Source organism: Drosophila miranda (assembly GCF_003369915.1).
Source record: "Drosophila miranda strain MSH22 chromosome Y unlocalized genomic scaffold, D.miranda_PacBio2.1 Contig_Y11_pilon, whole genome shotgun sequence".
Lineage (NCBI taxonomy): Eukaryota > Metazoa > Arthropoda > Insecta > Diptera > Drosophilidae > Drosophila > Drosophila miranda.
This window is the reverse complement of record NW_022881594.1, coordinates 136236-208324: the sequence shown is the minus strand read 5'-3', so window position 1 is coordinate 208324 and position 72089 is coordinate 136236. Positions and strand designations below refer to the sequence as shown.

Genomic DNA, 72089 nt, shown 5'->3' with positions numbered 1-72089 from the left:
CGCATCCGCCTCAGCGCTATATGTGCACGTGTGTGTGATGCAGCAGATCACGCATCTGCGTCATCAGAATTGGCAGAGGCTGGATCCAGGAGTTGGCGTGAATGGTGATGGTGATGGTGTTTGGCGAGCGACTCTGGTCCGGCCGCCCACGTTGCTTCTACCTGGAGATCTGGGGATTGGCACTGGTCCGGCCAATCAGGGTGCGTTGACCAGTGGAAATGGCCGCAAATGAGTGCGGATTGGCTGCATCCGAGTGGCTGCTGGTCTGGTAGATGGAGATGGAGCGCTGGCCAGAGTCATCTGTATTGGCTGGCCTCGTCGTTGGATTGCTGCTGCTGTTTTGTGATGATGATGGCGTGACGTCACGGCCATCGGTTGACGGCAGCGTAATCGGAGGGGCGTCCAAATTGGGCCCAACCTGCAACACAATGTTGCGGTTGGTGGCGAGGCAGGTACTGGAGAGGCTGATCTGTGAGTGTATTGTCAGGTAAGTGTGATTAGTATGACTCCAATCGCATACATCGCCGATTACAAGGAGCTCATTGTCTTGTCGATCCTAACCTGCATGGAAGCCAGCTACGTGGTCCGTGTCCGTGGAGTTCTGCCTGCTGGTTGGCTCCCTGCCAGTACTCTCAATTTCGACGCACATGCTCATGCTGCGCGCCGTCTCCAGCAGCTTTATCAAGAGCTTTGCTCTCTACTCGATCTGTGTGCTTACGTTTAGTCTGTGCTTCTACATACTGTTTGGCAAGCCCCAGGTGGATTCCTCCTCTACGAAGGACAGCACGCCAGAGCCAGCAAAGGAGGGAGAAGATGATGGTCACTTAAACACATTCTCCGTGCCCATCGAGGCGCTCATCAAGACGATTGTGATGCTCACGGGAGAATTTGATGCCGGTGACATAAAGTTTGACAGCGTCTACACTTACCTGATCTTCCTGCTCTTTGTGTTCTTGATGACCATTGTGCTGTTCAATCTCCTGAATGGTCCGGCTGTCAGCGATACTCAGGTGGGTTTATATTTCCTTTTCTTCCTCGGCTTTATCCAACTGTTTTCTCTCCTCTCTTTTCCCACAGGCCATCAAGGCCCAGGCGGAACTGAACGGCGCCATTGTCCGCACCAATCTGCTGACCCGCTACGAGCAAGTTCTCACTGGCCGAGATGGACACGCTCAGACCTCATCGTCCCAGTTGAACAAAGGCAGTCGGTTCGCTCGAGGAAGACCATGAGCTAGTCACCGGTTCAATCGTAATTTTCTTCATGCTTTTCTTGAGTTTCACGCCCTTGTGGCTTTTCCCACACTTGGGACCCCACTAAGCAGAAAAGCGAAAGGAGAGAAAATCTTCACTGATGAATCGCCTGATCGGATCGGATGGGCTCTTATATACTCACAACACATACTCATTGGCCGCATTTGCGAATCGCTGGGCTGTGAACAAGCTTGAATTGAAAGAGTGTCGGCACTTCGGTGTGCCAAAGATACATATCTTTACCCCTTGAATCAGCTCGTGTTGATTTTTCTGCCGTGCATTGCACTTTTGAGCTCAGGTCCTAAACGAGAGTCACACACCACACACATGCACATTATTATCATTATCATCATCATTATGATAAAGACTGTGAGCGAACGAATGCTGATGAAGCCTCATTGTCAATGTCGAAAGTTATGGGATTGGTTAAGGAAACCCAAGGTGGGATATGAAAAGTATTGCGTTCTGCTCTGGCATAGGATCCCAGCTTTAATGTGTAACGTGTCACCTACGCACTTCTGTGTATATAAATCCTGCCAGGCTAGCTGTTATTCAGCGAAGGGAAGCACACGCTTTGGGTTTCCGGCCTCTGCTCGTCGGCTATTGGAGTGATGTTCTTGCCCCCCTTCCTGCTGGTGGCCTATACGCATTATACCGCGAATGAAGTAGCGTGTCACGACGAAAATGCTTAACCGGGAGACACTGTTTATCCCTGAATAGAATTGTGGATGTGTGCTGGAAAGGTATCTCAACTCCGCCTCTGGTGTTGTCGAGGTCGTGTCGCCCACCCTACCATGGCCATTCCAAACCGTTCGATTTAATGACGGAATGGCCCCTTTGTCCGTCCTACATGGGGAATTTGCCAGCGAAAGCAAAGCGCTAGATTAATACATTATAAAGTTTATTCACTTACTGGCTAAAACAATAACATTACCCGCAAATACCATAATATAATCACCCACATTAAAAGAATAGCTAAATGAAATATATGTATAAAATTCCTACAAATACTTGGCTATGTGTCATACAAACGATACACTAAACAAGTCCGAAATGGACAAACTAACTTGCTTGCTGACTCCGTAATGTTACGAAACCAATTCGAGTGGGCACTTCTCCCTCTCACTCACCGACCGGCCCTAGTTCCCTTGTTTCAAGTTGTAATTTATCAATAACAGAATTTAAGTCCACTCATACCTTTTCTCCAGTTTATGGCTCCATCGGCGAAAGCGCTTTCCTCGATGAATACCTAAAGCTGCTGTGGTGGAAGAACACTTAAATGGGCACAAGGTTGGGGGAAATCATATTTGCAGATCGGCGAGAGTCACGAGAAGCCACTACCGGAATCAAATCTAATTCTCTCCTAATTAACTCCGCACAGAAATCATAATTAATTACACATTTACAAACACGAATATAATTACTCCGTCAATCCGTTGCTTCCTCTTTTTTTTCTTTTCTCTTTCTCCCGACTGTTATCTATGTTTCCTTTCCACCTCCTGGGCGAAAGGGAACAGCACAAATTCTTTCCCCTGCTTCTGCAGGTGAAAGGTACGCGAAAGCAAAGAGAAGGCCAAACGGCCAATCTCCGACGGTGCTAGATTAACACTTTCTCTCCGCCGATCTGCTCGCGACCAAGGGACGGGCCCTCCTTATCTGCCGCGTCGCGCTCGACTACTAAACTGCCGACGCCAACGCCTCGGGAAGCTAGCCGCTTGGGGGGACCGAGCGTTCCTCAAATGTCTTCTCCCTCTGCTTCCACGCTCGCTTCTCCGATGGCTGAGCGCTTTCCAGACAGTCCCAAAGGTTTAAACGCCACTTTGTTAGGCTTGCGGCTGCTTGTGTTTGCTGGCTGGCTTCCTTGGACGATCGAATCCGCACTGATTAACTCGATATACTAAGCGCCAAGACTACAAATGGGACAACTCTTTATTCTCCTTTAGCCCTTCTCTTCCCGCAGCACTCACCCCAACCGGACTCAGCGCTATACGGCTTCTGACGACTGAATAGCCCACTCGCCTTCAACCAAGAATCTCGCAGTCGAATCTTGGATTTAGATATTTAGATTCCCTAGAGTTTTTCTCTTCACTAAATTCTTGGTTTTTCCTTTCCGTCGGACCGATACGCAACCGACTCAATTGACTTTCACGAGGGAATAGCCGATAGGGACGCCAACGTTCTGGCGGCAAATCCTCTAACAGGTCCCAGGATGCATTTTCAACAGAGATAGTCTGACGTTTTGACCTGTTACCGTCTTTTTGGTTTTCCCTTGACCTGTCGTTCGCCTGCCACTCTGAGCACTAGATGGCGCCACAAAAAAACTCAGCATTTCCTGCTACAAGCGCTACAAAAGCACCCCCGAAAGATCAGGCTTGGGGGTCACACTCCCAAGAATGATAACAGGACAGCTTGAATCAGTTGGTTTACTGACGAAGATCTTTCGCGTGAAACCGTCCTACGTAACGATCCTGCAAATCCTCTAACTCATAGTAGGCCTGCCCTATCTTCTTTTTGACCCTGGCCTTCAGAAAGGCCGGACCCAACTTCGCGCTGTACCCTGACTGAAAATTGCTCTGCCTGAAATTTCTTCGGAACACCTCCTGGCCGACATTGTAGGATATGTCTCTCGACCGTAAGTTATACTGCCGTTCATTCTTATCGTTCTGTTTTTTCATGACTTCTAGAGCCTTGCTTCGAACCAAGTCTAATGAATCCTCCCGCGAGAAAACTGCTGACCTGTCGTCCATCACCCGCAATGCTCTCAGAAGCTTGTATGTTGCCCCGGACGTGATGAAATGCTGTCCGAACACCATATAATAAGGAGTTGCATTCAGACTTGCATGCACCGCCGAACGCAATGCGCAGCAAATGCTGCTGAGGTGCTCGTCCCAGTCGGATTGTTGCAATCACCGAGCGATTTACACGTTCGGAAGCATTAGCTTGGGGTGCGTACAGGGCCGTGAGAATGTGCGAAACTTTATATTCCCGGAGTAGCTTTTGGAATGCCTCAGACTTAAATTGTGTGCCATTGTCGGATACTATTGTCTCCGGAACCCCGAAAGCATGAAAAAGATCTTGCTGCATGTATTTGACTACCACGTCCGCGGTCAACTTCTTCACTGCCTTAAGAAACACATATTTAGAATAGTGATCGAGGACGATAAAGATGCCTATATGTCCACTTCTTGAACGGGGATATGGCCCCAGGAAATCTACATATAATTTCTGGAAGAAACGTTGTGACTCGGGCGCAATTCCAATCTTCGGTCTCTGGATTGTATTGGAGCCTTGGTAGTCTTGCAGACATCACAAGCCTGGATATACTTCTTCACATCGGCAACCAAACCAGGCCAGTAATAATACCGCCGTATCCTTTCTAGGGTTTTGTGAATGCCTCCATGGGAAGCCAGTGGATTGTCGTGCGCGTTACGCAAAACGTCAACCACTAACTCTTGAGGAATCCAGAGTTTCCAAATCATGTAGCACCTCTCCTGTTGCGTGATCTGACCTACGATACAACAAGTTATCTACAATTTTGAGATCTGGCAACTTATCAATATTGCCCCTAACCCTTTCTCCGATCTCCACGTAATCTTCTGCCTTGAATTCTGGCGATTCCAAATCCACCAACAACCCATTGCTCGCGTCTAGAGTAGCCACTTCCTCCTCATTTACGCGAGAAAGAGCATCCGGAACCACATTAAGCCTGCCGCTACGATGCTCGATTTTAAACGAGAAACTCTGCAGCTTTAATGCCCATCGGGCTAGACGTGAGTGTAAGTCAGTTTGTGACATGAGCCACTTTAAAAAGGCGTGATCAGTGATTACAGTAAATTCATGCCCCTCGACGTAAGCTCTGAACCTATTTATGCAAACTATTGCGGCCAGACATTCTTGTTCGGTGACCGAATAATTCTTTTGGGCTTTGTTGAGTTTTTTCGATACAAACGCAATCGGATATTCGTCCCCCTCCGGCGTCTTCTGCACCAGCACTCCCCCAACGCCTGTCTTGCTAGCGTCACAGTGAACATAGAATGGTTTGCTAAAATCAGGACTACGCAAAACTGGTGCTGAGCAAAGCATCTCCTTCAACTTTTCAAAAGCCTCCTGACCCTCTGGAGTCATTGAAAATTTCTGTCTGGGTTTGAGCAAGTTCGTGAGAGGCGCGGCTACCGATGCGAAGTTGCTTATAAACTTCCTGTACCAGCCTACCATACCTAGGAAGCGACGCAGAGACTTTAGGGATTTTGGCAAAGGAAAATCGGACATAGCCGAAATCTTATCCGGATCTGTACGAATCACCCCTTCGCCTACTATATGCCCCAAATACCGCTCTGACTTCATGCAAAACTTGCTTTTCTCCACATTCAGCGTTAACCCTGCCGCTTTTATGTAACTTGCCACTTCACTCAACACCCTCCGATGTGACTCAAAACTGTCCGACACAATCAAAAGGTCGTCCAGGTACACAAAAACTTCATTTCTTAAACTGGCCGGAATTACCTTGTCCATCAGCCTTGTCATGGTCTGCGAAGCATTAGTGAGACCAAAAGGCATTACCTTATACTAGTAGAGAGGTTTCCCCGGAACCGTGAACGCTGTTTTATCGCGTGAGCTCGGCTCTAAGGGAACTTGCCAATAGGCATCCTTAAGATCCAGGCTCGAAATAAACAACGCCTTAGGAAGACGTCCTAGAATCCCATCAATTTGTGGTAACGGATACGCGTCTTTTTTGGTCACCGCGTTAACTTTCCTACTATCTAAACATAGCCTCACCTTTCCTGGCTTCTGCACCAATACTACTGGTGATGACCATGCACTATCGGATTCCTCTATCACCCCTAAGCTGAGCATCCGATCTATCTCCGCATATAACAATTTCTCTACCGCAGGAGATACAGGGAAGTGTCTCTGCTTCACGGCTTTTGCTTCACCTACATCAATTGAATGCGAAAGCAGAGCCGTCTTTCCTAGACCGGAAACGGAAAACGAAGGAAATAAATTGATGGTCGCTTGCAACTGGTCCATTTCCGCTCGGCTGAGGTTCTGCGGTTCATGAACTATCTCTGCCAGCGACATGCTGGGTGGTAATAAATCGAAACTTGACCAAAAATCGATCCCTAAATACAAGTCCTGGCTGAGCGTTGGAATAATGTGCAGCTCAAGGTCCTTCACTGCACCCTTATACTGCACCGGTGTCCGCAGTCGTCCCACTACCTCTTGCCTCCGTCCATCCGCAGTGGAAGCATTTACAACTCCTCTCTTAAAAGGAATTCGGCTTTGGATTACGCGTTCTGCTAACTTTCCGCCAATAACACTCATAGCTGCTCCGTTGTCCAATAGACCAAGGACCGTTTGATCCAACAGGCGAACTTCCGCATATGGACGCTTGTCCTTCTGCTTGTAACGAATGCAATTTATCGCTTTCGCCGCCCGCCGGAACGCTCTCATCCTTCTTGCACTCCTTGTGAGGGACTTATTACTGGGTTGGTCGTTGCTGAAAAGCGAATGGGATCTGGCATGGACTAGTTGTGGCCAGACTAAAGCTTGGTGTATGTCGGATTCTGATTTCTCAGACGGAAGCTGGGCGGTAGTTTTAAGTATCCCTACTGGGATTTCGCCTCTGCACTCGACTGCTTGCGCTGAACACTGACCGGCTGGCGAGGCTGGGTGTTCACTTTGCCGTTTTTTTGGCATTTGCTACACGACGGCTTATATTTATTAGGTGCTCCGCACCCAAAGCAAAAAATTTTCCTTTTGCTATCGCAATCGTGGTAGCGATGCCCCTCCTCTCGGCAGTTCCAGCAAATCAGTGCCATGGCTGCCACCTCGTCCTCTTCTTCTACATCCGAGAATTCGGAGGCCTCCTCTAATTGGGCTTCCTCTACCAATTCCGCAACCTGTTTCCGGAAAGGAATCAATTTCTGGTACCCATGACTCCGCCCAATGTCGTCGAGAAAACCCTCCCTTCTACGACAGACTTCTCTCAAACGTTCTACGAAGTCGATTTGGGCATTCAGGAGCTCATGTCTAATTTCAGGTCGCAAATTGCGCCGTAAAGTTTCCACAATCGCTTTCTCTGACATGGGAGTTTCAAATCATCAATCAGCTGTACCAGGGCGTCGTGGAAGGAATCGAAATTTTCTTTTTCTTTTTGCTTCCTGTCCCTTATCGCTTCTCTGATATCCACATCGGTTCGAGAATCCCTAAACTGCTTTGTTAGGGCTTGGCATAACCGGTCCCATCTCATCGATCCGGAAGTCTTGTGGTAACGCCAATAAAAATCTCTGGCCTTTCCGTCAAAAAGCAGACTGGCGTTACTGCACAGAACTGGAAAATTTCCCTCGAGAGTCTGATGCGTCAAAGCCTCTACCCTATAGAGAAAATTATCAATGCTCAATCCTTCTTGGGTCCCATTGAAACGTAATTTCCAACTATTGAGGATATGGGCGACTTTGTCCGGTCGCTGACTCAGATCTGAGACTGCACTGCTTGGACGGTCGTAGCTCGGAAACTGTGCTGAATACTGACTATTCAGTCCCTGTCGAAATGTTTCCTCCACTTCTCTGTCCCTATTTTGTTGGACGGGTTATCCGCTTCCCCACGTCTATTCCCTTGAGGAATGCTATTGCCAGTCTCTTGGAAATGTGCTGCTATGCTGGACTGAATGATTTGAGCCATTTTGTCCGTGAGCTGGGCTACCACCTCGTTTTGCATCGTGCTGATGGCCTGTGTAACCATGCTACTAACTCTTTCAGCGGTTATGGCTGCTCGTTTTGCTTGGCCTGGGACCTGGTATTATGAGGAGTACTTCTATCGACGCATAGCGTCTTGCATGTGGGACAGGTAGTATGGGTCTTGACATGTGACTCAATACAAGTTTTGTGAAACTCGTGGCTGCACTTTGTTTTCAATGTAGGAGCCGAAGCCAAAGTTTTCCCACACAACTGGCATTTTGGCGCCGGAGCCGGTTCAGGCTCGTTATCGGGGTTCTCCATTGTACAAAAAAATAAATCAAACTTAATTCCTAACTGTCCTGACAAAAATATATTCCACAAAAACTACACGACAAAACCTAAACACTTACTTATCAAACGCAGACAAAACCAAAGTTAAAAATGTATTAATAGTAAAACTAAATTAAGAATTCTAGTTAAAAGTCAGATAACTTATGCTAGCAAACCTAAGATGACATAAAAATTCAAAAATAATAAGTAATTGTACGTGAACTCAAATTGCAAAGAGAACTGATTCCTCGTGTTATAATTCATAGCTTCCTACGTTGCCAACTTAGGGTCAATGGCCCAGCAACCGCCACAGCTGTTCTCAAGTCTCGCTTCCCTTGTACAGCGAGAGAGCTAGCAAATCAACAGCCCTACCAAATAACACACATGGAATGTAAACCACAAGAATAGAACGCAAAGAATATGATACGATAAAATAAAGTCATAAAAATTTTTGCCTTACGCATAGCTAATCCCCATGCGAAACGGACCCTATGCTAATTGAGACCCCAATTCCTAAGCACAAAAGAAAATGAAAAGAATGTGTACGCGCGCAGACGCCTTGCACTTGTCGCTGTCTAATCAAAACCAACAACAACTGCATGCGCGAGCCGTGGCCAGCTGCTGCTTTGATTCGAGCCGCTGTCGTCCAAAAATCTCGGCTCGGCACTCTATACTTGAAATGAGCATGCTGCTCCACGTTGGGCGCCAATTTTTAGTTATAATACTATATCTATGATTCATTAATGTAACGTGTTACCTACGCACGTCTGTGTATATAAATCCTGCCAGGCTAGCTGTTATTCAGCGAAGGGTAGCACACGCTTTGGGTTTCCGGCCTCTGCTCGTCGGCTATTGGAGTGATGTTCTTGCCCCCCTCCTGCTGGTGGCCTATACGCATTATACCGCGAATGAAGTAGCGTGTCACGACGAAAATGCTTAACCGGGAGACACTGTTTATCCCTGAATAGAATGGTGGATGTGTGCTGGAAAGGTATCTCAACTCCGCCTCTGGTGTTGTCGAGGTCGTGTCGCGCACCCTACCATGGCCATTCCAAACCGTTCGATTTAATGACGGAATGGCCCTTTGTCCGGGGCGTCCTACATGGGGAATTTGCCAGCGAAAGCAAAGCGCTAGATTAATACATTATAAAGTTTATTCACTTACTGGCTAAAACAATAACATTACCCGCAAATACCATAATATAATCACCCACATTAAAAGAATAGCTAAATGAAATATATGTATAAAAGTCCTACAAATACTTGGCTATGTGCCATACAAATGATATACAAAACACGTCCGAAATGGACAAACTAACTTGCTTGCTGATTCCGTAATGTTACGAAACCAATGCGAGTGGGCTCTTCTCCCTCTCACTCACCGACCGGCCCTAGTTCCCTTGTTTCAAGTTGTAATTTATTAATAACAGAATTTAAGTCCACTCATACCTTTTCTCCAGTTTATGGCTCCATCGGCGAAAGCGCTTTCCTCGATGAATAACTAAAGCTGCTGTGGCGGAAGAACACTTAAATGGGCACAAGGTTGTGGGAAATCATATTTGCAGATCGGCGAGAGTCACGAGAAGCCACTACCAGAATCAAATCTAACTCTCTCCTAATTAACTCCGCACAGAAATCATAATTAATTACACATTTACAAACACGAATACAATTACTCCGTCAATCCGTTGCTTCCTCTTTTTATACCCGATACTCAAAATGAGTATTGGGGTATATTAGATTTGTGGTAAAAGTGGATGTGTGTAACGTCCAGAAGGAATCGTTTCCGACCCCATAAAGTATATATATTCTTGATCAGCATCAATAGCCGAGTCGATTGGGCCCTGTCTGTCTGTCTGTCTGTCCGTCTGTCCGTCTGTCCGTCCGTCTGTCCGTCCCCTTCAGCGCCTAGTGCTCAAAGACTATAAGAGCGAGAGCAACGATGTCTTGGATCCAGACTTCTGTGATATGTCACTGCTACAAGAATATTTCAAAACTTTGCCCCGCCCACTTCCGCCCCCACAAAGAGCGAAAATCTGTGGCATCCACAATTTCGACGATACGAGAAAACTAAAAACGCAGAATCGTAGAAGATGACTACATCTTCTAGAGAGCAAAATCTGAACCAGATCGTATAATTATTATAGCCAGCATCAAGAAAACAATTTCATTTTTTCTCGCCCTGTCTCTCTCTAACACACACGTAGCATAGGCGGCTTTGCTTAGAGTAAAACATTAGCGCCTAGATCTCAGAGACTATAAAAGCTAGAGCAACCAAATTTGGTATCCACACTCCTAATATATCGGACCGAGACGAGTTTGTTTCAAAATTTCGCCACACCCCCTTCCGCCCCCGCAAAGGACGAAAATCTGGGGATATTCAAAAATCTCAGAGACCATTAAGGCTAGAGTAACCAAATTTGGTATCCGCACTCCTGTTAGATCTTACTATAAAACGTGTATCTCAAAATTTCGCCCCATCCTCTTCCGCCCACACAAAGGACGAAAATCTGTTGCATCCACAATATTGCACATTCGAGAAAACTAAAAACGCAGAATCATAGATAATGACCATATCTATCAGATTGCTGAATCTGGATCAGATCAGATCATTTTTATAGCCAATAGGAACAAATCAATTTGCAGTGGCTACGCAGCGCCCGACGTCACGCTCAGACTGATTTTCTGTCTCTCTCGCACGCACTCTTTGTCGTGTCGTTCAATATTAGCGGCGTCTGCCGGAGGAGAGCCATACTGACTAAGTATCGGGTATTACTGTAGAGTTGCGGTGTCCGCAGCAACTCACAACGTTCCCCCTCGTTTTTTCTATTCTCTTTCTCCCGACTGTTATCTATGTTTCCTTTCCACCTCCTGAGCGAAAGGGAACAGCACAAATTCTTTTCCCCTGCTTCTGCAGGTGAAAGGTACGCGAAAGCAAAGAAAAGGCCAAACGGCCAATCTCCGACGGTGCTAGATCGACACTTTCTCTCCGCCGATCTGCTCGCGACCAAGGGACGGGCCCTCCTTATCTGCCGCGTCGCGCTCGACTACTAAAGTGCCGACGCCAACGCCTCGGGAAGCTAGCCGCTTGGGGGGACCAAGCGCTCCTCAAATGTCTTCTCCCTCTGCTTCCACGCTCGCTTCTCCGATGGCTGAGCGCTTTCCTGATAATCCCAAAGGTTTAAACGCCACTTTGTTAGGCTTGCGGCTGCTGTTGTTTGCTGGCTGGCTTCCTTGGACGATCGAATCCGCACTGCTTAACTCGATTTACTAAGCGCCAAGACTACAAATGGGACAACTCTTTATTCTCCTTTAGCCCTTCTCTTCTCTTCCCGCAGCACTTACCCCAACCGGACTCAGCGCTATACGGCTTCTGACGACTGAATAGCCCACTCGCCTTCAACCAAGAATCTCGCAGTCGAATCTTGGATTTAGATATTTAGATTCCCTAGAGTTTTTCTCTTCACTAAATTCTTGGTTTTTCCTTTTCGTCGGACCGATACGCAACCGACTCAATGGACTTTCACGAGGGAATAGCCGATAGGGACGCCAACGTTCTGGCGGTAAATCGTCTAACAGGTCCCTGGATGCATTTTCAACAGAGATAGCCTGACGTTTTGACCTGTTACCGTCTTTTTGGTTTTCCCTTGACCTGTCGTTCGCCTGCCACTCTGAGCACTAGATGGCGCCACAAAAACTCAGCATTCCCTGCTACAAGCGCTACACCCCGTAGATGTTGTGCCGCTGCTGGCGAGGCTGTGCCGCAATCTGCTGCTGGCGGCGATTGCGTCCTCCACTGCTGCGGTAGCCAAACTCCCTATCATCGTAGCCGCCGCCGACGCCCCGCCCCATGATGCGCAGCTCCGGATCGGAATGGGCATGCCCCATGGAGGGACCGAACCCGGAGTCATTGCCCGATCGCTGTGTCATCTTCATGGATCGCCGGAACGAGGGTGGCGGCTGGGAGCGGGCATACCGCTGTCCCCTCACCGACCGCTACCTGGAGCGGGCATTCCTCGGCCGCTTGCCCGTCCGCGTGCACACATAGCAGCAGATGCGCCAGTAGAGAAAACTATGAAAGAGAGAAGTGGTGTGGAGTGGAGTCATTAGCGGCGGAGTCACGCAGCTGTGGAAATGTCAGCGCGCAGAGGCTCACCGGAATGACGTGGCCATCACATCCCCAATGTTGGACAGGCAGATGAGCATCAGCGGGATGCCGACGATGGCATAGAAATCGTTGTCACCTTGCCCCAGTCGGATTTTAAGGTCTTTTAAGGCTTTATTTAGCTGTCACAAAGTTGAAAAGAGTAAACGTGTACATTTCCAAGTGCTGGAAACAAAAGTTTCACACCACATTTTGGGTGGCATCATTTTTACGCGCTAAAAAGTGAATTTTGATTTTTGTGCTGTAAAATGGACACATCGAACAACGTACGCCTGCAACTTCAGCAGCAGCAGGCACGCACATCGAATCAAAACATTCAGGTCTATGTGCGCGTTAGGTGAGTGCCCCATCTCCGGGTAGTAGATCGCCCAATAAGTACGATTTCCATCCCTGCAGGCCGCTGAATGCACGCAAGCGATGCATACGCTCCGCAGAGGTTGTGGATGTGCTCAATCCACGCGAGATCCTCACGCCACACCCTCGACTCGAAGTTGACGAAGAAGTTTACGTTTGATCTGGGCTTCGGCCCCGAGTCCAAGCAATGCGATGTCTATGCGGTGGTGGTGTCGCCCCTGATCGAAGAGGTGCTAAGCGGCTACAATTGCACGGTGTTCGCGTACGGACAGACGGGTACTGAACAGAACAGAACAGAAATAAGTTTAAAACTGGCACAGGGAGAGCTTTTGGTCGTGGCTCACCCAATTCCTGGCTCAGATGCTGCTTGGAGATTGCTGCTCCAGATTGTCCTGCATGCGATCCTTGAACTGATCGCAGGCACTGCGTATCTTTTCATCGGTGTCCCTTCGCCGTTCGATGGTGCCATGAAGCTGCTCCGTTTCATTGGTGGCCAAATCTGCCACGGTCAGGATTTTGTGCGCCTGCGTCGTGAGCGTCTCCTCCGTTTTCATGTGCGAGGCCACCAGCTGTTTCTTCTCCTTGTAGTAGACTCCCCTTGGTGTCGGTTAGGTGCTGCTCCGTTTTCTTCAGCTCCTGGGTCTTCTCCACGAGACTCAGGCTCACCTCGTTGAAGGTCTTCTCCTTCGACTGCAGCTCATCTTTGAGGGCCTTCAGCAGCAACATCTTCTCGTTGATTCTGCGAGTCCATTTTCATGGTCATCTCCCCGTAGGTCTCCTCCGCCAGATAGATGCCATTCTTGTCTCGCGCTGCGAGGAGATCTCGCTTCAGTTTGTCAATCTCCTCGGTGTACTCCTTGAGGACCGTTTTCTTGGTTAACTTCTGATTGACTTCTGGCTTATTCTGAATATTCTTCGCCCGATGCGCGTACTCCAGCGTGCTGAGTGTCTCGTCAATGTCCTTGTGCCCTGGCGAGATGGTGGCATTGATCGAGGTCTTTGTCCGGCCGCCCCGCGACTCCTGCAGCAGGCGCGTCAGCTTCGATTCGCGGTACGGGACATGGGGGGCCCGATCCACCAGAGCGGTAATCACACGGCCCAGCGTCAGGAGGCTCTGGTTGATTTTGACCGTCTCGCGCACGCGTATCCCCTTCTCGTTGCCCGCCTTGGAGACGTTCTCGCTGCCCGCCAGATCCACCAGATTGAGTTTTCCGATCTTCAGCATATCCTCGCCATCGATGCCGTTCTCACGAATGTGCACCACTATGGAGAAGACGGTGTGGCTGCGCGAGGACTGCGCGTTCATCATGGTGGTCGCGGTCTTGCGTCGCTCCTTGCCCTTCTCCAGGAGCTTGTAGACATCGTCCTTGCTCTGGACAGTGATCTCCTCGAGCCCCTCGCTGATCACCGAACCCTTCTTTGTGCTGTCGTCGAAGATGCGTATCTTTGTGGAGTCATCGGTGGAGAGGAGGTCGCACAGCTCCTCGTTGTACAGCTCCAGGTAGGAGATGCGCATCGTAAACTCAACTTCCATCATGCGGAGTTCGTCGAAAAGGTGACTCAAGGCACGCGGAATGATGCCCACATCAGAGTCCTACAAAAGGGCCAAAGACAAAAGACAGGTAGAGCAGCAATTAACGTTTGAACCGCCTCCCTCGTCCGATTCTAGGAATTAGAAAACTGGTTCCCCTCTACTCACATCTTCCCAAGAGGACTTCAACTCCGCGGTCTCATTCCCCACCATCGTGTGCGTCTTGCCAGTACCCGTCTGTCCGTACGCGAACACCGTGCAATTGTAGCCGCTTAGCACCTCTTCGATCAGGGGCGACACTACCACCGCATAGACATCGCATTGCTTTGACTCGGGGCCGAAGCTCCGATCAAACGTAAACTTCTCCGTCAACTTCGAGTCGAGGGTGTGGCGTGTGAGGATCTCGCGTGGATTGAGCACATCCACAACCTCTGCATAGCGTATGCATCGCTCGCGTGCATTCAGCGGCCTGCAGGAATGGAAATCGTACTTATTGGGCGATCTACTACCCGTAGATGGGGCACTCACCTAACGCGCACATAGACCTGAATGTTTTGATTCGATTTGCGTGCCTGCTGCTGCTGAAGTTGCAGGCGTACGTTGTTCGATGTGTCCATTTTACAGCACAAAACTCAAAATTCACTTTTTAGCTCGTAAAAATGATGCCACCTAAAATATGGTGTGAAACTTTTGTTTCCAGCACTTGGAAATGTACACGATTACTCTTTTCAACTTTGTGACAGCTAAATAAAGCCTTAAAAGACCTTAAAATCCGACTGGGGCAAGGTGACAACGATTTCTATGCCATCGTCGGCATCCCGCTGCTGCTCATCTGCCTGTCCAACATTGGGGATGTGATTTTTTGATTTGTAAACTTGCTCAGGGCACTTAGTGTGACCCTGAAGCGTACTTTATTAATGTTCTTATTACTAGGTGCAACATATAACATTATTTATGGAAACATTACAATTTTTTTAACATTTAGGTATTTTTTTTTTTACTTTACGGTAACATTGATAATAACAGACAGAAAAATACTAGACAGTTATCGATTATTGCTCTTGTAAACAAAAGTTAAGTTAAGTCTAAGTCTAAGCTAAGTCTTTTTTCTGACTTAGGCATAAAAATTTTGTGACGCCGCTCCTGGAACCCTCATCCGGTGCGAAACGGAGGCTTGGACGACAGGGAGACCTCCAAGCATCGGCAACGCAAGCGCGGCATCGTCTCGTCCCTCCCTCCTGGCCGAATCCAGCCGATGCCACTCTAAGACGAACGGCGACGCATATGCTTCTTTCTGTGAATGATATGAAACTCCTGGCTTATTTTAATATTATTTTATTTTCAGGTTTATGTTTTGTAGGTTTGGCGATCAAGCGTCAGGAATCCAGTTAGGTAATTTGTGTTGTTATATTTATTGGATTTTTATACCCGATACTCAAAATGAGTATTGGGGTATATTAGATTTGTGGTAAAAGTGGATGTGTGTAACGTCCAGAAGGAATCGTTTCCGACCCCATAAAGTATATATATTCTTGATCAGCATCAATAGCCGAGTCGATTGAGCCCTGTCTGTCTGTCCGTCTGTCCGTCCGTCCGTCCTTCCGTCCGTCCGTCCGTCCGTCCGTCCGTCCGTCCGTCCCCTTCAGCGCCTAGTGCTCAAAGACTATAAGAGCTAGAGCAACGATGTTTTGGATCCAGACATCTGTGATATGTCACTGCTACAAAAATATTTCAAAACTTCGCCCCGCCCACTTCCGCCCCCACAAAGGACGAAAATCTGTGGCATCTACATTTTTAAAGATACGATAAAACCAAAAACGCAGAATCGTAGAGAATGACTATATGTTCTAGAGTAAAAAATATCAACCAGATCGTATAATTATTATAGCCAGAATCAAGAAAACAATTTCATTCTTTCTCGCTCTGTCTCTCTCTAACACACAGCTTCATAGTCGGTTTTGCCAATTGCAAAATATGAGTTCAAGGATCTCAGAACCTATAAGAGCCAGAACAACCAAATTTGGTATCCACACTCCTGTGATATCGGACCTTGACCGTTTCGTGTCCAAATTTCGCCACACCCCCTTCCGACCCCGCAAAGGACGAAAAACTGGGGCATCCACAAATCTCAGAGACTATTAAGGCTAGAGTAACCAAATTTGGTATCCGCACTTCTGTTAGATCTCACTATAAAACGTATATCTCAGAATTTCGCACCACCCCCTTCCGCCCCCACAAAGAACGAAAATCTGTTGCATCCACAATATTGCACATTCGAGAAAACTAAAAACGCAGAATCATAGATAATGTACATATCTATCAGATTGCTGAATCTGGATCAGATCGGATAATTTTTGTAGCCAAAAGCAATAAATCAATTTGCAGTGGCCACGCAGCGCCCGACGTCACGCTCAGACTGATTTTCTGTCTCTCTCGCACGCACTCTTTGTCGTGTGGTTCAATATTAGCGGCGTCTGCCGCAGGAGAGCCATACTGACTTAGTATCGGGTATAACTGTAGAGTTGCGGTGTACGCAGCAACTCACAACGTTCCCCCTCGTTAACCTTTGTTTTGACTGATTTTAATTATTTTCTATTTACAGGTTCGATTGGTCCATTGGGAGGTTTGCGTTGAGTTTGGTAAGTAAGTCTATATGTGCTTTTCCTTTGGTTAATTTTAGCTACATTTTATTTGAAGGCTAAATTAATTTATTTAGAGGTTTGTGTTGAATTTGGTAAGTCAGTTTATTTCTGTTTTGGCTGTTTTTGATTGTATTTTATTTGCAGGTTTTGATTGGTTTGTTTGGAAGGTAGCGTAGTAAGTGAATTAATTTGTGTTTTGACTGATTATTGAATGTATTCTATTTGCAGGTTCAATTGGTTTATTTGGAGGTTTGCGTTGTGTTTGGTAAGCGAGTCTATTTCTGTTTTGGCTGATTTTGATTGTATTCCATTTGCAGGTTTTGATTGGTTTGTTTGGAAGGTAGCGTAGTAAGTGAATTAATTTGTGTTTTGACTGATTATTGAATGTATTCTATTTGCAGGTTCAATTGGTTTATTTGGAGGTTTGCGTTGTGTTTGGTAAGCGAGTCTATTTCTGTTTTGGCTGATTTTGATTGTATTCCATTTGCAGGTTTTGGTTGGTTTGTTTGGAAGCTAGCGTGGTAAGTAAATTAATTTGTGTTTTGACTGATTTTAATTGTATTTTATTTGCAGGTTCAATTGGTTTATTTGGAGGTTTGCGTTGTGTTTGGTAAGCGAGTCTATTTCTGTTTTGGCTGATTTTGATTGTATTCCATTTGCAGGTTTTGATTGGTTTGTTTGGAAGCTAGCGTGGTAAGTAAATTAATTTGTGTTTTGACTGATATTAATTGTATTTTATTTGCAGGTTCAATTGGTTTATTTGGAGGTGTGCGTTGAATTTGGTGAGCGAGTTTATTTCTGTTTTGGCTAATTTTGATTGTATTTTATTTGCAGGTTTTGATTGGTTTGCTTGGAGGTGATTTGGTAAGCGGTTTAAGTTATGTTTTGGCTGCTTTTAATAAGTTTTATTTGTAGGCTTATATTTTCTGGATTTGGTGATAATGTGTCCATTTTTGCTGTGCCATTGGACCAAGTCTTAACCATTCGGCTGGAAGACGCCTTCCTCTTCATCCCCTCTGTGGTCTGGCACTATAATTCTTTGTATACCCAATGGTTGGCCCCTGATTCTTTCAAGTATTGTTTCCCTAGTGTATTTCCCCTTAGCATACATTTTTCTGTACACGTCTATTTGTAGTTCGCAGAATATGTACGGGTTTTAGCCTTTTCCAGTCTTTCCTGTTCTTCATTTTCTAACCTCAGCAGAGTAGGAAGTCCTTTCCTCAGGATGGGTACATACTTCTCTACTATAACTTTGCGCTCAGCTTCGGAATAGTATCGAGTCGGATCCAGATCTGGATTTGGTTGTTCCTGACGTTGTCCATTACTACGCGGGAGGATAAACTTCCGGAGTTGATTGTCATATCTGTGGCGGCTAGATTTCAATCTATTAGGGACATGGGGGTTGGTCAGCAGTCTGGCCACTTCGGAGTTTGAGTGATCCACGAGTGAGTTAGCCGCTAGCTTTCTCGTAAACCTCCTGTCGTTTCTTGTGTATCTTGTGGCCCTAACTGCCCTCCTCACTAGTCTTCTCTTTTTTGGTTTGTGATGTGCACGGGAACAAAAGTTTGTCAAGGATAGTAATGGGTGTGGTGGAGGAAGGGCGGCACGGCACGGCACGGCACACGACAGACACCACAAAAGAACAGGGCAACACAGAAAAACGTCAATGGCGACACGGCAAAGAACAACGAAAATGCGACACGAAACGGCACGAAACGGATATAGCACGTCCGACGATCGCGACCACTCGAGCGGGTGGACGAGATGAGAGTGGCGGACGAGGTTCATGGTGGAACTCTCACATGTCCACCAACTCTCACACTCTCCCCCCCACTCGGGAGACCCGGTCGCCGATCGTCATTTACCGGTGCTCTCACCCCCGGTTCCACTTTCACTCACCCCAATACTGAGTGAGATGAAAGTAGTCCGAGGGCAGCAGCACCGATAAGTAGGCAATGGAGAATTGGAATGGCCGTTTGTTATAGTGGCTGTCTGTGTTGTCGTTGGTTAATGGCTAGTGTCTTATGTTCTTTGGCTCTGTGTATTGGCTGCTCTGTTGTTGGGGGATGGGATGGAAAGGGATGGGGGAAATTTGCCTGCTCCCGTATAACCACCCGGATACTTTCAACTTCCGGATGTTACGATCCGGGCGCGTGACGCTCCGAAGAGTCGACCGCATAGCATCATGTGGGCGGTTGAAATGGCTTTGTTGGGGCATTTGGCAGAGTGGCGTAGATTGGCAGTGTTCATTTTGTTCCTGCTTAACCGCATTTGGTCTTTAGTTGCTTTGAAGTGGGTAGGGGGTGGGGAGGAAATGGCTGGGCGTAATTGCCGAATTTGCGACCGATAACACACTGGCATTGAGAAATGCATTTTAAATTTGAATTGGCTTTTTGGTGTGCTATCGGTCAGAGTCTGGTATTTGCGTGGTATTTTTGGTAATACCACGTGTCAAGGGGAATTATGGGAATGGCAGATAGGTTGGGAAGAAGAGTAAGTAGGTAATAAAACTAATTAGAAACTACGAAAAATATACAATTAACTACAGAAAAAACTACATTTATTTACAAAAACTTATTCCTAATATCACAGGCTAGCAACTAAAACTATGGACAAACTATCTACGGACATGCAAAAACTACAGAAACAACAGGATTGACATCTACAACAAATACATTGATGCAGACAAGGTAAAATAAACGATAATTGACATACATTTACAACATATAAACATATTAATTATATTTATTTTATTTCTAACAGGAGGACAAACAACAACGGAGCACCGGCGGGCATAACAAACGCAATGCGAACATTACGCTGTATACCGGCCGGCTCTGTTGTCCCCCTGTGTGCTGTTTATTGGCTGGCTGGATGTGTGTATTGGCGTGCATCGTGGGCAAAGGTGTTCATTGACGAGCGGCTCTGGTCCGGCCGCCCACGTTGCATCTGTCAGGTGGAGATGGCGCCTCCAATCGAGTGGCACTGGTCCGGCCACCCGAGATGCGATCGTGGAATGGAGTGGCATTGACATCGGTGTGTGATGCCAACGAATCATGATATTGGCCGCATCCAAGTGGCGAACTGGTCCGGCCACCAGGATGCGTTGTCGATTTTGTTGCTGTTGGCCGCATCCGAGTGGCTGCTGGTCCGGCCACCCAGGATGCGCTCTCAGTTGGATTGGCCTGGCCTCCTCGGCCACGTTCATCGTCGGTTTGTAATGGCGATTTGAGTGGCTGCTGGTCCGGCCACCCAGTTGAGGAGGTGTTTGCTTTGGCGTGTGATTTTAATTTGTTTATTTGCAGGTACTTGTCGGCGTTTAGATGTTGTTGCTGGCGACCCTTGTCTGATTTGTGTTGGCGTAAGAGACGTTTGCGGGTGAGTATTTGTGTTTATTGGCAGCCTCTCTCCTGATTCTCCTTCTTTTGCAGGATTTGCTGGCGTCCGGCGGCTCAACACCAGGCCATCCCGCCCTCACATAATTGGCATGAGAGACGGGCACGACCCAGTGGAGCGGCAACAGGCGCCAGCATCTTCGTCGTCGTTGTAAATGGCAGCTGCTGGTTTGAAGTGGCGTGACGTCATTGTGATGGTCGTATTGACGTCTTTTTCCTTTGTTGCAGTGGCTGGCCTCTGGACTTCTGTTGGAATTGACGGTAGTGCTGCTGATGAGGCTTCCAAATTTCCAAATTTTCCAAAGGGAAAAAGAGAGAGACAAAATATTCGGCACTTTGACGGAGGGACTAAACCTCAGACACGTCTCGACTCCACAACGTTCACGACACGACTTTCCATTTGGTGTCAAGTGTGTGTGTGTGTGTGTGGTGTGAGTCAAGAAAGTGAAGTGGGGCCCCGCTCAAAAGTATGCTGTCTCTTCCTTGTAATTCTCCCTAACTTAAAATTTGATTTGCAATCCCCTGTGAGTTCGTCAACTTGATGTTTTGTTGGCTGTAATGCGGTATAGGGTCTTCAATCCCCTCTACTACCCTTGCCGCCTGCTGAGGGCAGACGACTAGGAATGTAGCATGTACATGTGGGCGGGCAGTTTATAGGGGGCGTAGTTGTGTAATGCGAAGACTAGCATTTTTGGCTCAATTTAGGCCGTAGTGGTGGTGTGGCGGCAACTGGTGCTGATTTGAAAGTCGATTTGAAACCGATAATCAATTGTCAGCACCGTTGCCGCCGAAGATTTATCACAGATTGTAATAATTTTGTAGTGGGGTGTCGGAGAACCGCACTAATTACGAAAATAACAATGGGGTGTGAAGAAGGGGTTAAAGAAATGAGATCGAAAATTCAGAAAGTGCAGTGTTGCAACACGTAGTCAATTGAGGAATAGATAAAGAGAAAAGGTAAACAATGCAGGTGCTTTGCGTGGAAAATAAGAGGAAATACACTAAATAAAAAGAGACAAGCACTTGCAGAAATAACAATACAGATAAGTAGTAGACTGGAGTGAAGACGACGGAAAAACAGGTAATAAAAGAGATACTACACTGGAACAAAGACGAGACAAAACAGGTACAATTGATTTACGTTTACAATATTACAATAAACATAACAATTTAAAATAATGTCTATATCTTTTTCTATAATTACAGGGAAGACAAGAAACAGCGGAGCATCGGCCGGCATAGCAAAACACAATGCTTGTAAAGACATTGCGTTGCATACCGGCCGACCCCGTCGTCCCCCCTGGTCGTCGAAATTGGCGTCATCCGAAGTCGTCAGAAGTAGGTGCAATTAGCACCTCGTCGACGTTGTGGCTGTGGCTGCCCTCTTGGAGAACCAGTGGCACTGGTCCGGCCACCAGCTGGGATCCAGGAGTAGACGGCACACATATTACTGTGGCGACACGGGTCCGGCCGCCACAGTGAAATGGATGTGAGTGTGTGTGTGCGTCGGCAATTGTGGCCCTAATGTAGAGCGAGTGGCACTGGTCCGGCCACCAGCTGTGGGCAATGGCGGTCAACGACACACCTACTCGAACGGCACAGGTCCGGCCGCCCAAGTATAATGGATGTTTGTGTGTGTGTGTCTGAATGGCTGGCGGTAAGTATTTTGAGAGCCCTTTTTAATCGTATGTGTGGCTGATGGATTTTTTCCTTTTCCAGGACCATTAGGCACTCTGAATGCCATGGCACTGGATCCGGGCACCAACTAAGGACGATGGCGGACACGACACACATAACTCGAACGGCACAGGTCCGGCCGCCCAAGTGTAATGGGTGTTTGTGTGTGTGTGTCTGTTTTTGGCTATTCTAGCAATCACCAACGCACTGCATTCGATTTGAATTTGTCCGGCCGTATGATTTTGCAAGTGTGTATGGCAGCATTTTTATTCGTTTATGTTTTATTTAATGGCTTTGATGGCGGCAGCGTGCGTTGTTCATTTTTGTTGTGGCATGCGAGTGATATGCATTTGTCATTTAATCCAATGCAGTGGCAGAGATGTGTCCAATTAGTACACAGCGTTCCAGGATATCTGGTTGTCAAGCTGGTACCTCATGTTGCGGGCGTAGGCCTTACTGTCATCCATGGAGTCGTCATCTGTCCACATCTCATCGTCATCATTTTCTTCATCCATTTCAGGATCCGTCTCTGGAATGCCGGCTGGCGTTGGCCCTAAGGTTTTTTGTGGTTGGCCCTAACGTTTTTTGAGGTGGCTGTGATCGTGGTGGTTTCTTTGACCGCCTGGCTGCTGGGGCAACCACTGTTGCTGCTGCCATTGTTGGTGGATTTTCCGATGTTTCTGGAACTGCTGGAGTTGCCGTCACTGCCTGGGATTGGATGAGCGAGGTGAGTAGTGACATCATCACTTCCAGCCTCTTTTCCAATCGCGTCATCCTCTGCGTATTCTCCAACAGTGCCTGGCTGCAGGATCCCTCGAAAGATTGGCGTTTCGGCTGCATCTTCTGCCGGGAGCGTGCATTGGCAAGCTGCTGCTGCTGCTGTCGCTGTTGTTGTTGTTCGCGCTGCGGCTGTAGCTGCTGCTGTTGTGGTGCCTGGGAACGGCTCAATGGCTGCTCTGGACGTCGTCGCCCAGTGCGTGGGCCAGAGGCAGCAGGCGTCTGTTTTTTTGTCTGTATTGGCTGCTGCTGCTTCTGCTTCTGCTGATGTTGTTGTTGTCCTCTTCGTCGCCCAGGAGAGGAGACATTGAGTGGCGTCCATGCTGCCTGCTGCTGCTGTCCGCGCCAGGGATTGGCTGGCGTTTGAGCTGGCTGTTGCTGCTGCTGTCGGCGCCCTGGATGTGCTGGTGTTGTTTTTGCTGGTGGCTGCTGCTCTGGCAATGGCTGCAGAAGCGAGCTGCGCTTGCGACGCAACTCCTGCATGGCCACTCGGTGCGACAGAAGGCGGCCCCTTGCTGCCTTGAATGCCGGACATCCCTTGTAGGCGCTGATGTGGGCGCCCTGGCAATTGGCGTTTTTAGAAGCGTCTGCCCTTGGCTTGGCACATGCCGTGGACGCGTGGGCACCCGCACACTTCATACAGACGAATGAACGCCTGCAGTAGGTGCGGGTGTGCCCAAAAGCCTGACATCTGTGGCACTGGGCTGGGTCCACCGGCTTGGCCTGCCTCTCAACGATCACCAACTGGTTGCCCAGCTGGGTTAATTGGAGGACATCGTGGTGGCTTTCATCCGGCTTGGGGGCTATCTCCAACTCGAACTGGTCAAGTGGCTGTCCATCGGATCTCACTTTAATGGCTCTAATAAATTTAACTGAATAGCCCAGTTCGGCCATCTGATTTGTTATTAGTTGGGTGCTTGTGGAGTGGTGGAGATCTCGCACGACGATCCGTAGCCCACGGTCACTCTTGTGCTGGTGTGTGTAGTGGCCAGTCATCGCCTCGTTGCCGCCGCCATCGCCCAGGATTGCCATGATGGCATCCCTGGTAGCCATGTCGCGGGCCTGGATACGGACACCATTGCGGCTGATGAGCTTGGTGTGATAGCTACTGTTGCCCACCCTCGGGTCATTCTGCAGCTTGTCCGGAATGGGCATAAAGTCGGGGACAGCTGGCAGAATGAATAATAATAATGAATAATTGAATGGAATAATTGTCGTTGGTTGGTGCTGTCGCTGCAGCATCCGAATTTGTCTGGCATTGGGCATACTCAGGAAGGGCAGCTGGAGCAGCCCAACGCCGCCGCCGCCGCTGCTGCTGTGGGTTCCTGTGCCGCAACTACTAGTTGCATTTGCAGGTGAGTGAGGTAGAGCTAGTGGAGCATTGGCAGTGGCAGGGGCAGTGGCAGGGGCGGGGGCAGGGGTATTTTGTGTAATTGTCCGCTGATGTTGTTGCTGGTTTGATTGTTGGTGATGGGGATGGTTTTGAATTTGGGGGATATGGGATTTGCTTGCCTGTTGGTTACTTTCCCGGAGTCGTCGTTTGGCCGATGCATGATTGGCATCCAAATTGTCGTCGTCATCGTCATCAAACTCAACAACCATAACATCACTGTCATCATCATCCACCTTGGCGCGGACGCTCTTCAGTGGCGAACGGGCCGCTGCAGCAGAGGTGGATGGGATATCATCGGTATTGGCTGTGTTTGCTGCTGCTGATGTTCCTCTGGCGGCGGTGGTGGGGGGGGTCCGCCTGTTAACATTGCTGTTAACAGGCATCGTCTGGCTGCCGACGTAATCGCAGTTGTCGTTTTTATACCCGATACTCAAAATGAGTATTGGGGTATATTAGATTTGTGGTAAAAGTGGATGTGTGTAACGTACAGAAGGAATCGTTTCCGACCCCATAAAGTATATATATTCTTGATCAGCATCAATAGCCGAGTCGATTGAGCCCTGTCTGTCTGTATGTCTGTCCGTCCGTCCGTCCGTCCGTCCGTCCCCTTCAGCGCCTAGTGCTCAAAGACTATAAGAGCTAGAGCAACGATGTTTTGGATCCAGACATCTGTGATATGTCACTGCTACAAAAATATTTCAAAACTTTGCCCCGCCCCTTTCCGCCCCCACAAGGGACGAAAATCTGAGGCATCCACATTTTTAAAGATACGATAAAACCAAAAATGCAGAATCGTAGAAGATGACTATATGTTCTAGAGTGTAAAATCTCAATCAGATCGTATAATTATTATAGCCAGAATCAAGAAAACAATTTCATTCTTTCTCGCTCTGTCTCTCTCTAACACACAGATTTCATGGTCGGCTTTGCCAATTGCAAAATATGAGTTCAAGGATCTCAGAACCTATAAGAGCCAGAACAACCAAATTTGGTATCCACACTCCTGTGATATCGGACCTTGACCGTTTCGTGTCCAAATTTCGCCACACCCCCTTCCGCCCCCGCAAATGACGAAAATCTGGGGCATCCACAAATCTCAGAGACTATTAAGGCTAGAGTAACCAAATTTGGTATCCGCACTTCTGTTAGATCTCACTATAAAACGTATATCTCAGAATTTCGCCCCACCCCCTTCCGCCCCCACAAAGAACGAAAATCTGTTGCATCCACAATATTGCACATTCGAGAAAACTAAAAACGCAGAATCATAGATAATGTACATATCTATCAGATTGCTGAATCTGGATCAGATCGGATAATTTTTGTAGCCAAAAGCAAGAAATCAATTTGCAGTGGCCACGCAGCGCCCGACGTCACGCTCAGACTGATTTTCTGTCTCTCTCGCACGCACTCTTTGTCGTGTGGTTCAATATTAGCGGCGTCTGCCGCAGGAGAGCCATACTGACTTAGTATCGGGTATAACTGTAGAGTTGCGGTGTACGCAGCAACTCACAACGTTCCCCCTCGTTTTTTTTATACCCGATACTCAAAATGAGTATTGGGGTATATTAGATTTGTGGTAAAAGTGGATGTGTGTAACGTCCAGAAGGAATCAGTTCCGACCCCATAAAGTATATATATTCTTGATCAGCATCAATAGCCGAGTCGATTGAGCCCTGTCTGTCTGTCCGTCTGTCCGTCCGTCCGTCCGTCCGTCCGTCCGTCCGTCCGTCCGTCCCCTTCAGCGCCCAGTGCTCAAAGACTATAAGATCTAGAGCAACGATGTTTTGGATCCAGACTTCTGTGAAATGTCACTGCTACAAAAATATTTCAAAACTTCGCCCCGCCCACTTCCGCCCCCACAAAGGACGAAAATCTGTGGCTTCCACATTTTGAAAGATACGATAAAACCAAAAACGCAGAATCGTAGAGGATGACTATATCTTCTAGAGTGTAAAATATCAACCAGATCGTATAATTATTATAGCCAGAATCCAGAAAACAATTTCATTCTTTCTCGCTCTGTCTCTCTCTAACACACAGGTTTCATGGTCGGCTTTGCCAATTGCAAAATATGAGTTCAAGGATCTCAGAACCTATAAGAGCCAGAGCAACCAAATTTGGTATCCACACTCCTGTGATATCTGACCTTGACCGTTTTGTGTCCAAATTTCGCCACACCCCCTTCCGCCCCCGCAAAGGACGAAAATCTGGGGATGTTCAAAAATCTCAGCGAATATTAACGCTAGAGTAACCAAATTTAGTATCCGCACTCCTGTTAGATCTCACTATAAAACGTATATCTCAGAATTTCGCCTCACCCCTTCCGCCCCCACAAAGGACGAAAGCTGTTGCATCCACAATATTGCACATTCGAGAAAACTAAAAACGCAGAATCATAGATAATGACCATATCTATCAGATTGCTGAATCTGGATCAGATCGGATAATTTTTGTAGCCAAAAGCAAGAAATCAATTTGCAGTGGCCACGCAGCGCCCGACGTCACGCTCAGACTGATTTTCTGTCTCTCTCGCACGCACTCTTTGTCGTGTGGTTCAATATTAGCGGCGTCTGCCGCAGGAGAGCCATACTGACTTAGTATCGGGTATAACTGTAGAGTTGCGGTGTACGCAGCAACTCACAACGTTCCCCCTCGTTTTTTTTATACCCGATACTCAAAATGAGTATTGGGGTATATTAGATTTGTGGTAAAAGTGGATGTGTGTAACGTCCAGAAGGAATCAGTTCCGACCCCATAAAGTATATATATTCTTGATCAGCATCAATAGCCGAGTCGATTGAGCCCTGTCTGTCTGTCCGTCTGTCCGTCCGTCCGTCCGTCCGTCCGTCCGTCCGTCCCCTTCAGCGCCCAGTGCTCAAAGACTATAAGATCTAGAGCAACGATGTTTTGGATCCAGACTTCTGTGATATGTCACTGCTACAAAAATATTTCAAAACTTCGCCCCGCCCACTTCCGCCCCCACAAAGGACGAAAATCTGTGGCATCCACATTTTGAAAGATACGATAAAACCAAAAACGCAGAATCGTAGAGGATGACTATATCTTCTAGAGTGTAAAATATCAACCAGATCGTATAATTATTATAGACAGTATCCAGAAAACAATTTCATTCTTTCTCGCTCTGTCTCTCTCTAACACACAGGTTTCATGGTCGGCTTTGCCAATTGCAAAATATGAGTTCAAGGATCTCAGAACCTATAAGAGCCAGAGCAACCAAATTTGGTATCCACACTCCTGTGATATCTGACCTTGACCGTTTCGTGTCCAAATTTCGCCACACCCCCTTCCGCCCCCGCAAAGGACGAAAATCTGGGGCATCCACAAATCTCAGAGACTATTAAGGCTTGAGTAACCAAATTTAGTATCCGCACTTCTGTTAGATCTCACTATAAAACGTTTATCTCAGAATTTCGCCCTACCCTTTTCCGCCCCCACAAAGGACGAAAATCTGTTGCATCCACAATATTGCACATTCGAGAAAACTAAAAACGCAGAATCATAGATAATGACCATATCTATCAGATTGCTGAATCTGGATCAGATCAGATCATTTTTATAGCCAAAAGGAACAAATCAATTTGCACTGGCTACGCAGCCCCCGACGTCACGCTCAGACTGATTTTGTGTCTCTCTCGCACGCACTCCTTGTCGTGTCGTTTAATATTAGCGGCGTCTGCCGGAGGAGAGCCATACTGACTTAGTATCGGGTATAACTGTAGAGTTGCGGTCTTCGCAGCAACTCACAACGTTCCCCTCGTTTTTTTTTTTTGTTGTGTGACTACAGGAAAGCTTCATGCCGACTCAGCCGAAGCCGAAGTGAGGGACTCTAACCGCTCTTAAACCAACCACACCTATCCCGGATCCCGGCGGTACTGTCGCGAGATATTACTTCGCCGGGGGGAGATGCCCGTAGGGCTCTTCTCTTAATAATCTCCTTTATCCTTTATCTCCTTGCATTGCGTGCTCTTTCTTCGCGACGCAGTTTGGTAGCCATAGTTACGGCCATGAATCTAATCGCGGCCCAGTTTCCTTCCGACTCCAGCAGGCATTCTGCCAGGTTTGTCACCGCTGGCATTCTTCCAAGCTTGTTGCTTAGATCCTCTCGTTCTTGCCGAAATCTTGGACATTCGAAGAAGCAGTGCTCTGCGTCTTCGATGACCCCTGCGCAGACCACGCAGAAGGGGTCGTCCTCGTGCTTAAACCTATGCAGGTAGGCTTTAAAGCAACCGTGTCCTGTCAGCAGTTGTGTCAGGTGATACTCCACTTGTCCATGGCTACGGTTCAGCCAAGTCTTCAGGTCTGGGATTAGCCTATGGGTCCATCGCCCTTTGCTGCGGTTGTTCAGGCTTCTTCTTTTCCTTAGCATGGAGGCATCACATGCTTCCAGCGTATGTATAGCCAGTTGGCTTGCTCTCTCTTCAGCCGTACCGTTGGTCTCGTAGTCCTCAAACATGGCCCGGACCATATCCGGCTCTAGCGTTTCGGTCTTATAACCGATCTGCTTGCCAATGAACGGGTTAGGTGCGCCCGCTTCCTGGATTTCACATATGAGGGCTTGGTGGTCACTCCCGGTGTATAAGCCACTAACTTCCCACGTTGTCCTGCGGCTGAGGCTGCTGCTCACGAACGTAAGGTCTATTATAGACCCCGTTCCAGCTCTGCCGAACGTCTGCTGTGTGCCTGTGTTCAGCAGTACGGCATCCAACGTCGCAAAGCATTCTAAGAGCGCCTGTCCCCTTGGGTTCGTTCTCGGGCATCCCCACTCCGTCGCCCAAGCGTTGAAATCGCCGGCTATGAGCGTAGGGTGTTTCTCCCGCGCATCTTCAGCAATCCTTTCCAGTGCCTGCGCCGCCTGCTGTAGGCTGAGGCTCGGGGGCAGGTAGCAGCTATATATGTGCACTCCATTTATCCGGGCTCTGGCGAATCCGTCTCCGACGTATGTTTGCAGTAGTTGCTGTGTGGGACAGCTCCATATCACTGCCTTCTTGCTCGAGTCAGCAATCCACTCTCCCGATTTGCGATTCCGGTATTGCTCGCTTATGACTGCTACATCAATACGGTGCTCCCTTATGGTCTGGTCCAGCAGCTGCTGTGCCATCTCGCAGTGGTTGAGGTTTAGTTGGATGATTTGCATCTATCTTTCATTTGCTGCATCGCCTTTTGGTACTGCGGGCACCTCGAACTCGTCGTTTGGTGCTTCGGGTCCTTCACCCGGTGGCGCTTGCAAAGAATGCAACTTGGTTCGTCTTTGCAATCTTTGGCCTGGTGGTCGGCTCCTGCGCAATTGTAGCAGCACTTCGTGAAGTCTTGGCTGCTCTTACAATTAGGCGCGATGTGGCCAAACTCCATGCACTTGTAGCATCTTCGGGGAGTTGACTTGGGTCGTATTCTTCAATACCCCCACCCCAGGCGAATTCTTCCTTTCTCCAGGAGGGGCTTTGCTATAGCCGGTGGAACTTTCAGAGTCAGGGTCTGCGTGCTCCTATAGGCTGGTCTGATGGAGATGGCTGCGGCCTCGCAGATTTCCACCCCTGCCTGCGCTTTGAGTTCCGCTAGGACTTTCTCTTGGGTGGACACTTCGTCTATGTCCCTTACCTCCAAGATGACAGTTTCGGTAAGACTTCTTACTTCAACCGTGCTTCCTAGCGCTTCCTTGACTGCTGCCTGCATCTCGTGGGTTCTCGGGTCCGCCGATTTTTCCAGCATCAGCAACAGCTCTCCTTTTGCTGTGCGTCGCACCCCTTGCACCGATTGCCTTAGCTTTTTAAGACTTGGCTCTGTCTTGACCTTCCTTAGAATGTCTGCATATGAGACAGTGCTGGTGGCGGCGATGACTATTGCATCGCTGCGTGGCGGTCTTGGTCGTTGCTGCTGCTTTGGCTTTGGCCTCTGCCTAGCTACGACCTTCACCCACCCCACCTCTCGATCCTTTGGGGCGTCCTCCGGTCCCTTGCGAGCTACGGCGTCCCTCATTTGGCCTTCCTGCGGCTTCTTCTCCGTTTTTTTTTAACTTTTTGGGTCCATGTTTTGGCTTCTTCGGCCTTGGGGACGGGGACAGGTGGGTGGTGTTCCTGGGCTCTGGCCGTGCCCTCTTTCCCGCCCTCTCCGTCACTGCCGGCTGTGTAACCTTGGCTACAGCCTGCTCCGCAGAGATCGCCTGCCAGCACGATTTCAACTCTCGCTGCAGATATTCGATCTCATCCACCAGATCCCTCATTGGGTTCGTGATGGACCTCTTTGGGAGCACCATCAGCTTCCTCAACTCTCTGGCCTTTTGGCCCAAGCTCGCCAAATGCGCCATGGCCCTCTCCTTCGGGTCTGCTTGCTCCTCTTGGGGGCGCTGCAGCGTTGGAGGAGAGGATCTTGCGCGCTCCTCTACTGCTTCCGCCGGCTGGTTTGGCGATCGCGCCAGAGCATTTTTCCGGCGAAAGGGATTCTCGTCATCCCAGGCGAATGAGCTTGTCAGCGGAGTGCTGCAAGCCGCAGCTTGTTCCCGCTGATCGCTCATCTCCGATCTGGCCGTTGATCTGGCAACTCCGGTTGCTGTGGCCGCGCCCTCTATTGGCCAGACGCTGTCGTTTTCCAGCACTTAGCTCCGTGCCTCCAGTCAGCTGTTCTTCCGTCGTTATCCAACACCACTTGCGGTGTGCTTGGCCAATTTTGCCCAAAAACAAAAAGAAGGCAGCAACCAACAAGTGGCGCCAAGAATCACAGCGAAGAAGAATAGGAAAACAGGCACTTACTTGCTGTTCCTTCCCCCCCCTTCGGCGTAGGGCTCGACGGCGTCCCACTGGGATTTCGGCCAGTACTATTGGCCAGGTGGCCGCTTCTCTGCTTGCGGACTTGCGTTCCGCGCAGGTAAGTAACGAGGCACTACTATGGCTCGCGCTAACTACTCTTTGCCTCCTTTCCAGGCTAACTTCCGACGTTTTCCACTGAATTTAGAATGAGTGTGTGAGTGTGTGTGTGCGTCGGCAATTGTGGCCCTAATGTAGAGCGAGTGGCACTGGTCCGGCCACCAGCTGTGGGCAATGGCGGACAACGACACACCTACTCGAACGGCACAGGTCCGGCAGCCCAAGTGTAATGGATGTTTGTGTGTGTGTGTCTGAATGGCTGGCGGTAAGTATTTTGAGAGCCCTTTTTAATCGTATGTGTGGCTGATGGATTTTTCCTTTTCCAGGACCAAAGGGCACTCTGAATGCCATGGCACTGGATCCGGCCACCAACTAAGGACGATGGCGGACACGACACACATAACTCGAACGGCACAGGTCCGGCCGCCCAAGTGTAATGGATGTTTGTGTGTGTGTGTCTGAATGGCTGGCGGTAAGTATTTTGAGAGCCCTTTTTAATCGTATGTGTGGCTGATGGATTTTTCCTTTTCCAGGACCATAGGGCACTCTGAATGCCATGGCACTGGATCCGGCCACCAACTAAGGACGATGGCGGACACGACACACATAACTCGAACGGCACAGGTCCGGCCGCCCAAGTGTAATGGATGTTTGTGTGTGTGTGTCTGAATGGCTGGCGGTAAGTATTTTGAGAGCCCTTTTTAATCGTATGTGTGGCTGATGGATTTTTCCTTTTCCAGGACCATAGGGCACTCTGAATGCAATGGCACTGGATCCGGCCACAAACTAAGGACGATGGCGGACACGACACACATAACTCGAACGGCACAGGTCCGGCCGCCCAAGTGTAATGGGTGTTTGTGTGTGTGTGTGTCTGTTTTTGGCTATTCTAGCAATCACCAACGCACTGCATTCGATTTGAATTTGTCCGGCCGTATGATTTTGCAAGTGTGTATGGCAGCATTTTTATTCGTTTATGTTTTATTTAATGGCTTTGATGGCGGCAGCGTCCGTTGTTCATTTTTGTTGTGGCATGCGAGTGATATGCATTTGTCATTTAATCCAATGCAGTGGCAGAGATGTGTCCAATTAGTACACAGCGTTCCAGGATATCTGGTTGTCAAGCTGGTACCTCATGTTGCGGGAGTAGGCCTTAATGTCATCCATGGAGTCGTCATCTGTCCACATCTCATCGTCATCATTTTCTTCATCCATTTCAGGATCCGTCTCTGGAATGGCGGCTGGCGTTGGCCCTAACGTTTTTTGTGGTGGCTGTGATCGTGGTGGTTTCTTTGACCGCCTAGCTGCTGGAGCTGGGGCAACCACTGTTGCTGCTGCCATTGTTGGTGGATTTTCCGATGTTTCTGGAACTGCTGGAGTTGCCGTCACTGCCTGGGATTGGATGAGCGAGGTGAGTAGTGACATCATCACTTCCAGCCTCTTTTCCAATCGCGTCATCCTCTGCGTATTCTCCAACAGTGCCTGGCTGCAGGATCCCTCGAAAGATTGGCGTTTCGGCTGCATCTTCTGCCGGGAGCGGTTGTTGGCAAGCTGCTGCTGCTGCTGTCGCTGTTGTTGTTCGCGCTGCGGCTGCTGTTGCAGCTGCTGTAGCTGCTGCTGTTGTGCCTGGGAACGGCCAATGGCTGCTCTGGACGTCGTCGCCCAGTGCGTGGGCCAGAGGCAGCAGGCGTCTGTTTTTTTGTCTGTATTGGCTGCTGCTGCTTCTGCTTCTGCTTCTGCTGATGTTGTTGTCCTCTTCGTCGCCCAGGAGAGGAGACATTGAGTGGCGTCCATGCTGCCTGCTGCTGCTGTCCGCGCCAGGGATTGGCTGGCGTTTGAGCTGGCTGTTGCTGCTGCTGTCGGCGCCCTGGATGTGCTGGTGTTGTTTTTGCTGGTGGCTGCTGCTCTGGCAATGGCTGCAGAAGCGAGCTGCGCTTGCGACGCAACTCCTGCATGGCCACTCGGTGCGACAGAAGGCGGCCCCTTGCTGCCTTGAATGTCGGACATCCCTTGTAGGCGCTGATGTGGGCGCCCTGGCAATTGGCGCATTTAGGGGCGTCTGTCCTTGGCTTGACACATGCCGTGGACGCGTGGGCACCCGCACACTTCATACAGACGAAGGGGAAAAGAGAAAGACAAAATATGCGGCACTTTGACGGAGGGACTAAACCTCAGACACGTCTCGACTCCACAACGTTCACGACACGACTTTTCATTTGGACAGAGACCCAGACTCGAGACCACTCCACGATCGGGGCAAAAGGCTCCAAAAGTACGAATTGTCAAGAGGGGGGAGGGGGGACTCGTCAAAGCATTTCGCGCCGGAGCGGCGCGAAATGAATAATAGTGTGTCAAGTGTGTGTGTGTGTGTGGTGTGGTGTGAGTCAAGAAAGTGAAGTGGGGCCACGCTCAAAAGTATGCTGTCTCTTCTTTGTAATTCACCCTAACTTAAAATTTGATTTGCAATCCCCTGTGAGATCGTCAACTTGATGTTTTGTTGGCTGTAATGCGGTATGTGGTCTTCAGTCCCCTCTACTACCCTTGCCGCCTGCTGAGGGCAGACGACTAGGAATCTAGCATGTACATGTGGGCGGGCAGTTTATAGGGGGCGTAGTTGTTTTATGCGAAGACTAGCATTTTTGGCTCAATTTAGGCCATAGTGGTGGTGTGGCGGCAACTGATGCTGATTTGAAAGTCGATTTGAAACCGATAATCAATTGTCAGCACCGTTGCTGCCGAAGATTTTTATCACAGATTGTAATAATTTTGTAGTGGGGTGTCGGAGAACCGCACTAATTACGAAAATAACAATGTGGTGGGGTGGGGGGTGGGGGGTGGGGGAAGAAGGGGTTAAAGAAATGAGATCGAAAATTCAGAAAGTGCAGTGTTGCAACACGTAGTCAATTGAGGAATAGATAAAGAGAAAAGGTAAACAATGCAGGTGCTTTGCGTGGAAAATAAGAGGAAATACACTAAATTAAAAAAGAGACAAGCACTTGCAGAAATAACAATACAGATAAGTAGTAGACTGGAGTGAAGACGACGGAAAAACAGGTAATAAAAGAGATACTACACTGGAACAAAGACGAGACAAAACAGGTACAATTGATTTACGTTTACAATATTTCAATAAACATAACAATTTAAAATAATGTCTATATCTTTTTCTATAATTACAGGGAAGACAAGAAACAGCGGAGCATCGGCCGGCATAGCAAAACACAATGCTTGTAAAGACATTGCGTTGCATACCGGCCGACCCCGTCGTCCCCCTGGTCATCCGAAGTCGTCAGAAGTAGGTGCAATTAGCACCTCGTCGTCGTTGTGGCTGTGGCTGCCCTCTTGGAGAACCAGTGGCACTGGTCCGGCCACCAGCTGGGATCCAGGAGTAGACGGCACACATATTACTGTGGCGACACGGGTCCGGCCGCCAAAGTGAAATGGATGTGTGTGTGTTTTTTTTTTTTTTTCTTTTTTTTTATTGGGAAAACAATTTATATTTATAAAATAACAATTATGGCTGGGTAGGGGGGGGTCCGTTCCCGCGGGACTGCCGCTAGGCATAACTTTGCGGTGCGGGCTGTGGGGTCATCCTTCTGGCTTAGTTTGTCCGGCTTCGCTCCAGCCTGCGCAGCTCCTTGATCACGCTTGCTGCCATGTAGGCGACCGCGTTCCAAGATTGCTCATCGGCTAGCATCTGGTCGGTGAGGGTGTCCACACTCACTTCTGCAAGCGTCTCCCCTAGCCTCGTTCGTTCTTGCGAGAAGCGGGGGCATACAAAGAAGACGTGCTCTGCATCCTCGTCGACTCCAGGCCCGCAGCAGCTGCAATACGGGTCGTCAGCATGCCTAAAGCGATGCAGGTACTGCTTGAAGCAGCCATGCCCCGTCAGCAGTTGGCCCAAATAATGGTCCATTTGGCCGTGCCTTCTTCGCAGCCATGGGCTAAGCTGGGGAAGGAGACGTCTGGTCCACCTCCCTTTTGCCGCTTCGTCCCAGCGCCGTTGCCACTGGGCTATAGTGCGCTCTCGCCGCTCGCTGGCTACCTCCACTCCGCCCTGCCGCTCAGCTGCCAGGAGATCCAGTGGGACCATGCCTGCCACAATAAGTGCGGCGTCTTCAGACACCGTCCGGAAGCAGCATGTAACCCTCAGGGCACAGCGTCGGTATGCGCTTCTGCAGTCTCTGCTGTATGTGGAAACCATCATTGATGGTGCCCACACTGCTGATCCATATAAGATTATGGAGGTGACCACCCCAGCGATGAGCTGCCTGCTACGCTGCCGTGGTCCCCCTGTATTGGCCATCATCCTGCTTATGGCCGCCGTTGCTGCAGTGGCTTTTGCGCTGGCGTATTCCAGGTGGGCCTTGAAGTTCAGCCTCTGGTCCATCATTACCCCTAGGTACTTTAGCGCAGGCTTGGTCCTGATGATCGTGCTACCGACTCTCACGCATGCCTGCTCGACCTTTTTTCTGCTGCTCATTAGCACAGCCTCCGTCTTCTTCTCCGCCAATGCTAGCCCGTTGGCTGCGAGCCAGGCCACTATCATCCCGACTGCTACGTTGGTTTTCTCCTCTACGTCTCTTACGTGTTTCGACACTGTCACCAGTGCTATGTCGTCGACGAAGCCCACCAGGGTGCACCCTTCCGGTAATGTAAGCCGCAGGATATCGTCATACATCACGTTCCACAGTATCGGCCCTAGGACCGAGCCCTGTGGGACGCCTCCGGTGATTTGGTGATGTTCTGCTCCTTCTTCCGTGTCGTAGATCAGGACGCGGTCCGTGAAATAGCTTCGCAGAGTCCGTGTGATTTGCTCAGATATACCCCTCCTGGTCAGGGCCTCTAGGATGCTCTTCCAGCTGGCAGAGTTGAAGGCGTTTCGTACGTCTAGTGTACATACTAGGCAGTACTTTTTGTCGCCTCCAGCCCATCGCGTTCCTGCCATGGCTTCCCTGGCAAGGTTTGTCACCATCTCGATGGCGTCAGTGGTGCTCCTCTGATTGCGGAACCCGAATTGGAGGTCGGAAAGTCCGCGACGCTCAGCCAGTTCCGCCTCCAGTCGGTTGCATACCATCCTCTCGAAAATCTTGCCCATGGTATCCAGCATGCACAGCGGCCGGTATGACGATGGGTCGTTGAGCTCTTTGCCTGGCTTGGGTATCAGAACCAGCCTTTGCCGTTTCCATGCTCGTGGGACTGTCCGCTCCGCTAGGCACTGGGTGTACATTGTGGCGAATGCTTCCGGATGGGCTCTAATTATGCATTTTAGTGCTGCATTAGGGACTCCATCTGGACCTGCCGCTTTCCCGATCTTCAGCTTACCCGTGGCCTCCAGTACTTCTCTGGCAGTGATGATGGTGGTGGTGTCCCTCAGGCTAGCTCCTTCTACCCTAGCTTCCTCTTGTAAGGGTGGTTGTCTAGGGAATAGGGTGCCGACTATCTCTCTCATATGCACCGGATCCTTGGGCATAGGCTGTCTGTTTAATCTCCCCATGACTAGTTTGTATGCTCCACCAAAAGGTTCCGCATCGGCCGCATCGCAGAGCTCCTTGAAGCATTTGAGTTTGCTGCTTCTGATGGCCTCCTTCAGCACTTTTCTTTTGGCCTTGAATGCCGCGCCATTTCTGCCAAATTGGGCGGAGCCTCTTGCTCGCTGGTAGGCACGCCGAGCTGCGCAGCACTCCCTCCTGGCCTTGGCAATGTGCTCATTCCACCACGGTACTGGCCGGTGCCTGCTTCCTCCGATCTTTCTTTTTTTCATGGCTGCATCACAGGCCGCTTTGACGGTCCTGTAAACGGCAAGCGCGGATGATTCAGCATCCCCGGCGGCGCTTAGGTTTTCTGCTGCCGAGAGGAGCGCGGCTCTGCTCAGGCTTTCCTCCTTGTACCCGGCCTGGAGCGCCCGCTGTATCCTTGTTGTGTTCCTGGGTGCAAAGGTTTCCGTCATTACGGCTAAGTGGTCGCTATGGGTGTAAGCACTCAGCACTTGCCACTTCGCGTGGCGTGCGAGCTCTGGGCTTGCAAAGGGGAGGTCTATAATAGACTCCCGCCCTGCTTTGCTGAACGTTGGTGTGGTTCCTGTGTTGAGGAAACAGACGTTCAGGCTTGCAAGCTCGTCCAGGAGCGATGTCCCACGGGGTGTGTTCTTGGCGCTGCCCCAAGTCGTGGCCCAGGCGTTAAAGTCGCCCGCTATCAGGACCGGCGATTTGCCTCGTGCGTCGTTAGCGATGTTGCTGATGATCGCCTCATACTCCTGCTGCGTGAACCTTGGTGCTATGTAGCAGCTGTAGACAAAAGTCCCGCTGTGCTTAGCTCTCACATATCCCACTCTGGATGCTCTGTGGGTAAGCTGGCCTGGTTGTGGGCCACAGCTCCAGATTGCTGCTCCTCCGTCTGAGCTTTGCTGCCAGACTCCTTCGTGTTTTTTGCCGTACGGCTCGCTGAGTAGCGCTAGGTCGATCTTCTGCTTCAGGACTGTTTGCGCCAACAGATCCTGAGCAGCTCGGCACTGGTTTAGGTTGAGCTGCAGGAGCTTAACCATCAACCAGTTTTGCTAGTGCCTTCTTATACTCAGGGCAGCTGCGGCTGAGGGCCGAGTGGGCTGCTGAGCGGACGTCTCCTGGCTTGCCAGCGCATAGTATGCACATTGGCGGGTTGTTGCACTGGTTGTGCTTGTGCCCCTCCCCACCACATTAGTAGCATGCATTGCTTGACACAGGCCGCTTGGATCTGCACCTGGCTGCAGTGTGTCCATCGGCCATGCACTTGAAGCAGCGGGTTGGCGCAATCCGTTGCCGCACGCGGCAGACAACCCAGCCGATTCGAACTTTTCCGAGCTTGTAGCATATTGGATATTACCAAACCTTCACGGAAGGCTGAGCAGGTGATGGTTCGTCTCCCGTCCGGGCACGTGCTTGTTCCGGCTTCCGTCTCATCGGCAAGAAATGGGGGGGTTTTTTTATTTCCCAGAACGGACGGGACACAGCTCTACTCCAACAATCATAATACTGACACAGTAGCGTTCATTAAAATTTCACGTGCAAGCGAAGTATCGACACAAATATGTACAAGAGCAAATACACCTAACTACACACACACGGACACATACACACATACAAGTCGTGCCACGGTGTTGTTGTGACCACTCATGCCCACCCTACCATGATCACCGCTCCCGGTTCATCCGGTGATCCCATAAAGAAGGCTCTTACAGCCTCCTATCCAACCCCATTACCCTCCTTTGCCCAGCATGGTCCCCGCATATAGAACTCTAGCCCCGATTCATGTTAAATCCTATATTTCATATTGAGCAATAGCACATGCATCGCACTAGTAAACTAATAAATGATTAACTCTTAATAATACACTTTAGATTGAAATTTAACTTACAAATTGAAAGAAGGGAAGGGTACATATCTCTAGCTTTTATGTTAGGCAAATAGATAATAATAATAAATAAATATGCAAAAGGGAATGTAAAAACTGTGCGCCGCGATCGTTATGGCAGGTCAGTTATTCGAGTGCATTAGCGAAAGCAACCGCAAGTAGAAAGCATAAAAGAACGTCAGAGCGACCAGCCTCGCATCTTCCCTTTTGTGCCTTGTTCTTAAGAGGGCTGGTTCTTATGCGCGGCGTAAGCGCTTATGGTTGCCAGTAGGGCATAAGGGAGAGCGCACAGCCTCTCTTAAGCGACGAAGCCCCTGACTACGTGAGGTTTTTTTTTTCGGTCATGCAATAAATAGTTGCTCATAACAAACAAACTCCAATATTTTATCTTTATGTTTTGGGATCACTTACGGCCTTCCTTTGATTTGTTTTAATAAATGCGTTGAAACAGCGATGAAAGCGCTTCCATGGACTGCGGCAACGTTCCTAAAACGAAAGCTGGAGAAATACTTTTACAAAAAAAAAACTCACGCTCTCCTCTGCCGTTTAACCGTTGTTCACTTTCGCCCTGTCACACATTCCACTTGCTATTTCTTCCGAACAGAATTTAAAAACACAACCAAAAGAAATTTACTAAGCTAATTACAATAATGACACTATAGCATAAAAATAGGAATCAGCGGTTACACTGATGGATATAAAAAAAACGACAGTCGTTGCCGCCGGCTTCACATCTGGGCACTCCTCGGCACTTCGTATGGGGAAACGAAAATAGGTCGAGACCCAGATCTATATTTCGGGTAGAAATTGGCTGACCGTTTACATAGCTTTAATAATTTCCGCAGAATTGGACGGCCTCCAATATATCGCGGGTCCGTGACACATAAGTGGCTCGCGCCCGCAAAGCGACTGATGAGCCGATCTTTTACGCCTCCCGCTTTGTGCTGCTCGGCCTAGCGCTGGGAATTTTTGGTACGGAGCTGTAGTTGGGCGAGGGCATAAGTCCCTTGCCGCGGGCGGAGGCCCTAATATCGGGGAAATTGTTGTTGCGAGCTTTCGTATTGGGGTTCAGACAGGTACCCAAACGATTGCCCGAAGTTTAAGCCGGTACTAACCGCCAATCTGAAAAATTAATTTCCTACAATAAAAAAAAAGCACTACCCTACACCACGAGTGTATGTGGTGTATATTAGCGACGCTGAAATACATACCAATTGAGATTGGCACTTAACACACTTTTACTTTATAAACGCACAATATTTCTTTCTTTTTGCTGTATTCAGCTGTTAAGATCTTTTCCCGGTTTTTATTCCTCTTTTTTTTTCTTTATACTTGGACTGGACAAAAATAGCACGTCTGTCTTCGCCAACAGTTTTTCTTCCAAGAGACCGAGGCTAGATCTGCACAGTCTGAGACCCCCCAGTACAGCGTTAAACTTGAGAATCCTCCATTTTCGAATTGACGCCGTAATTATTTTACAAGTTTCAACTCAAAAAAACAGAAAAAAAACCGCTCTCCTTCGTTTACCTTTTAACTTGAATTGAGGCGGCAAAGTTGAGTAACATAGGGAGACCAATATCCCTTCTTGGTACTTTTCCAAATGTTCCCTTTTGTGGATCCCAGTATTTATACCTTTTTTTTATACGTTACTCTTTCAAACCACTTCAAATCCCCCCTACCAAAATCACACTTTGGGGAAGAAGGACCAAAAGGGTGATTCCCACTTAGAGCGATTTTTAACCATGGTGCTACTGTTTGATATCTTTGGCATGGAATTTGCCGATCAGACGTCCTTGCAGATCCTCTAGCTCGTAATAGGCTTGACCCAACTGTCGCCTTACCCGGGACTTCACAAAAACGGGAGCCAACTTGGCATTAAATCCTTTCACGAAATTACTTTGCTGGAAATTTCGACGGTAAACCTCCTGTCCCACTCTGAATGATACCTCCTTACTTCGAAGGTTATACGTCTTTTCATTTCGTTCGTGCTGAGCCCTCATTGCCTCCTTTGCCGTGCCACGCATCAGGTCAAATGAGTCGTCCCTAGAAAAATGCACCCAACGATCTTCTAACATCTCTAGCTGCCTCAACAACTGATACGTGGTACCATTCGTGATCATCTGTTGCCCAAACGCCAACTGGTATGGACTCGCCTTTACGGCACTGTGCACAGCCGATCTTAACGCACATGCTACACTGCTGAGCTGCTCATCCCAGTTACCTTGGTCAGTATTTATGTAGGCTTTGATTGCTGCCAAGATAGATCTGTTAATTCGCTCGGACGCGTTAGCCTGCGGAGCGTAAACGGCGGTGTAAGCGTGCTCTATGCCATACTTCTGCAGCAAGCAAAAAATTGTTCCTCAATGTATGGTCCGATGGCGTCGGCGGTAAATTTTCTTACGGGTTTAATAAACGGAAATTGGGAAAAATGATCTAACACCACAAATATCCCGACATTCCCACTACGACTTCTAGGATACGGTCCCAGAAAATCTACGTAGAGCTTCTGGAAGAACCGTTCTGTTTCCCCCGTTTTTGCTAGTGGCGGTCTTAAAGGTCTATTTGGATGCTTAGTACACTTACAAATTTCACACCGGTTTATGAACTCTTTGACATCTTTTAACAACGTCGGCCAATAATAGTAGCGCCGAACCTTTTCGAGCGTTTTATTTATGCCTCCGTGTGCAGATAGGGCGTGCTCGTGGGCCTTTTTTAGGACCGAATCTATGAGCCCCTTGGGAATCCAAATTTTCCAACAGAGCTCATCCGCTACCCTTTCGCCTGTTGCGTGCTCGATGCGACGATATATATGCATGCCTACCACCTTTACATCTGGCATCTGAGCCTGACTACTCGCTACTTTAGCCCTAAGGGAAACGTAATCCGTCGAACTAAAGTGCTCCGACTCCAAATCGATCCTTTCTTCTGGTTCGATCTCTGACAAATCTGGGGAAAAGACCCGAGACAAGGCGTCTGGAACGATGTTTCGAGACCCTTTTCGGTGGCTAATATTAAAGGAATAGCCCTGAAGCTTCAAAGCCCATCTGGCCAGTCTGCTCCTCAGATCTGATTGGGACATCAGCCACTTCAAGGAGGCATGGTCGGTTATCACCGTAAATTGATGTCCCTCTACATAAGCGCGAAATTTCTTGATGCTCAGAATGGCAGCTAAGCATTCCTTTTCCGTCACCGAGTAAGCACGTTGGCACTTATTCAATTTTCGTGACATAAACGCAATTGGTACTTCATCGCCCTCTTCGTTTATCTGCATCAGTACCCCTCCTACTCCTGAGTGACTAGCGTCGCAGTGGATAAAGAAAGGCTTTTCAAAATTCGGTGTGTGTAAGACGGGATCTTCACACATTGAGTTCTTCAGAGCTGTGAATGCAGCTTCTGCTTCTTCGGACCAAATGAACTGGCGTTTCTGCTTCAGGGCGTCCGTCAGAGGCGCCGCAATAGCCGCAAAATTCTTTATAAATTTGTGGTACCATCCCGTCATACCCAAGAATCGACGCAACTGTTTCACCGACTTCGGAGCAGGATATTCCTTAATGGCCTCTATTTTGTCCAAGTCCATGCCTATAATACCGTTACCCACTACATGCCCCAGATAGCGGACCTCAGGCACACAGAACTTGCTCTTCTGTATATTAATTGTAAGCCCCGCTGCAGACAGCTTCTCTGCTACTACTTTTAACACACTCAGATGCCTTTCAAAGGTGTCTGACACTATAAGCAGGTCATCCAAGTATATAAACACTTCGTTTCGAAGATTGGCTGGAATAATGCGGTCCATAAGTTTGGACATAGTAGACGGCGCATTGGTAAGCCCAAACGGCATAACTTTAAACTGGTAAAGCGGCCGTCCAGGCACTGTGAATGCTGTTTTATCCCTAGAACCTTCTTCTAGCGGTATTTGCCAGTAGGCATCTTTCAGGTCGAGGCTAGTTATGTATTCTGCCTTTGGTAACCGGCTTAAGATCCCATCTATGAGCGGCATGGGATACGCGTCCTTCCGAGTCACCTCGTTCACCTTGCGGCTGTCTATACAAAGACGAACCTTCTCCGGCTTCCGGACGAGTACTACCGGACAGGACCACGCACTGTTGGATTCTTCGATGACCCCTAGCGCTAACATGCGATCCAACTCCTCATACATTAATTTCTCGATAGCTGGGGACACTGCATAGTGTCGTTGTTTTGTGGGCTTTGCCTCCCCTACATCTATTACATGGGACAACAACGTGGTTTTTCCTAAACCATTATCCGCGAAAGACGGAAGACACTGAATGGTTCTATTCAGTTGTTCTCGTTGCACCTCCGATAAAGGACGTTGGTTCTGGCTTCCACACCTCATCGCAATGGTTCACCGTGTGATTAGCACTTCCTTGTGGATACAAATCGGCTGGCAATAAGCCAAATTCGGTCCAAAAGTTAATGCCCAGATACAGAGGCTGCGTTAGGGTTGGAACGATGTATAGGGTAACAGACCTGGTAACACCTTTATAGCCCACTTCCGCTTTAAGCTTCCCCACCACTCTCTGAGACTGCCCACCCGCTGTCCGAACTGTGGATGTCATGGGCTTAAATTGAAATTGGCTTTCAAGCAGCTCGCTGGCCAAATCTCCACCAATGCAACTAATAGATGCCCCTGTATCCATTAATCCAACAAGCTTTCTGTCTAATAATGTGACCTCTGCATATGGCCTGGGATCTTCTGATATTATTGACGATACCAGAGCTTTTTTCTCTAACTTTAGATTTCTGACAAATTCTTCCCGACGTACTTTAGCTCGTGCCTTCCGTTTAGACTCCCTGTCCTCTTTTTCTTCCTGTGTTATTTTCTTATTAACTATGGTTAAATTATTGTTTACTATTGGGATTGGGAATTGCGTAGCAGCTTCTATCGCTACTCGGTGTTCGTCGCTTTGGACGCTGATGGTCTGCGTGCACTTTTCAAGGGTGCACGCACTTGGGTGTTTTTTGTTGCTTGGCATTTTTGGCACGACGGCTTGTAAGTGTCAGGCTGGCCACACCCATAGCAAAAAACTACTCGCTCTGCTACGCAATCCTGGTAGCGATGACCATTACCACGGCAGTTCCAACAGACTAAGTTGAACGCTGCTATCTCCCCATCACTTTCGTCTGACTCCTCTTGCCCTGGGCTGTCTACCGCGTGAACGAACCGTCTTGGTGCTGGTCGTGGTCTAGCCACCGGATCTTTACCAACAGTTTGCATGAACAGTTCCCGAGGCTTCACCAAGTGTCTTAACTGTGCAATGCTAAAGATCTTTTCATATAGCAGTTCATGCTGTATCTCCGGTATCTGCCAGTCGGACAATCGCTTCGTAGAACTCATCAAATGATTCGTTCTCCTTCTGCTTCCTTCGGTCTATTGCAGCTCGAATGTTGACGTCTGTCCTCGCATCCTTGAATCGTACTAACAATGAAGATTTAAGGTCGGCCCAAACGACCGTCCTAACACTCTTATGGTAGCGCCAATACCAGTCACTGGCACTTCCCTCAAAGAGATTGCTCACGTATCTCGAAAGCAACTCGAAATTCCCGTCCAATGTTTGGATCGTGAGCGCTTCTACCCGATAAATGAAATCGTCGACGGAAATTCCAGTCCGCCCAGAGAACCTAAGCTTCCAATTGACTAAAATTTGACTAACACGCTCTGGTCGAATATCCACACTCATGGGGGAATTCCTGCTGGCTGTTTCGAAACCCTGAAACCCGGGCAAAGGTGTCGGCCGTCGTGCCGATCCTTCTCCAGCTTGGTTATCCCTCGAAGGAACATCCGCTGTATTTGGCAATTGGCCCATGAGAGAGCTGAGAATACCTTGAAAACCATTAGCGATCGCATTGCTTAGCATCTCGGTTTGTGTCAACGAGGCTTCAGCCATGGCTTCGGCTATCATTCGCTGAAGCTCGTTACTAGGCGGCGGAGCTACCACCACTGGCGGACCAGCTTCCCTAGTTTGCGGCTGATTGGCCGAAGCAGACATCGAAGCTCCCTGTGGAGCCCCCACATGGGCTTTACTCCTTGTATCAGGCATTTTTGGTACCAATAAGGTTCCGATGGTATCCCCAGCAGTTTCGTCTAATAAATTCAACGTCGATGACTGAAAAGACGTTTTGCAGACAGGACAAACCTTCTTAGAACCCACTTGTGCGCCAAAACAGGCCCTATGGAAAGTGTGACCACAAGACGTGGTAAGGAGCTGAGCCAAATATTCCACCTGAGCCTGGCAGATCAAGCAAACACTTTCTTGTAATTCTTCGTCTGCTAAATTCTCGCAACTGCCAAATACGGGCATAATATAAAATATAAAATATAATAATAAAGTAATTAAATAGATAAATAAAATTTAAGAAATTAATAAAAAAAATACAGTATCAAACAAAAAAAACAATCTGCTAGGACCATGCTTAAGTCAAAGGGAATAATAGGGTATATCTATGTGTGTGTATGTGTATGATGTTTCCCATGTACTACATTTACTGAACTACATGCATAAAGAAATTAATAATAACCCACAACTCGTAGCTATAGGCGGTCCGGGTCTTTCGCGGTGGGTAATAGTTTTATACCACGTTTCCATCCAACGACACCAGATACCCAGCCCGATGAGTATGAGTCCATTAACAACTCCTTCCTGGCAAATTGAGGCCTTTCACCCACCGTTCCTGATCGGATAATCCAAACCGAAAAAAAAGGAGCATTCCTCCAGCATTGTCCAGAAGGAACAGGAAGGAAAGGAAGACAAACGAATAAAGAAAGAAAGAACGAAACGAATAGTAATAAGCTCGATGCATCGGGGTGGTACCGGTGTTATATGTACTCATCATTCCGGCCTGCATCCTAGGAGCCCGGTTGGTCACTTACAACGGTGGCAATAGTTTAATAACCCACTGCGCTGATCCAGCATAAAGTGATAAAGCCAAAACAAACAAAACAGAATGACAACTAGAAAGACACATCTGTCCCGATACTGGTTGGGAATGTAAGGTCACATCTACATTCCACAATTTTCACAATCATTTGGGCCTTGCCGGTTTGTTGTCAGTTGCGACAACTCGGGCCCCACGTTGGGCGCCAAATAATAAACTAACTGTAGCATATTGGATATTACCAAACCTTCACGGAAGGCTGAGCAGGTGATGGTTCGTCTCCCGTCCGGGCACGTGCTTGTTCCGGCTTCCGTCTCATCGGCAAGAAATGGGGGGGTTTTTTTATTTCCCAGAACGGACGGGACACAGCTCTACTCCAACAATCATAATACTGACACAGTAGCGTTCATTAAAATTTCACGTGCAAGCTAAGTATCGACACAAATATGTACAAGAGCAAATACACCTAACTACACACACACGGACACATACACACATACAAGTCGTGCCACGGTGTTGTTGTGACCACTCATGCCCACCCTACCATGATCACCGCTCCCGGTTCATCCGGTGATCCCATAAAGAAGGCTCTTACAGCCTCCTATCCAACCCCATTACCCTCCTTTGCCCAGCATGGTCCCCGCATATAGAACTCTAGCCCCGATTCATGTTAAATCCTATATTTCATATTGAGCAATAGCACATGCATCGCACTAGTAAACTAATAAATGATTAACTCTTAATAATACACTTTAGATTGAAATTTAACTTACAAATTGAAAGAAGGGAAGGGTACATATCTCCAGCTTTTATGTTAGGCAAATAGATAATAATAATAAATAAATATGCAAAAGGGAATGTAAAAACTGTGCGCCGCGATCGTTATGGCAGGTCAGTTATTCAAGTGCATTAGCGAAAGCAACCGCAAGTAGAAAGCATAAAAGAACGTCAGAGCGACCAGCCTCGCATCTTCCCTTTTGTGCCTTGTTCTTAAGAGGGCTGGTTCTTATGCGCGGCGTAAGCGCTTATGGTTGCCAGTAGGGCATAAGGGAGAGCGCACAGCCTCTCTTAAGCGACGAAGCCCCTGACTACGTGAGGTTTTTTTTTTCGGTCATGCAATAAATAGTTGCTCATAACAAACAAACTCCAATATTTTATCTTTATGTTTTGGGATCACTTACGGCCTTCCTTTGATTTGTTTTAATAAATGCGTTGAAACAGCGATGAAAGCGCTTCCATGGACTGCGGCAACGTTCCTAAAACGAAAGCTGGAGAAATACTTTTACAAAAAAAAAACTCACGCTCTCCTCTGCCGTTTAACCGTTGTTCACTTTCGCCCTGTCACACATTCCACTTGCTATTTCTTCCGAACAGAATTTAAAAACACAACCAAAAGAAATTTACTAAGCTAATTACACTAATGACACTATAGCATAAAAATAGGAATCAGCGGTTACACTGAAGGATATAAAAAAAACGACAGTCGTTGCCGCCGGCTTCACATCTGGGCACTCCTCGGCACTTCGTATGGGGAAACGAAAATAGGTCGAGACCCAGATCTATATTTCGGGTAGAAATTGGCTGACCGTTTACATAGCTTTAATAATTTCCGCAGAATTGGACGGCCTCCAATATATCGCGGGTCCGTGACACATAAGTGGCTCGCGCCCGCAAAGCGACTGATGAGCCGATCTTTTACGCCTCCCGCTTTGTGCTGCTCGGCCTAGCGCTGGGAATTTTTGGTACGGAGCTGTAGTTGGGCGAGGAGCATAAGTCCCTTGCCGCGGGCGGAGGCCCTAATATCGGGGAAATTGTTGTTGCGAGCTTTCGTATTGGGGTTCAGACAGGTACCCAAACGATTGCCCGAAGTTTAAGCCGGTCCTAACCGCCAATCTGAAAAATTAATTTCCTACAATAAAAAAAAGCACTACCCTACGCCACGAGTGTATGTGGTGTATATTAGCGACGCTGAAATACATACCAATTGAGATTGGCTCTTAACACACTTTTACTTTATAAACGCCCAATATTTCTTTCTTTTTGCTGTATTCAGCTGTTAAGATCTTTTCCCGGTTTTTATTCCTCTTTTTTTTTCTTTATACTTGGACTGGACAAAAATAGCACGTCTGTCTTCGCCAACAGTTTTTCTTCCAAGAGACCGAGGCTAGATCTGCACAGTCTGAGACCCCCCAGTACAGCGTTAAACTTGAGAATCCTCCATTTTTGAATTGACGCCGTAATTATTTTACAAGTTTCAACTCAAAAAAACAGAAAAAAAACCGCTCTCCTTCGTTTACCTTTTAACTTGAATTGAGGCGGCAAAGTTGAGTAACATAGGGAGACCAATATCCCTTCTTGGTACTTTTCCAAATGTTCCCTTTTGTGGATCCCAGTATTTATACCTTTTTTTTTATACGTTACTCTTTCAAACCACTTCAAGCTCCAGGAGCTTCTTTGCGAGTGCGGGCTGAAGGTTCAGCGTAGCTACCTGCGTTGCGCCATATGCTTTCCGCATGTACGGCACTGCTCCTTGTGTTAAGTCGCCGTCGATCGCTGCAGCTATGGCCTCACATCCCTCGTCGCCTGTCGTGAGCTCGTCTATGTTGAGTACCTCAACCGCGACTGTCTCCTGCATGGCCTTCACGGCTGCCTTGTCCCCAAGCGCTGCCTGGATGGCCATCTGCAGCTCCTGGGTGGCGGGGTCTGAGGATTGTTGCATCCTTAGAAGCAGCTCGCCCGAGGCTGTCTTCCTGATGCCCTGAACCTTGTTTTTGAGGCTCTGGAGCGTTGGTGCTGCCTTCCCCAGTTTGAGGATGTCGGCGTATGATGCCTCCTCGGTGCATTTGACCAGCACTGCGTCTGGTCGGCCTGTCTGCTTGCGTTTCGCACGCCTGCCTCTCACCTCACTCCACTTCTGTGTAGGGTTGGTGTCTTCCGCCTTGCCGCACTGCATCTTGGTTTCCTCTTGTCGAGTGGCGTCAGCTTGGTGTCCTTGCCTGGGCCTTCCGCGCGCGCTCTTCTCCTCAGTTCGGGGTGTTGCCTCGCTCTTGTGGGCTCCTGATGCCGTTTGCGGCGCCTTAGTCGCACTGGGCTTGGTCATCCTGGGTAGGGGGCCAGTTGGGCCTGCAGTGTGATCATGGCACTGGCATCCTCCTGGCGCTGCCCTTTTATCCTCTGGCGCCTGCAGATGGGATTTGACTTCCACTTGCAACTCCTTCATGCGTGCTACCATCTTCTTGATGGCCATGTTGATCGACCTCTGGCCCTTCTCGTTCATCTGATAGAGTAGGTCGTCCAGGATTGCGCCAATCTCGTCTATGTCCTGTAAGCAGTTCCTGCTTCGCTTGGGGGGGGTTTTTCTCCCGCTACTCGATGGTGTAGGGGGGTCCCTCGGCCTCTTCAGAGTATCAGTGCCCTTGCCGCCGTCCTGCGTGGCCCCACTGGCAAAGCTGTGCAACGAGCTCTGCTTCATTGGCGGTGCTAAAGCTGCTTGTGGCGGTGTTCGGGCCACCTTTGAGGCTTTTTGGAAAGCCATTGCTCCTTGGCTTGTAGCGAATTTTGCTTCGTCGGCCAAGTGTGCCACCGGCGAAGCAGGATTCGGGGGAACATCTCTCAGGGCCTCCAGGGTCCGCGCCCCGGCCACGGGATTCCTCCACGCGTGTGAATTTGGGATGGAACTTATGCGTAGGTGTGTGTGCGGTTTGCAAGTGATCCCGCCTAGGAGTTAGGCAGTACCTTGGGAATCTCCAAGTGACGAGTGAAAAGCGCCGTCCAAAGCACTCACGGTGGGCCCCAGCGCCACTGCCCCCTTTGGGTGACCGTGGAAGTGCAACGCGCAGCCCGGATCAGAAGCCAGTCGGGGCGAGACTCGATCCTCCCAGGTGAGCACGCGGTGTCAGCAAGAGCTTGAGCTAATTTCGGGTATTTTTTTCCAGGTATGTGAGTGTGTGTGTGCGTCGGCAATTGTGGCCCTAGTATAGAGCGAGTGGCACTGGTCCGGCCACCAGCTGTGGGCAATGGCGGACAACGACACACCTACTCGAACGGCACAGGTCCGGCCGCCCAAGTGTAATGGATGTTTGTGTGTGTGTGTCTGAATGGCTGGCGGTAAGTATTTTGAGAGCCCTTTTTAATCGTATGTGTGGCTGATGGATTTTTCCTTTTCCAGGACCATAGGGCACTCTGAATGCCATGGCACTGGATCCGGCCACCAACTAAGGACGATGGCGGACACGACACACATAACTCGAACGGCACAGGTCCGGCCGCCCAAGTGTAATGGGTGTTTGTGTGTGTGTGTCTGTTTTTGGCTATTCTAGCAATCACCAACGCACTGCATTCGATTTGAATTTGTCCGGCCGTATGATTTTGCAAGTGTGTATGGCAGCATTTTTATTCGTTTATGTTTTATTTAATGGCTTTGATGTCGGCAGCGTCCGTTGTTCATTTTTGTTGTGGCATGCGAGTGATATGCATTTGTCATTTAATCCAATGCAGTGGCAGAGATTGAGATGTGTCCAATTAGTACACAGCGTTCCAGGATATCTGGTTGTCAAGATGGTACCTCATGTTGCGGGCGTAGGCCTTAATGTCATCCATGGAGAGGTCATCTGTCCACATCTCATCGTCATCATTTTCTTCATCCATTTCAGGATCCGTCTCTGAAATGGCGGCTGGCGTTGGCCCTAACGTTTTTTGTGGTGGCTGTGATCGTGGTGGTTTCTTTGACCGCCTGGCTGCTGGAGCTGGGGCAACCACTGTTGCTGCTGCCATTGTTGGTGGATTTTCCGATGTTTCTGGAACTGCTGGAACGGCAACTGCCTGGGATTGGATGAGCGAGGTGAGTAGTGACATTATCACTTCCAGCCTCTTTTCCAATCGCGTCCTCCTCTGCGTATTCTCCAACAGTGCCTGGCTGCAGGATCCCTCGAAAGATTGGCGTTTCGGCTGCATCTTCTGCCGGGAGCGGTTGTTGGCAAGCTGCTGCCGCTGCTGTCGCTGTTGTTGACAGCTGCTGTAGCTGCTGCTGTTGTGCCTGGGAACGGCTCAATGGCTGCTCTGGACGTCGTCGCCCAGTGCGTGGGCCAGAGGCAGCAGGCGTCTGTTTTTTTGTCTGTATTGGCTGTTGCTGCTTCTGCTTCTGCTGATGTTGTTGTCCTCTTCGTCGCCCAGGAGAGGAGACATTGAGTGGCGTCCATGCTGCCTGCCAGGGATTGGCTGGCGTTTGAGCTGTCTGTTGCTGCTGCTGTCGGCGCCCTGGATGTGCTGGTGTTGTTTTTGCTGGTGGCTGCTGCTCTGGCAATGGCTGCAGAAGCGAGCTGCGCTTGCGACGCAACTCCTGCATGGCCACTCGGTGCGACAGAAGGCGGCCCCTTGCTGCCTTGAATGCCGGACATCCCTTGTAGGCGCTGATGTGGGCGCCCTGGCAATTGGCGCATTTAGGAGCGTCTGCCCTTGGCTTGGCACATGCCGTGGACGCGTGGGCACCCGCACACTTCATACAGACGAATGAACGCCTGCAGTAGGTGCGGGTGTGCTTAAAAGCCTGACATCTGTGGCACTGGGCTGGGTCCACCGGCTTGGCCTGCCTCTCAACGATCACCAACTGGTTGCCCAGCTGGGTTAATTGGAGGACATCGTGGTGGCTTTCATCCGGCTTGGGGGCTATCTCCAACTCGAACTGGTCGAGTGGCTGTCCATCGGATCTCGCTTTAATGGCTCTAATAAATTTAACTGAATAGCCCAGTTCGGCCATCTGATTTGTTATTAGTTGGGTGCTTGTGGAGTGGTGGAGATCTCGCACGACGATCCGTAGCCCACGGTCACTCTTGTGCTGGTGTGTGTAGTGGCCAGTCATCGCCTCGTTGCCGCCGCCATCGCCCAGGATTGCCATGATGGCATCCCTGGTAGCCATGTCGCGGGCCTGGATACGGACACCTACGGACACATACGGACGAACGGGCCGCTGCAGCAGAGGTGGATGGGATATCATCGGTATTGGCTGTGTTTGTTGCCGTTGGCTGATGTTGTTGTTGTTGATGTGTTTGCTGCTGCTGATGTTCCTCTGGCGGCGGTGGTGGGGGGTTAACATTGCTGTTAACAGGCATCGTCTGGCTGCCGACGTAATTGTAGTTGTCGTTTTTGTGTTTGATGTCGCTGTTTGTGTGCTGATGTATGTCATCATTGTATTTGTGGTTGTGGTTGTGGTATTGGCTGTGTGCATTGCATTTGGAACCGCTGCTGTGGCCGATCGAGCGGGGTTTGTGCCATGGCTGTGGTTCGAGTTCGAACTCGCTCCCGAACGGGCACTCGAACACGAATCTTTTGTTGGCTGCTGTTCGTGCAGAGGCTGCTCGAGTGCCCTTTCGTATTGTCGCTGGTACGAGGTCGTTACCCGCTCTCTCTTTGCGCCCTCTCTCGCGCCTTGCTGTTTCCGGCTCTCTCCACGCGATGCATCGGCATACGGTGCATCGATACGTGTCTGTGTGTGTTGGAGTGTGGGAAGCGGAATTATTGGCGCGCTTGGTACCGCTTGTCTTGGCTTGGCTTGACATTGCGGTGCTTTGGCTGACGCCGCTGCCGCTGCCGACGCCGCCAATGCCTCAAGCTGCTGCTGATGGTCTGCTGCTGCTGCTGCTGGCGTTCCTGGGTATGGGCCGCCTCCACCCAGTCGCCGATCTGGAACTGCTCCTGGCTGGTGAGATTGGGAATGGCCGCCCAGCTGTTGGGGCAGGGCAGGTCGGGGATGGGGCTTGTGGCCGGAGTGGCCGTGATGGTGGTGTCGGCATTTGTGGTCCTCACATAACCGGTAATGGTGGCTGGAGCCGGTCCAGGAATTGGAGGAAGTGCCTCCAACCAAGTGGCGGAGTCGGTGGATTGGCGTCTCAGTATCGCTGCGTTTGCCACGGTGCCGGTGGCTGCGCTGTCGGCGCTGGCTTCGCCGTCGGCGGCGCTGTCGGAGCTGGCAGTGGAAATGGCTGATTTGGGGCGATCCCTGGCTGTGACGCCGGCAGTGGATCTTCTGGCAGTGGATCCGCGTGGCATAGCTGCGCTGGATTGGATTTGGTAATAAATTTTTCGACCGACGCGAGTGGAGTTTTTGTCAAGCCAAATTATTCACACAGTTTTTTATATTTATACCCGATACTCAAAATGAGTATTGGGGTATATTAGATTTGTGGTAAAAGTGGATGTGTGTAACGTCCAAAAGGAATCGTTTCCGAGCCCATAAAGTATATATATTCTTGATCAGCATCAATAGCCGAGTCGATTGAGCCATGTCTGTCTGTCCGTCTGTCCGTGTGTCCGTCTGTCCGTCCGTCCGTCTGACCGTCTGTCCGTCTGTCCGTCCCCTTCAGCGCCTAGTGCTCAAAGACTATAAGAGCGAGAGCAACGATGTCTTGGATCCAAACTTCTGTGATATGTCACTGCTACAAGAATATTTCAAAACTTTGCCCCGCCCACTTCCGCCACCACAAAGAGCGAAAATCTGTGGCATCCACAATTTCGACGATACGAGAAAACTAAAAACGCAGAATCGTAGAAGATGACTATATCTTCGAGAGTGCAAAATCTGAACCAGATCGTATAATTATTATAGCCAGCATCACGAAAACAATTTCATTTTTTCTCGCCCTGTCTCTCTCTAACACACACGTAGCATAGGCGGCTTTGCTTAGAGTAAAACATTAGCGCCTAGATCTCAGAGACTACAAAAGCTAGAGCAACCAAATTCGTTATCCACACTCCTAATATATCGGACCGAGACGAGTTGGTTTCAAAATTTCGCCACACCCCCTTCCGCCCGCGCAAAGGATGAAAATCTGGGGTTATTAAAAAATCTCAGAGACTATTAAGGCTAGAGTAACCAAATTTGGTATCCGCACTCCTGTTAGATCTTACTATAAAACGTGTATCTCAAAATTTCGCCCCACCCCCTTCCGCCTACACAAAGGACGAAAATCTGTTGCATCCACAATATTGCACATTCGAGAAAACTAAAAACGCAAAATCATAGATAATGACCATATCTATCAGATTGCTGAATCTTGATCAGATCGGATCATTTTTGTAGCCAAAAGCAAGAAATCAATTTGCAGTATCGGGTATAAATGCAGAGTTGCGGTCTCCGCAGCAACTCACAACGTTCCCCCTCGTTTTTTTTATGCATTCTCAGCGTTTTGCTGCACTTAATGAACAACAGGCGATGGTCTGGCCCGAGACGCTTTGTTTACACTTGGCATTAAAACTGGAAAAACAAAGGGAAATAACCAAAAATTCTAGTATGAAGAAAAAAGTACTCTGGTGTGGCGGAAAAAAACTACAATCTTGATCTACAAATGAAGTTTTTTTACAGTGAAATATATACTTGACTTGTAGTGAAACGCAGCCCCGAAATTTTCATCATAAAAACTTCGTAATTAAGATGAATGCGTGAGGAGATGGGGCTGGAGCTGAGACCAAGCATGACTTCATGCTGAACAGCCTCCGAGTGGCATCCGCAGATAAAAAGCAACAAAATATAGTTGTATACAAGAAATGTTTAGCTGGCACCGAAATACGGACAGCTCACAAGCACATGGACACATGCTTAACTTAACTAAAGTGGATATACACACATGCATCGCATATACATGCTCTATATTGGGTATATACATAAGTACTACTCGTACTCGCTGTGCACTTCATAAACAACTGTCTGGCCTACATCATGTACTCGTACAACACACAACAAAAGATTTGAGGGGGGTGTGTGTGGAGTGGGAGAATTGGGGGGATGTCAGTCAGTGCCCCGCACGTTTCGATAATTTCGAATAATTAAGCCCAGACGAGGCGGCAGTACTGGGACTTTCACGATTCTCCCCGGAACTTCCAAAAGCCCTGAAAATGGCAAGATTTTAAAAAAAAAATTAATTAAAGATCACTTTGACTTAGCACCCCTTTTGGGACTACGCCCTTGTGTCCCGCTAAAAGTAGAAAACGAATAAACAAAAGCTTTGTGGGCGGAGCCAGATCGGCAAACGAATGAATCCAGCCAACGATTTAGGTAGTAGTCGTATATGGGGAGGAAGGGGAAACTGAGAGCTGGTCGCTCGAATCTCCACATATCGCCTAATCGATGGATTATTTAATTGTAATTGGTAATAAGAAATTCAAATTCAGCTCTCGGTACATGTGTAATGTGGTATGTGAGGACGGAAGCACTCGACGCCAAAAGTCCATGCAAATGAAACGAGGCTTGGATTACTCCCGAACCCGATTGGGTAAACATGGAACTGGACTCCGTTTACTGCTGTTGCACACTATCTGAGGGGATCGACTGACGGTCAGGCACGATTATTTCGTTTATTTCTTATTTATTTTTTTTTCTTGAAAGAAACAATAGACACTTGAGAAAACGAGCCACCTTCGGCGTTTCCTTTTAGGGCATCAAAAAAGTGATCGTGACCATTGCCGGCCCACATTCGAAAATCGTTTTTCAAAAACTCTCGTTCGTTCTGGCGATGATGTCACAGTTTGAGTGTATATATATAAAGTATATATATTCTTGATCAGCATCAATGCTCAAAGACTATAGGAGCTAGAGCAACAATGGTTTGGATCCAGACTTCTGTGATATGTCACTGCTACAAGAATATTTCAAAACTTCGCCCCGCCCACTTCCGCCCCCACAAAGGACGAAAATCTGTGGCATCCACAATTTTAAAGATACGATAAAACCAAAAACGCAGAACCGTAGAGGATGACTATATGTTCTAGAGTGCAAAATCTGCAAAAGATCGTATAGTTATTATAGCCAGCATCAAGAAAACAATTTCATTCTTTCTCGCTCTGTCTCTCTATAACACACAGGTTTCATGGTCGGTTTTGCCAATTGCAAAATATGAGTTCAAGGATCTCAGAACCCATAAGAGCTAGAGCAACCAAATTTGGTATCCACACTCCTGTGATATCGGACCTTGACCGTTTTGTGTCAAAATTTCGCCACAAATTTCGCAAAGGACGAAAATCTATTGAGAAAATCTAAAAGACTATTAAGGCTAGAGTAACCAAATTTGGTGTCCGCACTTCTGTTAGATCTCACTATAAAACGTATATCTCAGAATTTCGCCCCACCCCCTTCCGCCCCCACAAAGGACGAAAATTTGTTTCATCCACAATATTGCACATTCGAGAAAACTAAAAACGCAGAATCATAGATAACGACCATATATATCAGATTGCTGAATCTGGTTTAGATCAGATAATTTTTATAGCCAAAAGGAACAAATCAATTTGCAGTGGCTACGCAGCGCCCGACGTCACGCTCAGACTGATTTTCTGTAGAGGCGTCTGCCGGAGGAGAGCCATACTGACTTAGTATCGGGTATAACTGTAGAGTTGCGGTGTCCGCAGCAACTCACAACGTTCCCCCTCGTCTATGATTCTGCGTTTTTAGTTTAGTTTTTTTTTTTTAGTTTTGCCGCATGGTTTGCATAAATTTCCATTTGGATTTCCATTGCCATTGCCATTGACTGCCTCGTTAGCTAGCCCCTTAGACCCATCAACTTTTGATTGATTTGATCCGATACGCTACGCTGCTCAGCTTAGCTAAAGATTCGATTATAAAACAAAAGATATACAAAAAGGGTAATAAAAGAGTAACGAACAAGATTAAGAACCATTAACCATAATATGTGCGTAAACAACACACACATTTTAAACCGAATCATATCAAATGCAAAAAAAAACAAAACGAAAACAGAAAACCAATTAAAGATAATAAAACTATTATAACGAAAAGAAAAAGAAATGAAAATTCAAGAATGCATAAATCTTACATTTGCAATTACAAAATATTTACTCTGGTACAAAATGGTACATACAGTAAAGATATTCGTTTATACAATATTTACTGTCTATATAACCATTATATACTACTGTTCAATTTCATTATTCGTATGTTAATAAAAACAATTTCAGACTAACTTAAACTTACAGTCTGCTCTGAATACGGGTTAAATTCTAGTGCTGTGCCAGTTGATTATTACTCGTACAATAAATACTATAGCTTAGAGCCATCCTGCGTCCCTGGTCACCGGTGGATCAAGCCTTCAGAACAACAAAATCAATCAAACAACAACAATCAATTCAAAAATCAATCAAACAACAAACAAAAATTGAACACTACAGCTAAAAATCTTGTACAGGCTTCTACAGCTGAAAATCTTGTACAGGCTGAAATATTCTACATTCTACAGCTGAAAATCTTGTACAGTCTGAAAATATTCTACATTCTACAGCTGAAAATCTTGTACAGGCTTCTACTGCTGAAAATCTTGTACAGGCTGAAATATTCTTCATTCTACAGCTGAAAATCTTGTACAGGCTGAAAATATTCTACATTCTACAGCTGAAAATCTTGTACAGGCTTCTACTGCTGAAAATCTTGTACAGGCTGAAATATTCTACATTCTACAGCTGAAAATCTTGTACAGGCTGAAAATATTCTACATTCTACAGCTGAAAATACATTAATTATGTATAGTACATGTATAATACATACTACATTAAATAAATAAAATAAAAAACAAATTATTATTATTATTATTGTTATTATTATTAAAATTAATATAATTATACTACATACTACAAAATATTTTCTAACGTCTTATTTAATAATTTAATTTTTTGGTCCATTATTTGGAGAGCCATGAACACTACAGTTGTAGCATAATATACTGGGTTTCTGTTGAAATCTTCTTTAAACGATACTTTCATTATGTTTATAAAAATTGTTGATAAATGCTTGCCACGCTCCTCGAAGGTATTGCTGTTCATGTTGTTAAAACATATTGTTTCGACTTGACAAGCCCCCACTCTCAACCTCCCTCAATACTAAATCGAGTGGCTTGATTGTTCAAAGTGATCTACAAATTTGAATCAAGTTTGGTGTTCGATCTCGCTCGCCTTTTGGTATATCAAAATTTAACGATCATAAAGAATAATCATAAAATAATCGACACATCAATATCAATTAGCAATCAATTGGTTACGCTTTATGCTTTGAATACTGTTCAGAATGGAGCTTTAGATAAAGCCCTGGGCAGTGCTGAAATCTTGCGATTTATAGGCGGCTCTTTTCGTAAATTTCAAGGCGGCTTCTTCTGTGGGATCTGATCCCTCCAGCCGTCAGCTCAACGTCTTCTCCGCTCTGTTGTGTTCTGTTCTGTTCTTTTCCGTTCTGTCTGCTGTCTGCTTTGATGCTTGAAATGTGTAAGAAATCGGCTAATCACACATGAGACCTGGCTAATTTGAATATTCCCCCACTGGTTGTTTATCAATAGCCTACGAATTGGGAATCAGAAAGGTAGCTCTTTTGTAGGTAGCTCTTCGGCTAATGTTGCTTTAGTATGCAAACAAATTGAGGATTGTAAATGACGCCCCTGGGGTCAAAATTTGTCGTTGATAAGATAAACAGAATCGCACAATCACCTTCCTTAATTGGCCCTTTATTTGATATTTTCTTGTCTCCCATCTTAACCTCTTCCCCATTCTGGTATTTGTTTTTCCACCTGAGTACGAGTATTTGCCCAAGCAATTGACAAACAACTTCATTGTTTGTCCAAGCTGAAGCTCGACCCAAAGTCTTACTAAGACATCGGTTGACAGAATGGCGTAATATCACAATAATTAACAGAAAACTTAACAGCAAACGATTACAAAAGTGAGCAACTCCTCTCTCAGTCGCATCTGACCCTAGCAATTAAGAGCACTACTTTCAGAAATATTGATGTAGTCAAGGTAATCTATACTTATTGCGAAAAGCTTCGGAAAACACAAATTGCCCTTAAACTCTTAAACATTTGCTTCATCTACGGAAACCAGTCGAAATCACAGAGTATACGGAGTCTGGAGTGGAATTTTATTCCCCCTTCTCTTGGAGCTCACATATGTATATACTATAACACTGGTAAAAAAAAAATACTCGTATCATTCTGGAATTTGAGAATAAAGTGTGTCCCAAAGGAAAGGGAGTCCAACGACATTATTACTAGTTTTAAAAGAAAAATAATAATGAGATTATCTTCATTCGCGATTCGAAAACTGTTTCGACTTTTCATTTTTTCTTTGAGTGAATTTATATTTATAAACCTTTCAGCCCTGTTCTTCTTTCTGTCTGTGGGAACATCTGGAATTTGGAGACTGAGAGAGCTGGAGCCTAGGAAATTGCCCAACAAAATTGGCTCTGAGTTGCACACCGAATCCTCTACTAAAGTTCTTTGTGTTGGTGCAGCTGCAAAAGTGAAATCAGCAAATGACAACACTTCGGAAAGAGTAACTAGAAGGGGGACAGACGTGATTAATGTAAAGTTTTTAACGCGATAAACTGAATATGTATATGTCCAGCTGCACAGGATCAGCCGCGTTTCTCCGATCGTCTGTCAATAATTTATACTATATACGTACTGTCTTACACTGCTATAACATTCTCACATGATATTTTACCATACCCTTCCCGAATACGTGATGTGATCAGATCGAGAGACCCTCTAGCTGCGTGGGAGGAGGAGAGCAGAGTAAACACTAAACTAAATTGCTTGTCCATAAAGTCTGTTTTTTGGCAAACTGTGCTTGGATTGTTTATCCGATTTATGGCATTATTATACCCGATACTCAAAATGAGTATTGGGGTATATTAGATTTGTGGTAAAAGTGGATGTGTGTAACGTCCAAAAGGAATCGTTTCCGACCCCATAAAGTATATATATTCTTGATCAGCATCAATAGCCGAGTCGATTGAGCCATGTCTGTCTGTCCGTCTGTCCGTCCGTCCGTCTGTCTGTCCGTCCGTCTGTCCGTCCCCTTCAGCGCCTAGTGCTCAAAGACTATAAGAGCTATAGCAACGATGTTTTGGATCCAGACTTCTGTGATATGTCACTGCTACAAGAAAATTTCAAAACTTTGCCCCGCCCCTTTCGCTCCCACAAAGGGCGAAAATCTGTGGCATCCACAATTTCGATGATACGAGAAAACTAAAAACGCAGAATCGTAGAAGATGACTATATCTTCTAAAGTGCAAAATCTGAACCAGATCGTATAATTATTATAGCCAGCATCAAGAAAACAATTTAATTTTTTCTCGCCCTGTCTCTCTCTAACACACACGTAGCATAGCCGGCTTTGCTTAGAGTAAAACATTAGCGCCTAGATCTCATAGACTATAAAAGCTAGAGCAACCAAATTTGGTATCCACACTCCTAATATATCGGACCGAGACGAGTTTGTTTCAAAATTTCGCCACACCCCCTTCCGCCCCCGCAAAGGACGAAAATCTGGGGATATTCAAAAATCTCAGAGACTATTAAGGCTAGAGTAACCAAATTTGGTATCCGCACTCCTGTTAGATCTTACTATAAAACGTGTATCTCAAAATTTCGCCCCACCCCCTTCCGCCTACACAAAGGACGAAAATCTGTTGCATCCACAATATTGCACATTCGAGAAAATTAAAAACGCAGAATCATAGATAATGACTATATCTATCAGATTGCTGAATATGGATCAGATCAGATCATTTTTATAGCCAATAGGAACAAATCAATTTGCAGTGGCTACGCAGCGCCCGACGTCACGCTCAGACTTATTTTCTGTCTCTCTCGCACGCACTCTTTGTCGTGTCGTTTAATATTAGCGGCGTCTGCCGGAGGAGAGCCATACTGAATTAGTATCGGGTATAACCGTAGAGTTGCGGTGTCCGCAGCAACTCACAACGTTCCCCTCGTTTTATATTCTCTTTCTCCCGACTGTTATCTATGTTTCCTTTCCACCTCCTGGGCGAAAGGACACAGCACAAATTCTGCAGGTGAAAGGTACGCGAAAGCAAAGAGAAGGCCAAACGGCCAATCTCCGACGGTGCTAGATCGACACTTTCTCTCCGCCGATCTGCTCGCGACCAAGGGACGGGCCCTCCTTATCTGCCGCGTCGCGCTTGACCACTAAAGTGCCGACTCCAACGCCTCGGGAAGCTAGCCGCTTGGGGGGACCGAGCGCTCCCCAAATGTCTTCTCCCTCTGCTTCCACGCTCGCTTCTCCGATGGCTGAGCGCTTTCCAGACAATCCCAAAGGTTTAAAAGCCACTTTGTTAGGCTTGCGGCTGCTGTTGTTTGCTGGCTGGCTTCCTTGGACGATCGAATCCGCACTGATAAACTCGATTTACTAAGCGCCAAGACTACAAATGGGACAACTCTTTATTCTCCTTTAGCCCTTCTCTTCTCTTCCCGCAGCACTTACCCCAATCGGACTCAGCGCTATACGGCTTCTGACGACTGAATAGCCCACTCGCCTTCAACCAAGAATCTCGCAGTCGAATCTTGGACTTAGATATTTAGATTCCCTAGAGTTTTTCTCTTCACTAAATTCTTGGTTTTTCCTTTTCGTCGGACCGATACGCAACCGACTCAATTGACTTTCACGAGGGAATAGCCGATAGGGACGCCAACGTTCTGGCGGCAAATCCTCTAACAGGTCCCTGGATGCATTTTCAACAGAGATAGCCTGACGTTTTGACCTGTTACCGTCTTTTTGGTTTTCCCTTGACCTGTCGTTCGCCTGCCGCTCTGAGCACTAGATGGCGCCACAAAAAAAATTAACATTTCCTGCTGCAAGCGCTACAAAAGCCCCCCGAAAGATCAGGATTGGGGGTCACACTCCCAAGAATGATAACAGGACAGCTTGAATCAGTTGGTTTACTGACGAAGATCTTTCGCGTGAAACCGTCCTACGTAACGACCCTGCAAATCCTCTAACTCATAGTAGGCCTGCCCTATCTTCTTTTTGACCCTGGCCTTCAGAAAGGCCGCACCCAACTTCGCGCAGTACCCTGACTGAAAATTGCTCTGCCTGAAATTTCTTCGGAACACCTCCTGGCCGACATTGTAGGATATGTCTCTCGACCGTAAGTTATACTGCCGTTCATTCTTATCGTTCTGTTTTTTCATGACTTCTAGAGCCTTGCTTCGAACCAAGTCTAATGAATCCTCCCGCGAGAAAACTGCTGACCTGTCGTCCATCACCCGCAATGCTCTCAGAAGCTTGTATGTTGCCCCGGACGTGATGAAATGCTGTCCGAACACCATATAATAAGGAGTTGCATTCAGACTTGCATGCACCGCCGAACGCAATGCGCAGCAAATGCTGCTGAGGTGCTCGTCCCAGTCCTTCTGATCCTCGCGCACATAAGATCGGATTGCTGCAATCACCGAGCGATTTACACGTTCGGAAGCATTAGCTTGGGGTGCGTACAGGGCCGTGAGAGTGTGCGAAACTTTATATTCCCGGAGCAATGCCTCAGACTTAAATTGTGTGCCATTGTCGGATACTTTTGTCTCCGGAACCCCGAAAGCATGAAAAAGATCTTGCTGCATTTATTTGACTACCACGTCCGCGGTCAACTTCTTCACTGCCTTAAGAAACACATATTTAGAATAGTGATCGAGGACGATAAAGATGCCTATATGTCCACTTCTTGAACGGGGATATGGCCCCAGGAAATCTACATATAATTTCTGGAAGAAACGTTGTGACTCGGGCGCAATTCCAATCTTCGGTCTCTGGATTGTATTGGGGGCCTTGGTAGTCTTGCAGACATCACAAGCCTGGATATACTTCTTCACATCGGCAACCAAACCAGGCCAGTAATAATACCGCCGTATCCTTTCTAGGGTTTTGTGAATGCCTCCATGGGAAGCCAGTGGATTGTCGTGCGCGTTACGCAAAACGTAACCACTAACCCTTGAGGAATCCAGAGTTTCCAAATGAACACATCATGTAGCACCTCTCCTGTTGCGTGATCTGACCTACGATAAAACAAGTTATCTACAATTTTGAGATCTGGCAACTTATCAATATTGGCCCTAACCCTTTCTACGATCTCCACGTAATCTTCTGCCTTGAATTCTGGCGTCGTCACTTCCTCCTCATTTACGCGAGAAAGAGCATCCGGAACCACATTAAGCCTGCCGCTACGATGCTCGATTTTAAACGAGAAACTCTGCAGCTTTACTGCCCATCGGGCTAGACGTGAGTGTAAGTCAGTTTGTGACATGAGCCACTTTAAAAAGGCGTGATCAGTGATTACAGTAAATTCATGCCCCTCGATGTAAGCTCTGAACCTATTTATGCAAACTATTGCGGCCAGACATTCTTGTTCGGTGACCGAATAATTCTTTTGGGCTTTGTTGAGTTTTTTCGATACAAACGCAATCGGATATTCGTCCCCCTCCGGCGTCTTCTGCACCAGCACTCCCCCAACGACTGTCTTGCTAGAGTCGCAGTGAACATAGAATGGTTTGCTAAAATCAGGACTACGCAAAACTGGCGCTGAGCAAAGCATCTCCTTCAACTTTTTAAAAGCCTCCTGACCCTCTGGAGTCATTGCAAATTTCTGTCTGGGTTTGAGCAAGTCCGTGAGAGGCGCGGCTACCGATGCGAAGTTGCTTATAAACTTCCTGTACCAGCCTACCATACCTAGGAAGCGACGCAGAGACTTTAGGGATTTTGGCAAAGGAAAATCGGACATGGCCGAAATCTAATCCGGATCTGTACGAATCACCCCTTCGCCTACTATATGCCCCAAATACCGCACTGACTTCATGCAAAACTTGCTTTTCTCCACATTCAGCGTTAACCCTGCCGCTTTTATGTAACTTGCCACTTCACTCAACACCCTCCGATGTGACTCAAAACTGTCCGACACAATCAAAAGGTCGTCCAGGTACACAAAAACTTCATTTCTTAAACTGGCCGGAATTACCTTGTCCATCAGCCTTGTCATGGTCTGCGAAGCATTAGTGAGACCAAAAGGCATTACCTTATACTGGTAGAGAGGTTTCCCCGGAACCGTGAACGCTGTTTTATCGCGTGAGCTCGGCTCTAAGGGAACTTGCCAACTTGCTAAGGGCATCCTTAAGATCCAGGCTCGAAATAAACAACGCCTTAGGAAGACGTCCTAGAATCCCATCAATTTGTGGTAACGGATACGCGTCTTTTTTGGTCACCGCGTTAACTTTCCTACTATCTAAACATAGCCTCACCTTCCCTGGCTTCTGCACCAATACTACCGGTGATGACCACGCACTATCGGATTCCTCTATCACCCCTAAGCTGAGCATCCGATCTATCTCCGCATATAACAATTTATCTACCGCAGGAGATACAGGGAAGTGTCTCTGCTTCACGGCTTTTGCATCACCTACATCCTTTGAATGCGAAAGCAGAGCCGTCTTTCCTAGACCGGAAACGGAAAACGAAGGAAATAAATTGATGGTCGCTTGCAACTGGTCCATTTCCCCTCGGCTGAGGTTCTGCGGTTCATGAACTATCTCTGCCAGCGATATGCTGGGTGGTAATAAATCGAAACTTGACCAAAAATCGATCCCTAAATACAAGTCCTGGCTGAGCGATGGAATAATGTGCAGCTCAAGGTCCCACACTGCACCCTTATACTGCACCGGTGTCCGCAGTCGTCCCACTACCTCTTGCCTCCGTCCATCCGCAGTGGAAGCATTTACAACTCCTCTCTTAAAAGGAATTCGGCTTTGGATTACGCGTTCTGCTAACTTTCCGCCTATAACACTTATAGCTGCTCCGGTGTCCAATAGACCAAGGACCGTTTGATCCAACAGGCGAACTTCCGCATATGGACGCTTGTCCTTCTGCTTGTAACGAATGCAATTTATCGCTTTCGCCGCCTGCCGGAACGCTCTCATTCTTCTTGCACTCCTTGTGAGGGACTTATTACTGGGTTGGTCGTTGGTGAAAAGCGAATGGGATCTGGCATGGACTAGTTGTGGCCAGACTAACGCTTGGTGTATGTCGGATTCTGATTTCTCAGACGGAAGCTGGGCGGTAGTTTTAAGTATCCCTACTGGGATTTCGCCTCTGCACTCGACTGCTTGCGCTGAACACTGACCGGCTGGCGAGGCTGGGTGTTCACTTTGCCGTTTTTTTGGCATTTGCTACACGACGGCTTATATTTATTAGGTGCTCCGCACCCAAAGCAAAAAATTTTCCTTTTGCTATCGCAATCGTGGTAGCGATGCCCCTCCTTTCGGCAGTTCCAGCAAATCAGTGCCATGGCTGCCACCTCGTCCTCTTCTTCTACATCCGAGAATTCGGAGGCCTCCTCTAATTGGGCTTCCTCTACCAATTCCGCAACCTGTTTCCGGAAAGGAATCAATTTCTGGTACCCATGACTCCGCCTAACTTCGTCGAGAAAACCCTCCCTTCTACGACAGACTTCTCTCAAACGTTCTACGGAGTCGATTTGGACATTCAGGAGCTCATGTCTAATTTCAGGTCGCAAATTGCGCCGTAAAGTTTCCACAATCGCTTTCTCTGACATGGGAGTTTCCAAATCATCCATCAGCTGTATCAGGGCGTCGTGGAAGGAATCGAAATTTTCTTTTTCTTTTTGCTTCCTGTCCCTTATCGCTTCTCTGATATCCACATCGGTTCGAGAATCCCTAAACTGATTTCTTAGGGCTTGGCATAACCGGTCCCATCTCATCGATCTGGAAGTCTTGTGGTAACGCCAATAAAAATCTCTGGCCTTTCCGTCAAAAAGCAGACTGGCGTTACTGCACAGAACTGGAAAATTTCCCTCGAGAGTCTGATGCGTCAAAGCCTCTACCCTATAGAGAAAATTATCAATGCTCAATCCTTTTTGGGTCCCATTAAAACGTAATTTCCAACTATTGAGGATATGGGCGACTTTGTCCGGTCGCTGACTCAGATCTGAGACTGCACTGCTTGAAACTGTGCTGAATACTGACTATTCAGTCCCTGTCGGAATGTTTCCTCCACTTCTCTGTCCCTATTTTGTTGGACCGGATTATCCGCTTCCCCACGTCTATTCCCTTGAGGAATGCTATTGCCAGTCTCTTGGAAATGTGCTGCTATGCTGGACTGAATGATTTGAGCCATTTTGTCCGTGAGCTGGGCTACCACCTCGTTTTGCATCGTGCTGATGGCCTGTGTAACCATGCTACTAACTCTTTCAGCGGTTATGGCTGCTGCATCGTTTTGCTTGGCCTGGGACCTGGTATTATGAGGAATACTTCTATCGACGCATAGCGTCTTGCATGTGGGACAGGTTGTATGGGTCTTGACATGTGACTCAATACAAGTTTTGTGAAGCTCGTGGCTGCACTTTGTTTTCAATGTAGGAGCCGAAGCCAAAGTTTTCCCACACAACTGGCATTTTGGCGCCGGAGCCGGTTCAGGCTCGTTATCGGGGTTCTCATTGTAAAAAAAATAAATCAAACTTAATTCCTAACTGTCCTGACAAAAATATATCCCACAAAAACTACACGACAAAACCTAAACACTTACTTATCAAACGCAGACAAAACCAAAGTTAAAAATGTGTGAATAGTAAAACTAAATTAAGTATTCTAGATAAAAGTCAGATAACTTATGCTAGCAAACCTAAGATAACCTAAAAATTCAAAAATAATAAGTAACTGTACGTGAACTCAAATTGCAAAGAGAACTGATTCCTCGTGTTATAATTCATAGCTTCCCACGTTGCCAACTTAGGGTCAATGGCCCAGCAAACGCCACAGCTGTTCTCAAGTCTCGCTTCCCTTGTACAGCGAGAGAGCAAGCAAATCAACAGCCCTACCAAATAACACACATGGAATGTAAACCACAAGAATAGAACGCAAAGAAAATGATACGATAAAAAAAAGTCATAAAAATTTTTGCCTTACGCATAGCTAATCCCCATGCGAAACGGACCCTATGCTAATTGACACCCCAATTCCTAAGCACAAAAGAAAATGTAAAGAATGTGTACGCGCGCAGACGCCTTGCACTTGTCGCTGTCTAATCAAAACCAACAACAACTGCATGCGCGAGCCGTGGCCAGCTGCTGCTTTGATTCGCGCCGCTGTCGTCCAAACATCTCGGCTCGGCACTCTACACTTGAAATGAGCATGCTGCTTCTGATTTCACTCGTGGCCAACGGAATTCTATAATCAAGATTAATCCGAGTATGTCCAACGCGCTAAAGCTCATCAGCAGCAATGGCTAAGCCAGCCTCAGAAAAAGTAGGGTATTATTAAGATCGATGCACTTTTCGAAACGCTCCTCAGACGTGGCCGGATGAAAAGTCAAAACTTCTGCTTCCGTTTTCCGAATCGTCTGACGAGCCCTCTACTTGGTGTTGAGAAAAGAAGATATTCTTGAGCAATGACCACTTCCAGAGAAACAATTTTGGTCAATGCCGTCTATGCTGAATCGGGAAGTTTTAAAAACAACAAAAAGGATGTCACAGTGTTGATGGTGTCACACCTGAATAGGTGTGGCCCCACGTTGGGCGCCAATTTTTAGTTATAATACTATATCTATGATTCATAAATGTAACGTGTCACCTACGCACGTCTGTGTATATAAATCCTGCCAGGCTAGCTGTTATTCAGCGAAGGGAAGCACACGCTTTGGGTTTCCGGCCTCTGCTCGTCGGCTATTGGAGTGATGTTCTTGCCCCCCTCCTGCTGGTGGCCTATACGCATTATACCGCGAATGAAGTAGCGTGTCACGACGAAAATGCTTAACCGGGAGACACTGTTTATCCCTGAATAGAATGGTGGATGTGTGCTGGAAAGGTATCTCAACTCCGCCTCTGGTGTTGTCGAGGTCGTGTCGCGCACCCTACCATGGCCATTCCAAACCGTTCGATTTAATGACGGAATGGCCCCTTTGTCCGGGGCGTCCTACATGGGGAATTTGCCAGCGAAAGCAAAGCGCTAGATTAATACATTATAAAGTTTATTCACTTACTGGCTAAAACAATAACATTACCCGCAAATACCATAATATAATCACCCACATTAAAAGAATAGCTAAATGAAATATATGTATAAAAGTCCTACAAATACTTGGCTATGTGCCATACAAATGATATACAAAACACGTCCGAAATGGACAAACTAACTTGCTTGCTGATTCCGTAATGTTACGAAACCAATGCGAGTGGGCTCTTCTCCTTCTCACTCACCGACCGGCCCTAGTTCCCTTGTTTCAAGTTGTAATTTATTAATAACAGAATTTAAGTCCACTCATACCTTTTCTCCAGTTTATGGCTCCATCGGCGAAAGCGCTTTCCTCGATGAATACTGTAGTGTATTGACACTCAGACTTAAGCACGCGTTGTCTTCAAGATTCTCTTTTATTCTATATCCCTTGGATGGTGTGACCGTATATAGATATTAATATAATACCTAACACGCCTCTCCTTAGATGTTTAATATACATGTCATTTACAAATCTATTTTCTTATAACAATTTGATTTGTGTACTTAATCTAATTAGCGTATATAAAATTTATGTGATTTCGTATTTTTCTTTCTTCTTAATCTGTTTAGTATTTGTTTCAGTGTTTAATTTGTACATATTTTGATTTCATAATTCCTTTCTTTATATTATTTTATTGTTAAATACGCTTTACTACCTTCCCTGCCTCACGTGGTCTCAACTCTCTCCTGGTGGGTGTTGGTTGAGAAACTATTTGTTCATTGGTTTTGGAATTGTCATCTACTGAACAATTGCTTTCGACATCAGGTGTTTTCGCATTAGGCGATGTATGATTGTTAGTGCTTTGGTTTCTAATTTGATCCAGGTGACGTTTTATTTCTCTGTTATTGTTCGCCAAAATACAACAATACGAACGCGGGCCCAGTTGTTGTTTTATAGTTGCCTGAGTCCAGCTTGCTTTGTTAGGATTTTTGTAGTCCCTAACCATAACTTTTTGACCCTTTAAAAATTCTGTGCTTCGTCTACCTTTGTGATTTACAACACACTCAGTCTGTTTTTTATTTATTATGCTTTCGACCGTAGGTGGTTTTAACAACGAAAATCTTGTTTTTAGTGTACGACCAAAAAATAATTTAGCAGGAGATTCGCCCGTAGTACAATGAATCGTATTTCGGTAATCGATCAAAAATCTATTTAAAATTGTATTAAAATCTTGTCTTTCATTAGCCTTTATGTTTGCATATAGTGATTTCTTAACAGTCCTTACAAAATTTTCTGCTTGACCATTAGTCGCTGGATGTCCTGGAGCAGTAAAAATGTGATTAACACCATTGTTTTTCATAAACGTTTTAAATTCATCAGAAGTAAACTGTCGTCCATTGTCACTAACTAACACGTCTGGTAAACCATATCGACAAAATACTTCTCTAAGCTTGTTGATAGTAAACAATGAAGTTATTTCCTTCGTTTTGAATACTTCTGCCCATTTTGTATAAGAATCTATAATAACCAATAAATGAAAACCTCTAATTGGTCCTGCAAAGTCTATGTGTACTCGACTCCAAGCCTTTCCTGTGGATTTCCACGGTATTAACAGACTCTTTTCTGGACTTGATTGTAGTTCCTGACAAGGAATACAATCTCGAATTAATTTCTCAATTTCAGAATCCATGCAAGGCCACCACACATAAGAACGTGCTAACATTTTGGTTTTTACTATTCCCAAATGCGATGCATGAAATTCTGCTAAAATAGCTTGTCTCAGTTTGGTTGGAATTACTACTCTGTGTCCCCATAAGATACAATCATATTCCACTGAAAGTTCATTTGTTTTAGAGATGTAGGCAGAAAACTCGCTGCCTTTTAATCTTGTCTTCGAACCAGTGTTAATTGCCTCACAAACTTTTGATAATATTGGGTCACGTCGTGTTTCACGAGCTATTTCTTTGAAGCTAATTTTGAACACCTTTTCGGACTGTATAAAATGTATGTAATTATAGTCTTCGTTTGGTACAGCCGTTTCCCATTGAGGCATTCTTGAGAGTCCATCTGCTATATTTAAGGTCCCCTTTATGTGTTCAACTGTATATTGAAAACCTGACAAAGTCAGTGCCCATCTTTGCATTCGTGCAGAGGCCATCAATGGAAGTCCTTTCAGGTCTCCAAATATGCTTAGTAATGGTTTGTGATCTGTTCGAAGGATGAACTTGTTTCCTAAAAGATACTGTCTTAATTTACTCACACAGAACACTATAGCCAGGGCCTCTTTCTCGATTGTACTGTAATTATGCTCGCTTTTGGATAATGCTCTTGATACAAATGCTATTGGTTTGATATCTTCATTGCATTTATGTGATAAAACACCTGAAACTGCATGACTGCTAGCATCAGTCGTTAATACTAACGGTTGATCTGGGTTGTAGTGAACTAAAACTTGTTCAGAAGTTACTTCTTTCTTTACCTCTTCATATGCACTCTGACATTCGCGTGTCCAATTAAATTTTGTATTTTTCTTTAATAATGCATATAAAGGACTCATTATCTGAGCGAAATTATTGATAAACTTTGAATAATAATTTACCATGCCTATGAAAGCTCTAAGCTGTGATACGTTTTCCGGAGCCGGTGCAAACAATACACTCGCAACTCTATCATTGTTTTTGCTCAGTCCTATCCTGTCAATTGAAAATCCTAGGTAACAAATTTTGGATTTAAAGAACTCACATTTCTTGTCATTTAATTTAAGTCCAACTGATTTCAGTTTTCTAAGTACAGCTTTTAGGTTTGAAATATGTTCTTGAAGATCTCGTCCTGTAACTGTTATGTCATCTTGATAAACCACAACTCCTCGCATACCCTGAAACAACCCTTCCATTGTTTTTTGAAAAATAGCTGCTGCAGTTTTTATACCAAATGGTAAGCGTTTAACTTTCAATAGTCCAATATGTGTGCTCCAAGTACACAAATTTTGAGATTGCTCATCTAAATTTAGCTGATTGTAAGCATTTGACAGGTCAAGTTTTGAATACAGTGTACCCCCTTCAAGCGCTGCAAAAATGTCGTCTATTCGAGGTAGTGGATACTTTACGTCGACTAAAGACCGGTTTAATGTAACCTTATAGTCACCACAAATTCGTATGTCACCGTTTGGTTTTAAAATCGGTACCAAAGGTGTTGCCCATTCAGAACTAACAACTTGCTCTAAAATTCCATCATCTATGAATTTTCGTAACTGCACTTCAATCTTTTCTTTCCATGCTAATGGTACTGACCTAGGCTTGAAAAATATTGGTTTTGCATCTTCTTTTAATAGTAACGATATCGTATTCGTAGTATATGAACCTAAACGAGGCTCAAAAACTTCAGCAAACTCCGATTTAATCTGTTCTGTAATTACAGAATTTGGTTCATTTACGTACACATTGTTCACCTGCATTAACTCAAAATTAAAAGCTCTCAAAAATGTTCTACCTAGCAAAGGTGGACTCACTGCATTGGTTACAACAACAACAATTTGTTTTTTTAGACCTCGATATTCGATCGTTGCATCGTACTCACCAATAACTTTGATTGAATCTCCATTGTAATCTACATATGGAACTAGACATTTTCTAAGTGGTCTGCTGGTATTTAAGCTTTCGTAAAATGTTTTTGGAACCAATGTGCACGGTGCACCAGTGTCGCAAGCAATTTTCGTTATGTTTCCATCAATTTTTACAGGTAAATAATATACTCCATTAGTTGAGGTTGTATCAACGCTATAGATAGAAAAGTTATAATTATCATTATCAAAATTATTATCAGAATAGGTGTCATGTTTTGTTTGAGATACATAATTTACGGATTTTTTTGATTTATTTTTACAAATGCTCGCCAAGTGACCTATTTTTCCACAGCTGTGACATTTGCATGCCTTATACTTGCAATTGTTTGAGTTATGATTTCGCCAGCCACAGTGTGTGCATGGCTGCTGCTTCTTTTCTCTGCCAGCGTCGCAGTCGTTTTCGCCGTCGCCGTCACCGTCGCTTCTGCCGCCTCTGTAACTCACGTTTCGGTTGCCCTTGAAATGACTTCTGCCGTTGCTCTTTGCTTGATATCTGTTCTCGCCTCTTTGCCTCTGCCATTGACTAGTCCCGTTCTTTTGATGCATGTAGTTGACGTTGTGTTCTGTCTTCCTTGTGCTGATCTTCGTCTCCATGATCATCGCCTTCTTGAGTGCATCAGCCAGAGTTAGATTTTCGTCTTCTTCACATATTCTTTCATATATAGGGTTGGGAAGGCTCATCACAAATTGGTTTAATACAAACGCTTCCAGATTTGAGCCAAATTTGCATTCCAATGCCAATTGTTTAACTCGAGCATACCACTCCGCTACAGTCTCATCTTCACTTTTTGTGGACATGTGAAATTTTTTTCTTTCTCTGAATATGAGTGTAGGTGGTGTGTAGTGTGTTTTTAAAATTTCACATAATTCTTTGTATGCTTTTGATACGGGTGATACCGGATTGCACAAACTATGTAGTACAGTGTAAGCCGCTGTACCGATCGACTTCAACAAAACTGCCTTTTTTGTGTTTTCCTCTTTCACATTCAATTCGCACAAATGTATGTCGAATTTTTCCTTCCAAATGCAGAACGTTTCTTGGTGTGGCGAAAACTCAGCAATTGTTGCCATTTGATAGAATGTTGGTGCTTCATTTTTTCGTCATGTTGCTATTCATATATTATATGCACTTTTAACATGTGTATGTATATTAATACGTTTTATTTTATGCTCGTCGCCAATTATGTAGTGTATTGACACTCAGACTTAAGCACGCGTTGTCTTCAAGATTCTCTTTTATTCTATATCCCTTGGATGGTGTGACCGTATATAGATATTAATATAATACCTAACAAATACCTAAAGCTGCTGTGGCGGAAGAACACTTA

At 46.9% G+C, this 72089-nt stretch overlaps 1 protein-coding gene, 2 long non-coding RNA genes and 1 pseudogene across 3 annotated transcripts; 1 reads left to right on the top strand and 3 right to left on the bottom strand.

The window, feature by feature from the left end:
- The first annotated feature begins 12666 nt into the window (after positions 1–12666).
- On the top strand, positions 12667–12937 carry LOC117189272 (kinesin-like protein Klp61F). Its single transcript, XM_033394441.1, has 2 exons — positions 12667–12760; positions 12820–12937. Exons 1-2 carry the CDS (start codon positions 12672–12674, stop codon positions 12935–12937), a joined length of 207 nt encoding a protein of 68 aa, XP_033250332.1. The 5' UTR covers positions 12667–12671.
- A 6-nt stretch (positions 12938–12943) lies between these two features.
- On the bottom strand, positions 12944–15171 carry LOC117189271 (annotated as a pseudogene).
- Positions 15172–38356: 23185 nt separating this feature from the next.
- Positions 38357–39453, bottom strand: LOC117189273. The gene is made up of 2 exons (XR_004473341.1): positions 38874–39453; positions 38357–38780 (listed from the first exon to the last, which is right to left on the bottom strand). It is a non-coding gene; the product is annotated as an uncharacterized LOC117189273 (long non-coding RNA).
- A 6570-nt stretch (positions 39454–46023) lies between these two features.
- Positions 46024–46824, bottom strand: LOC117189275. Its single transcript, XR_004473342.1, has 2 exons — positions 46541–46824; positions 46024–46447 (listed from the first exon to the last, which is right to left on the bottom strand). It is a non-coding gene; the product is annotated as an uncharacterized LOC117189275 (long non-coding RNA).
- Between the last annotated feature and the right edge of the window lie 25265 nt (positions 46825–72089).

Coding starts and splice junctions, on each gene's coding strand:
- LOC117189272 (XM_033394441.1), top strand. CDS start 12,672: ATGGACACATCGAACAACGTACGCCTGCAACTTCAGCAGCAGCAGGCA. Junction 12,761..12,819: donor CAGGTCTATGTGCGCGTTAG/GTGAGTGCCCCA, acceptor CCATCCCTGCAG/GCCGCTGAATGCACGCAAGC.